Source organism: Medicago truncatula, chromosome 6 (assembly GCF_003473485.1).
Source record: "Medicago truncatula cultivar Jemalong A17 chromosome 6, MtrunA17r5.0-ANR, whole genome shotgun sequence".
NCBI classification, from domain to species: domain Eukaryota; kingdom Viridiplantae; phylum Streptophyta; class Magnoliopsida; order Fabales; family Fabaceae; genus Medicago; species Medicago truncatula.
In genome coordinates, this window is record NC_053047.1 from 9,770,781 (window position 1) to 9,842,869 (window position 72,089).

The 72,089-nt window shown below is 33.1% G+C and overlaps 8 protein-coding genes and 1 pseudogene across 10 annotated transcripts in view; 3 read left to right on the plus strand and 6 right to left on the minus strand.

The window, feature by feature from the left end:
* LOC112418417 (methyl-CpG-binding domain-containing protein 4) overlaps window positions 1-1,775 on the minus strand; it is a 5,299-nt gene extending 3,524 nt beyond the window's left edge. The window contains exons 1-3 of one of the 2 annotated variants that reach the window (XR_005642165.1): window positions 1,443-1,766; window positions 1,121-1,140; window positions 1-597 (exon numbers count right to left, since the gene is read on the minus strand). The exon at window positions 1-597 is cut by the window's left edge and continues 497 nt beyond it. The gene's annotated coding sequence lies outside the window, so the exon portion shown is untranslated. Of the gene's footprint in view, window positions 598-1,120; window positions 1,141-1,442 lie in introns of both variants that reach the window. The other variant, XM_039826815.1, reaches the window with a different exon arrangement.
* A 430-nt stretch (window positions 1,776-2,205) lies between these two features.
* On the minus strand, window positions 2,206-2,526 carry LOC25479683 (methyl-CpG-binding domain-containing protein 4). Its single transcript, XM_013587913.2, has one exon. It carries the CDS (start codon window positions 2,524-2,526, stop codon window positions 2,206-2,208), a length of 321 nt encoding a protein of 106 aa, XP_013443367.1.
* A 14,549-nt stretch (window positions 2,527-17,075) lies between these two features.
* Window positions 17,076-18,284, minus strand: LOC25495797 (methyl-CpG-binding domain-containing protein 4-like; annotated as a pseudogene).
* Window positions 18,285-24,909: 6,625 nt separating this feature from the next.
* Window positions 24,910-26,190, minus strand: LOC25495798 (methyl-CpG-binding domain-containing protein 4). Its single transcript, XM_013596042.3, has 2 exons — window positions 26,115-26,190; window positions 24,910-25,441 (listed from the first exon to the last, which is right to left on the minus strand). Exons 1-2 carry the CDS (start codon window positions 26,148-26,150, stop codon window positions 24,998-25,000), a joined length of 480 nt encoding a protein of 159 aa, XP_013451496.1. The 5' UTR covers window positions 26,151-26,190; the 3' UTR covers window positions 24,910-24,997.
* Window positions 26,191-31,676: 5,486 nt separating this feature from the next.
* LOC112422743 (methyl-CpG-binding domain-containing protein 4-like) lies at window positions 31,677-34,934 on the minus strand. Its single transcript, XM_024786370.2, has 2 exons — window positions 34,614-34,934; window positions 31,677-32,351 (listed from the first exon to the last, which is right to left on the minus strand). Exons 1-2 carry the CDS (start codon window positions 34,932-34,934, stop codon window positions 31,863-31,865), a joined length of 810 nt encoding a protein of 269 aa, XP_024642138.1. The 3' UTR covers window positions 31,677-31,862.
* A 996-nt stretch (window positions 34,935-35,930) lies between these two features.
* On the plus strand, window positions 35,931-42,419 carry LOC25495799 (spindle assembly checkpoint component MAD1). The gene is made up of 8 exons (XM_024786371.1): window positions 35,931-36,062; window positions 36,872-37,053; window positions 37,436-37,601; window positions 39,020-39,208; window positions 39,338-39,570; window positions 39,643-39,762; window positions 40,136-40,202; window positions 42,264-42,419. Exons 1-8 carry the CDS (start codon window positions 35,931-35,933, stop codon window positions 42,417-42,419), a joined length of 1,245 nt encoding a protein of 414 aa, XP_024642139.1.
* Window positions 42,420-53,602: 11,183 nt separating this feature from the next.
* LOC25495801 (probable ADP-ribosylation factor GTPase-activating protein AGD14) lies at window positions 53,603-63,319 on the plus strand. The gene is made up of 13 exons (XM_013596045.3): window positions 53,603-54,138; window positions 55,514-55,575; window positions 57,620-57,707; window positions 57,788-57,849; window positions 57,957-58,053; window positions 58,679-59,122; window positions 59,784-60,512; window positions 60,735-60,845; window positions 60,933-61,004; window positions 61,101-61,187; window positions 61,838-61,961; window positions 62,099-62,144; window positions 63,008-63,319. Exons 1-13 carry the CDS (start codon window positions 54,043-54,045, stop codon window positions 63,060-63,062), a joined length of 2,073 nt encoding a protein of 690 aa, XP_013451499.1. The 5' UTR covers window positions 53,603-54,042; the 3' UTR covers window positions 63,063-63,319.
* Window positions 63,320-63,915: 596 nt separating this feature from the next.
* Window positions 63,916-66,791, minus strand: LOC25495802 (probable arabinosyltransferase ARAD1). The gene is made up of 2 exons (XM_013596049.3): window positions 65,263-66,791; window positions 63,916-64,611 (listed from the first exon to the last, which is right to left on the minus strand). The coding sequence occupies exons 1-2, from the start codon at window positions 66,217-66,219 to the stop codon at window positions 64,045-64,047; spliced, it is 1,524 nt and encodes a 507-aa protein (XP_013451503.1). The 5' UTR covers window positions 66,220-66,791; the 3' UTR covers window positions 63,916-64,044.
* A 3,912-nt stretch (window positions 66,792-70,703) lies between these two features.
* On the plus strand, window positions 70,704-71,492 carry LOC25495803 (uncharacterized). Of its 2 annotated transcripts, none has more exons than XM_039826723.1 (3): window positions 70,704-70,869; window positions 70,993-71,051; window positions 71,150-71,492. In XM_039826723.1, the coding sequence occupies exons 1-3, from the start codon at window positions 70,782-70,784 to the stop codon at window positions 71,297-71,299; spliced, it is 297 nt and encodes a 98-aa protein (XP_039682657.1). In that variant the 5' UTR covers window positions 70,704-70,781; the 3' UTR covers window positions 71,300-71,492. The 2 variants fall into 2 exon arrangements, with proteins under 2 accessions (XP_039682657.1, XP_024641531.1); XM_024785763.2 differs by having other exon boundaries at window positions 70,710-70,869; window positions 70,993-71,048; window positions 71,150-71,413.
* Window positions 71,493-72,089: the final 597 nt, after the last annotated feature.

The window sequence follows — 72,089 nt, forward strand, 5'->3', positions numbered from 1 at the left end:
TGATTTCCTACTATGAATTCGATCCACATACGCGATACAAAACAAATGTCTTAACACAAAAAGCAAGTGGTCATTGAGAAAATTAATAACCATTGTTCTGAAACTCGAGCAACTATAGAATTATATGACACTAACATTCTAGTATAATTATAACAAATCAAGTCCTTATAAAGTTAGCACTTTTGCTTCTCTATTTGTAATTGGCATGGCTGAAAAGTTAAAGAATGACTATCAAAACCTACTTGTTTAATCATGATGAATACCCAAAAGCAAAAACGCCAAAAACCCTAACCAAAAGGCAAAGTTATGACGTTGAAATCTAGTTAAAGGCACCATATTTCATTCCCATAGCTCCGCACCATCAGACTACACAGCACAGTGAAGGGGAACACACGAAAAACCAAACCGATGCCACACCAGGAAGGAACAAAAATGTAGCAGCAACCGCTGCAATCTATGCAAAACAGGGGCCAGACAACAGCAAAAAAAAAAAGATAGCAGATGGACAGCAGGCACGTCCAACAACCACAACATAAGAACACTCTATTGGCAATCTTCCCCCAAACTTAAGGTACACCATAAGAAAGAAGTTGATAACTGCAAACATATTGACTCTCAATAAATGTTCAAATTGAAGAGAAAAAAATATCAGCAAAGACACATATCTACCATTTTAATATAGGGAAAACAGATGCCAAAGTATGCTTAAGTTTCTTAATGAAGGATCTATCTATGGACATTATGAAGCAATCAAGTTTAAATCCTTCATTTGGAAAACATTGAACAAAGACAAATAGCCAATTTTATTGTCTTTTCTTTAGTTCCACTACTGAGAAATAGAAACACCAACCACAAAAATGTTTATATAAACTTCAATCAATGGTCACAGAATGTTAAAAACCAATCAAGAAGATAAAAAATTTCCATAATAATAATAACCAACAATCAAAAATCAAAAATCACTATAAACACCTTTCAATAGCAGCAATAAAACACCATAAACCATGAAATAAATTACATTCAAAAGAATGGACCAAAATTATAAACAATGAAACTTTCTAATAAAGAGAAAACTCATAATAGACAATGGATCTGCAAAAATAAAGTAACAATACATTACCTTTCCATTAGAAAATGAACCTGTAAAATGAAAATGAAAATGAGGTGTTAGTTAATGTTAAATAAACCAGAACACAACCTGCAAATCACATTCACATTAAACAAAATTGATAGAAATAACACTTGTAGAGGCACCTAAGTTTGAAAACGCACACAACAGTCAAAATACAACAACTTAAACATGCATGTTTAAACCCACCTTAAACAGAACAAATTTATATCAAAGGAAATAGTATAACTAATAACGAAATAGTCAATTAACTTGGAATCCAAATGAGAAAAAAGAAATCGAATTATAAATTGAGAAAGAACAAATCCATTACCTCTATTGATGGTGAAATTTATGATTTGAGGAATCTTAATGCAATTGTGATTTTTGAGATAGAGAGTTGATTAAAAAAGTTATTGCCGTAATGATCTTCTTTGTCTCTGTCTTCCGCAAATCTTCTTCTTCGTCTGGTATAGATATGAGGTTTGAGTTGTGGATAGGAATTAGAGGGAACATGGAGTTGATGATTTTGGAAGAAAAATGGAAGAAGGTGACATAAATGAAAGAAGAATGAATGGAAGAAATGGTGAAAAGGATCCATAAGTGAGAGAGAGAATGAGAGAGGCGTGTGAATATGAAAAGAGAGAGAAATTGAGAGGCGTGAGAAAAGAAAAGAGAAGGAAATAAATGAGATGCTAGGAAATAGGTGATAATTAATGTGGCAAACAATTAGGTAGTAGTTGTGAGATTTGAATTTCAAATTCAAATTTAATGAGTATTTTCCCGCTACATAGTTTTAGGGTTTTGGCAAAATTGTGAACCTTCATATTATATATTAAGATATTTTTTTTTTATAAAAAATACAACTTGTATTTATTTTATAAAGATATAGTACATCATGTATTTAGGTTACAACATAAAGAGCCTGCAAATATCTGTTTAAGTTACAATTACAATGAACCACCAGAACAAAAGTTAAATTTGCTTCACTACCACTGAATTGGTGTTACTTAACACTATATCTAGAAATAATATATTACAACAAAATGATGCAGAAATCTCGTGATGACTTTTCTCAAACTTCATCTTTTGTTTTCTTAGCTTTTTTTTTCCGCAGAATCCTTCAGTTTCACAATAAATTCTGGGATAGTGTCTTGCATAACCTTTGGGGATGAAAAATTAAATTCCGAAGCAGATACACCACTTGGTTGTGGATGATCTTTAAGATATGTTGCTATCTCATTGCGGGTTCTCAGATTTTTACCTGTAGGTGTGATGTAGTTAGAGTCCAATTTAGAGTAATCCTTTCTAAGCACCATGATTCTCTTGAAACCTTGTGGAGTCTTTGGAATGTTAGGCTTGTAAATGACCCATATCCGAGAAGAATCATATTCGATATCAGCAGGGTCATATACCATAGCGCGCGTATAACCTTATTGTGACCTTTATTGCCTTAGGGAAAACTGGAAGGCAAATTTAAGTTCATGCTTCAATTACCTTTGAATTAACAAGACCACACACGTTAAGATCATCGTGTGACCAGCATGTGCAATTAGCCATCAGTGGGATAACCTTTAATCAATTGGGAGATTAAGACCCCACACGTAATGATCACCGTGTGATCAACAGGTGCAACTTGACGACCGATTAGGGTAGAAACGTCCCACGACCTCATCACATTGATAGTTAACTTAGAATAACTAGATGTGACATGTATGTTGATTAAATATCTAAAAAAATAAATAGGGGTGATTCAAAGAATCCTCTAACCACTGTTACATTTCTGCACCAAAAAACAGGCAACTTGCTCTGTTGCAAACAAATAAATATTGCAAATATCTTAACCTTTATCTTTTTATTTCATCGTCAAACATAAAATAAGTAACACGACTTATTTGGACAAAACGACAATCTATGTGGATACGATACTCATTTATCACTTTATTACTTGGTAATTGATTTGGTACACTTGTTTATTCCGACCATCACACACCATTATTGAAGGATGACTGTTCAAGAGAGGGTTCTTTACCCCCGCTCTTGAAGTGTCTCGTTCCTAGTGAGGTGGCCTATGCGATGGCGGATGTTCATCTTAGGGGACACTCTCCGGCAAGGAAAGAACATAGAGTAGGTTATTTCTGGCTTACGATGAAATACGAAGCCTTGTAATACATAATAAAGTGCGACAAATGCCAAAGGCACTTAGATGTTTTCAACGCTCCCTATTCAGAATTTGGCGCCCTCACAACACCGTGGCCTTTCGAAAGATGGGGAATGGACATTTTGGGACCCTCCAAGAAAAGGGCTGGTCAACTGAAATTCCTGATCGTCGTCGTAGACTAATCTATCAAGTGGAGGCGATGGCCCAGATAATGGTGGCAAACACTATCAAGTTCTTTAAAAAGAACATCATATTCTAGTTTGGCTTACCCCAGTTTCTAGGAACCAACAACGGCACCCAATTTGCTGACAAAAAGACAAGGGCACTCTTAGAAGAGCTGAACATCTACCAACATTTCACTTCAGTGGAACACCTCCGGACAAATACGTAAGCAGTGTCCGCCAATTGTGACATTTGTGAGCAAGCTCGTGAAAGTGGTGTATGCTTACTAGCAAATTTGGGGTTTTTAGAATAACATGTAAAATATATGGGAAATTATTTTAGGCAGCAGAGGAATCTGATGACATGTCATCTTATATTTTTGATAACATGTTTTTCAGTTTATTTTAGTAGGATTTAGCAGCAAAAAGGAGGAGTATTAGAACGATTGCCTATGATTTCGGGAATTTTGTAATGTTTTCTATATTTGAGTCTGTAATTCTAGTTTTTCCGAAACACAACAATTTTAGGGAGTTCTTGAAGAAATTCACGAAGAAATCATGCAAATCGGAAAATCAAGAAAACCAAAAAAACAAGAAAAACCAAACCGAAGTGAATTGCTGGAAAGTAAATTCAAACTAAGAAAACCAAATGCAAAAAATCTTGTTTTCTCAATATTCAAAATACACATCATAATAGTTTTAATTTTCAGAATTAATGGACATCACAAGATAAATTCATCAAAAGATCATGAAAGCAAGCAAAGATCCTTCACTACCACATGTTCATGCAACCCATATGCTAAATAGAAATTTCCCCCCTTACCTCTAGTTTGCAGAATTTGATGATTTTCTACGGTGAAATCTCTATCTACGTTCCTCTCCCTATGCCTCCTTGCCTCTTCTCTCCACAACCCTAGTTTCCTTTTGTTCTCTAATATTTTCTCTGATCGGTGTAACCCTATTTTTCTAATGTTCTCATCTATTTATAATCATCATCTAAGTTTGTTACTAATCTTTTCAGATTACTATATGTACCTCTAGGTTTGTTACTAATCTTTCTTTTTTTAACTACACTGTTTTGCTATTCACACATCTCTCTGCTTAAATCATTAAAACACTACTAAGCTTACTAACTACACCTCTTTTCTACCCAATTTTGTTATTCCACCTTCATTCACTCTCTACTTTCTTATTCTCTCTAAAAACTTTATTTTTTATCCTAAACATTATTTTCTCCCACTCTTTTTAATTAAACTACCACCATTAATTAAAGTTATAGTTTATATATACTAACCTTATTAACTAAACAACCTCACCCAAACATGTTAAAACAGATTTAATTCAAATCAAAATAATAATAAGAAAAATAAATAATGTCTAACAATCAACACTACTACTAGTAATAATAATACTAATATTATCTAATAAGTATATTAATAAAATAATTTTAAAAAATCGGGGCGTTACAGTTTTTCTCCTCGATCAATGTTTTTCTAATGTATATTGGATAATTATTTAATTTAAAGTCGTTTATTCAATTATTTTATGTTCGTTATTTAGTTTTACTGTAGTGCGTAAAATTTGCCTCCATTGAAGCATAACCCTGGTTTATGCACTTAGGTAGAAACTAGCGAAACAAACCGAAAGCACGTGTAACCTTAATAGTAAGTACCCAAAGAGGTGACATACCTAATATTGATAAACATCTGCCGAATTCAGGCAGTAACTAGTTGGTAATTAAGGAAACAAGTGACTTCATGACTTAAATCAGCCCAGTAACTCCATTTTCCTCACACCTTAGTAAGAAAGACGTTGATAGGGCTGCCTGTTTATAGAACTACCGAGAGGGAGAGTGTGTAACACCATACTTCTATTAAAGCAATTAAACATGCGAATAATACATTTATTCAAGAAATAGAGGCTACGCCACATTCAAAATTCAAAAACCAATAAACATGTATATAAACCTCAACAGTCGCAGCGGAATATAAACCAGAGTAAATTCAAATATACATGTTAAGAATAAATAAATTACATCAACATAGGTACATCTCAAAAATCCCAACAAACGGGTAGTCTCCAAACATCACAAAATCCAAAGTAAAAGATAATCTAGACTGACACAACAAAGCCTAGATCAGAGCCGACTAAACATCTAAACACCGATATCGGAGAAAGCTCCAGATATCCACCAAGCACAAGAACTCACCAAGCAACTAAACCTGCACAACGTCTACCCATCCATACAGATAGGCAGGCGGTCCATAACAAATCCACTGGGGGTAAGTATTACATTATCATAATCCAAATAACAGTTAACATGGATATTTCAATTTAAACATCATGCACTTGATCAATAATAATTACACATTAATACTTACATCACACCCCGATATCTCACATCAATATTCATCAATCATATGAGCAATTATCAATTTACAATTATTCATTCACAATCACCAATCACATTTATCATGAATAATCATTAATCACATTTCATGAACAATCACTAATTACTTGTATCATGAATAATCACTAATCACATTTCATGAAAAATCACCAATTACATGTATCATGAATAATAATTAATTCGCAGTTATTCATACACAATCACCAATCATATACATCATGAACAATCACCGATCATATACATCATGAACAATCACCAATCATAAGCCATGAACAATCATTAATCATATTCATTCATCTCAATTCATCACCAATCACATAATTCACATAGGACTCATGCTATGATATGCACTTATGGACACATAAATGCATGCGGTACCAAATCTCAACAAGGTCGTCACCTTTCGATGCCACTTGCACATCGAATGTAAGGGCTCACACCTGCCTTACAATAATCTCGAAGTAAAAGAGTCATCCATTTTACAGCAACAACGACTATGATGCATGGACATGTATAAGGACTCGATAATGCGACAACAGTTCACAATCTCAACTCAATATATAGGACAACACCCAATTATATTGATTATCTCCACAACATTGCATTATCAAGCAAACATGCCCACACAAATAAATTATAGTATTCACCATCACACATCAACATGATTATCAATAATCAACAATGTCATTCAACATCAACTATATGATATAGTTTCACCATTCCAAACAATTCTCATATTCCAAGTATAGAACATACAACATCTCATGACAAATATCATATCCAATACAATCATTCATTCATATAACTTCACTTAGCCATATAAGAATAGTCACCACAATTCATAAGACAATTAGTTCAAGAAATGTTTTTGACCAAAGACCGTGTCAAGTGGCAAACGACCAACATTGGCAATTCCCAAGACGAAACAACATAGACAAGTTGAGAGTTCTCAAACAACCTTAACCAATCATGTATTCATGAATTTAAGTTGCCTCCGGACCATTAAACATTAATCCAAGAACAACTTAAGTTCGTATGAAAACCCCATTTCACAACTTTTCACATTCCCACCCGAAATATCACCTTTTACATGATTAGAACAAATGAACTAAAACCAAATAAATAAACTCTAGGACCTCAACCATGTATATACACAAATCACTTATGAGTGCAGTAGTGTATACATCAACGTTTCATAGGCCAACTCACTTAAATTCAAGTTTTGCAAAGATCATATCATAATTGTCTCATTAAAGTCAAGAAAACACAAGGACTCACTAAGCCCTTAATACAAAGCTATTTCTTCCATAAAAACATCCCTAGATAATTAGGATAAAGTCCCTACACTTAGGAAGAAGTTTGGAAGTAATTTGATCAAAGAAAATTGCATTTTTAAGGTTTCTAGGCTGCCAAAATCGCTTCATGACTCGTAAGATCGCTTCATGATTTTGACAGCATCAGACTGCGTAGAAAAATTTGATGCTGCTGTCAAAATCGCCTCATGATTTGCGAAATTGCTTCATGATTCGACAGCATCAGGCTATGCAGAAAATTTGTTGTTTCTGTCAAAATCACCTCACGATTTGTAAGATCGCTTCATGATTTTGACAGTAGCAGACTATGCAAAATTCAACTTCTACGTTTTCGCGCATAAAAATCAAACCGTTAATCCGTTTTCGATGCCGTTTTCGCCTACATGCTCCTAACACTTGGCACTATCATAATCTACAAAAATTTCATGTTTCAACCATCCCAAAAGTCATTTTCCAAAACCTCACACAATCACTTATTGGCGAAAATGCTTAAACATCAACATTTCACACGAAAAACCCGTTTTCTCCCAAACAACTCAACTAACATAACCACAACATGAAAACAGAAATTCTCCTAGGTTCAATTCATCCAACAATAACAGAATTTCAATCAACAACCATATATATCAAAAGTTCATTTTGGTCCTTCACATGAACACTTAACTCAACTTCACCAATTTCACAAAACCACCAACAACATCTTATTTCTCACAAACAATCATGATTTATGAATACCCAAGCCATAAATCATAAACAACAACATGTCTCAGCAACAACAACATCAATCGAAACTTGATTCTCACCTTAATTCAACAACAACATGTCATAAGTCATCAATTAAGCATAATTTCACAACAACCCATTTTCATACATTATGAACATGTTATTTCATCACCAACAATTCATTTATCACTCAATTAACATACTCAATCTTATCACCAAAACAAGAGCACGAAAATTAGAGATTGGGTTCATATGAATTCTCACTCAATTAAGCACTTTTTCATACAAACCAAGAAAAATTGCAAACAAACAATTATGATTATGATGAAGACTAAGCCCCTTACCTTAGGTTATGATCAATTCAAACTTGGGCTTCACTTTAACTCCTAATTGCTTCAATCTTCAAGTTTCTCCCTTTCTCTAACCCTTGTTCTTCCTTCACCTCTCACTTCTCTCTCTACCTCTCTCTAACTTAGTGAAATGAAAAGGAATGAATGAATTTGCTCTCACAACCCTAATGTTATCTCCACTAATGGGCTTAACTTAGTTTCTAGTGGGCTTAACCCATTTCTATTCAAACCACAATTCTAGAAAGTTTCTATACACTCAACGGTAATTACTAACAACGGTAAAATATAACCAACGGTCACTAACGCTAAAAACTAATCATTACACTAGTAACTTAGTAAAATAAGGGTTCTCACTTAATATTAAAAATAATTCTCACCAAAATTATCATTTTACCCTTACCCGCCAAATGACCAAAATACCCTTCTAGTACAGTAATCCATTAAAATGCACCCAATGACAATAAAATACACACAATCACAATTAAAAGTAATTAAAATAAATCTAGCTAAAAATCGGGCTGTTACAACTCTCCCCCCCTAAAAGAATTTTCGCCCTCGAAAATTTACCTGAAGGAAACAACTCCGAATACGAAACCCTCATCCTACTCTCCAGTTCCCAAGTGGCACTCTCACCAGTTGGTCCAACCCAAATCACTTTGACCAAAACAATCTCCTTGCCACGCAAACGCTTCAACTCGCGATCCTCAATCCTAACCGGCAAAGTCTCAACCGTCAAATTATCTCTTACTTCCAACTCATCCACTTAAATCACATGAGACGCATCATGAAGATTCGACAAAGACGGTGGTAACGCAATCCGATACGCTACAACCCCAACCTTCTCAATGACATCAAACGGCCCAACAAAACGAGGAGTCAACTTCCTACACTTCAAAGCACGACCAACTCCGGTCACAGAATTCACCCTCAAAAACACAAGATCTCAAACCTGAAACTCAATATCCTTCCTCCTCTTATCATGATAACTCTTTTGTCTACTCTGAGACGCCTTCATCTTCTCCTGAATCATCTTAACCTTTTCCGTAGTTTCTTGCACAACTTCCGGTCCTAACAAAGCACTCTCTCCGGACTCAAACCAACACAACGGTGTCCTACACCTCCGACCATACAAAGCCTCAAACAGTGTCATTCCGATACTAGCATGAAAACTGTTGTTGTAGGTAAACTCAATCAACGGTAAACATTCGTCCCAACTAACACCTTGCTCCCACACACAAGCTCTCAACAAATCCTCCAAACTCTGAATAGTCCTCTCCGTTTGCCCATCTGTCTGAGGATGGTAAGCAGAACTCAATCTCAACTTAGTTCCCAAAGCAGTTTGCAAACTCTCCCAAAACTTAGAAGTAAACCTTGGATCCCGATCCGACACAATACTAGAAGGAATACCATGCAATCTGACAATCTGCTCAATGTAGATCTCAGCCAACTTCGCTACAGACATACCAGTCTTGATAGGAACAAAATCCATAGAAATCCATAGAAATGCTATCCCACTTCCACTCTGGCACAAACAACGGTTGCATCAAACCCGATGGTCTCTGATGTTCAATCTTCGATTTCTGACAAACCAAATAAGCATAAACAAACTCAGCAATTTCCTTCTTCATTCCAGGCCACCAAAACAACCTCTTCAAATCTTGATACATCTTAGTTGCTCCTGGATGAATACTCAAACTACTTCTATGACCTTCGTCCAAAATTTGCCTCTTGAGCTCAAACACATTCGGCACACAAACCCGATCACGAAACATCAAAACGCCATTCTCATCCAATCTAAAGTCTCCACCTTTACCTTGATTAACCAACGTCACTCGATCCACGAGTTCCAAATCTTCCTTCTGACCCTTCTTGATCTCTTCCAAAATATTGCTTGTCAACTTCAACATACCCAACCTCACACCATCCGGTGTCAACTCACTAACCAAACTCAAGTCTCGAAACTGCTCAATCAATTCCAACTCTTTAACCATCAAAGCAGACATATGTAAAGTCTTTCTACTCAAAGCATCCGCAACAACATTAGCCTTTCCGGGATGATAACTCAACTGAAAATCAAAGTCCTTAAGATATTCCAACCATCTCCTCTGCCTCATATTCAACTCTTTCTGATCAAACAAATACTTCAAACTCTTGTGGTCACTGAACACCTCAAACTTAGAACCATACAGATAGTGCCTCCAAATCTTCAATGTATACACAACGGCCGCCAATTCCAAATCATGAGTCGAAAATTCTTCTCATGCACTTTCAACTGCCTCGAAGCATAAGCTACAACTTGACGATTCTGCATAAGCACACCACCAAGACCCATCTTAGAAGCATCACAATACACCACAAACGATTCCTTCGGATTCGGCAAAATCAACACCGGAGCTGAAGTCAACCTCTTCTTCAACTCTTGGAAACTCTTCTCACACTTGGCATCTCAAACATACGCTTGGCCTTTCCGAGTCAACTGCGTCAATGGCAACACCAACTTAGAGAATCCCTCAATGAACCTCCGATAATAACCCGCCAAACCAAGAAAACTCACTTCCTTCAACCAAAACTCACACTTAGATAACTTAGCACAAAACTGATTCTCCTTCAAAGAAGCAACCATCATGAACACACCAGCTTCACCATCTAAAGATCTCTTCACTTGCTCTGCGGTCAAGAACTTCCTATCTAACTCTTCTACCGACTTAGAAAACGTTACACTCTTAGTCAAACAATTAATGGTAACCCCAAAAGCCAACAACCAATCCATACCAAAAATCACATCCATATGCTTCAACGGAAGACAAACAAGATCCAACTCAAAATCAACAGAAACCTTAACACAAAACACAACCAAAAGAGTCTCTGCAACCAAAGATACATTCCCTTGCCAGACTAACACAAACCACTAACCGCTAAGAAAACAGCACAACAAAGCAAGTGCCGAAGGTACTAAACTACCATTCGCACACAACAGGGAAAAACAACAAGCATTAGTCCAGACAAGACTGACCACGGCTCTGATACCAACTTGTAACACCATACTTCTATTAAAGCAATTAAACATGCGAATAATACATTTATTCAAGAAATAGAGGCTACGCCACATTCAAAATTCAAAAACCAATAAACATGTATATAAACCTCAACAGTCGCAGCGGAATATAAACCAGAGTAAATTCAAATATACATGTTAAGAATAAATAAATTACATCAACATAGGTACATCTCAAAAATCCCAACAAACGGGTAGTCTCCAAACATCACAAAATCCAAAGTAAAAGATAATCTAGACTGACACAACAAAGCCTAGATCAGAGCCGACTAAACATCTAAACACCGATATCGGAGAAAGCTCCAGATATCCACCAAGCACAAGAACTCACCAAGCAACTAAACCTGCACAACGTCTACCCATCCATACAGATAGGCAGGCGGTCCATAACAGATCCACTGGGGGTAAGTATTACATTATCATAATCCAAATAACAGTTAACATGGATATTTCAATTTAAACATCATGCACTTGATCAATAATAATTACACATTAATACTTACATCACACCCCGATATCTCACATCAATATTCATCAATCATATGAGCAATTATCAATTTACAATTATTCATTCACAATCACCAATCACATTTATCATGAATAATCATTAATCACATTTCATGAACAATCACTAATTACTTGTATCATGAATAATCACTAATCACATTTCATGAAAAATCACCAATTACATGTATCATGAATAATAATTAATTCGCAGTTATTTATACACAATCACCAATCATATACATCATGAACAATCACCGATCATATACATCATGAACAATCACCAATCATAAGCCATGAACAATCATTAATCATATTCATTCATCTCAATTCATCACCAATCACATAATTCACATAGGACTCATGCTATGATATGCACTTATGGACACATAAATGCATGCGGTACCAAATCTCAACAAGGTCGTCACCTTTCGATGCCACTTGCACATCGAATGTAAGGGCTCACACCTGCCTTACAATAATCTCGAAGTAAAAGAGTCATCCCTTTTACAGCAACAACGACTATGATGCATGGACATGTATAAGGACTCGATAATGCGACAACAATTCACAATCTCAACTCAATATATAGGACAACACCCAATTATATTGATTATCTCCACAACATTGCATTATCAAGCAAACATGCCCACACAAATAAATCATAGTATTCACCATCACACATCAACATGATTATCAATAATCAACAATGTCATTCAACATCAACTATATGATATAGTTTCACCATTCCAAACAATTCTCATATTCCAAGTATAGAACATACAACATCTCATGACAAATATCATATCCAATACAATCATTCATTCATATAACTTCACTTAGCCATATAAGAATAGTCACCACAATTCATAAGACAATTAGTTCAAGAAATGTTTTTGACCAAAGACCGTGTCAAGTGGCAAACGACCAACATTGGCAATTCCCAAGACGAAACAACATAGACAAGTTGAGAGTTCTCAAACAACCTTAACCAATCATGTATTCATGAATTTAAGTTGCCTCCGGACCATTAAACATTAATCCAAGAACAACTTAAGTTCGTATGAAAACCCCATTTCACAACTTTTCACATTCCCACCCGAAATATCACCTTTTACATGATTAGAACAAATGAACTAAAACCAAATAAATAAACTCTAGGACCTCAACCATGTATATACACAAATCACTTATGAGTGCAGTAGTGTATACATCAACGTTTCATAGGCCAACTCACTTAAATTCAAGTTTTGCAAAGATCATATCATAATTGTCTCATTAAAGTCAAGAAAACACAAGGACTCACTAAGCCCTTAATACAAAGCTATTTCTTCCATAAAAACATCCCTAGATAATTAGGATAAAGTCCCTACACTTAGGAAGAAGTTTGGAAGTAATTTGATCAAAGAAAATTGCATTTTTAAGGTTTCTAGGCTGCCAAAATCGCTTCATGACTCGTAAGATCGCTTCATGATTTTGACAGCATCAGATTGCGTAGAAAAATTTGATGCTGCTGTCAAAATCGCCTCATGATTTGCGAAATCGCTTCATGATTCGACAGCATCAGGCTATGCAGAAAATTTGTTGTTTCTGTCAAAATCACCTCACGATTTGTAAGATCGCTTCATGATTTTGACAGTAGCAGACTATGCAAAATTCAACTTCTACGTTTTCGCGCATAAAAATCAAACCGTTAATCCGTTTTCGATGCCGTTTTCGCCTACATGCTCCTAACACTTGGCACTATCATAATCTACAAAAATTTCATGTTTCAACCATCCCAAAAGTCATTTTCCAAAACCTCACACAATCACTTATTGGCGAAAATGCTTAAACATCAACATTTCACACGAAAAACCCGTTTTCTCCCAAACAACTCAACTAACATAACCACAACATGAAAACAGAAATTCTCCTAGGTTCAATTCATCCAACAATAACAAAATTTCAATCAACAACCATATATATCAAAAGTTCATTTTGGTCTTTCACATGAACACTTAACTCAACTTCACCAATTTCACAAAACCACCAACAACATCTTATTTCTCACAAACAATCATGATATATGAACACCCAAGCCATAAATCATAAACAACAACATGTCTCAGGAACAACAACATCAATCAAAACTTGATTCTCACCTTAATTCAACAACAACATGTCATAAGTCATCAATTAAGCATAATTTCACAACAACCCTTTTTCATACATTATGAACATGTTATTTCATCACCAACAATTCATTTATCATTCAATTAACATACTCAATCTTATCACCAAAACAAGAGCACGAAAATTAGAGATTGAGTTCATATGAATTCTCACTCAATTAAGCACTTTTTCATACAAACCAAGAAAAATTGCAAACAAACAATTATGATTATGATGAAGACTAACCCCCTTACCTTAGGTTATGATCAATTCAAACTTGGGCTTCACTTTAGCTCCTAATTGCTTCAATCTTCAAGTTTCTCCCTTTCTCTAACCCTTGTTCTTCCTTCACCTCTCACTTCTCTCTCTACCTCTCTCTAACTTAGTGAAATGAAAAGGAATGAATGAATTTGCTCTCACAACCCTAATGTTATCTCCACTAATGGGCTTAACTTAGTTTCTAGTGGGCTTAACCCATTTCTATTCAAACCACAATTCTAGAAAGTTTCTATACACTCAACGGTAATTACTAACAACGGTAAAATATAACCAACGGTCACTAACACTAAAAACTAATCACTACACTAGTAACTTAGTAAAATAAGGGTTCTCACTTAATATTAAAAATAATTCTCACCAAAATTACCATTTTACCCTTACCCGCCAAATGACCAAAATACCCTTCTAATACAGTAATCCATTAAAATGCACCCAATGACAATAAAATACACACAATCACAATTAAAAGTAATTAAAATAAATCTAGCTAAAAATCGGGCTGTTACAGAGTGTGCATTCATAGATGAGAGAACCTTCAGGAACACTGGCCACCATACCTTTGGAAAATCAGGAAATCTAATTTAAGTTTAAATTTCAATTACCCTTGAGGGAGTAAGACCCCATACGTATAGATCACCGTGTAACCAGCAGGTGCAACTCAACAGGAAGAGGGATATACCGAAATCGACCAAAAGAGTAAGACCTCGCACGTAAGGATCACCGTGCGACCAACATGTACAACTTGACAAAGTGATTAGGTGATCACGTCCTGACGAATTAATCACTTAGATAGTTTACATAGACTAATTAAACGCAACTTGACTGTTAATTAATTAAACAAATAAATAGAGGGGATTCAAAGAATCCTAACCGCCGCGAACATTCTACGATCCTAACCGTGCATCAGGCATCATACACGTGTCCTTTATTCATCTCCTAATCACGCACCCCATCTTACGTAAGCAATTATTCTCTCACGTGCCTGTATAAGGGTGAGTTAGCTTCACCCTCAAGGTATGATTCACTTTCTCCACACTTTTTACATACTCTTTCTCAGTTCCAATACTGACTTGAGCGTTATAGTGCTAACGTGTCTGCAGGAACCTTTCGTTCCACCGCAAAGACTCCTCACCACTGTAGCAGAGCACTTTCTTTCACCATTTCCTACGTCAGATCCTCACCAGACATATCAAAGCACACTTGATTATGATCGACATACAACAAAAAATTCATATATAAAACTTTTCTAGTTATTCAAAATCACAAGCACACTTGATTATGATCGACATACAACATAAAATTTTCTAGACAATGTATTAAAATCAAATTTATTTACAATGTCAATGTCAAAAAGTTTTTACATGTTTTCAATCACGTGGTATCACATTAATCGATGAGTTAAAAATACACATGTATTTATCGTCGTCATGTTTTATGTACGAAAGTTTTATCAGAGTTAACAATGATGAATTTTTATCAAATACCCTACACAGTAAATTCTCCACGCTCAATAAAAACCTTCTATACATAAAAAGTCAAGCAACGAACCTTTGACCAAATTTGCCATACATATATAAAACATTGTAAAATTACCATGTACATAAAGTAAACTTTACTTTATTCAAAAAATAAAGTAAACTTTACTTCATCAAAAATAAAACTTTCATTAAAAAATATATAAATTTTCATAAAATATGAATTTTTTTTTTTGAAAAGAAAAACAAAGTGCGGTAGAGCAGAAATAGGAGCGTAATGCAAAGTGCAAACGTGTCTATTCAACAACAAAAAAATTATAGAAAGAAAAAAAACTTAGGTAATAAACCAATCATAGGAAATAATTCAACAGCCATAGGAATTGTCAAACTTAGAAAAAGAAAAAAATAGAATCCAAAATAATTATTAATTTTTACAATCATGGTAAACTCTTCAAAATTATTACAAAAAAACAAAAAGACAAATTAAAATAATAACTATTAAATTTTAATTTAAAATTTCAGATTTAATTTTTCTTTTTTTTCTTTGTTTCACACATGCCCCATGTTACCTTGTTAAGAAAAAAATAGAAAGAAAAAATAAATAAAAGCTATTTATTTTATTTCTACTAGTGTCAGTGTATGCTAGTGGTTACAGAAAAAAAAAAAATTATGATATGAGTGTTAGCATGACTGCCTAGATTTGCAATCAGGTATGACAAAGGCAAATAGGAAGCTAAGTGTGACTTTCAATCACAAAACAGCCTAGATTTGCAATTTCAAAGGGAAATCTTCATCAAGGAAAATTGATCGCATAATGCTTCTCCATCCCCTTAATAAATAATAATATATTCCCTCCTCTTGTGGAAGAAAAAAAATCAGCCAAAAGGAAATTATAATGTATGCATTAAATAAGGAAGTCATGAAAATTCATCACGTCAGAGAATATTCCCATATCATCACTACAATTCTAGCAATTCAGTTTAGAAGAAAAAGAAGACTATTGTGGTGTGAGGAAAATTAATTCAATGATGTGTCACAATTGAATTCTATTAACTGGTCATACCTATTAACCTTTTTTTGTTTTGAACAATTACCTCATATTACCTATAACAATAAAAAAATATAAAATTGACCCAAAATCCAATTTATTTAACTTTTTTTTTATAAAGATAGAGTACAACATGTATTTAGGTTACAACATAAAGAGCCTGCAAATATCTATTTAGGTGACAATTACAATGAACAACCAGAACAAAAGTTAAATTTGTTTCAATACCATTGAATTGGCGTTCCCAAACATAATATCTAGAAATAATATATTACAACAACAAGAATAATAACATCGACAACAACATCCTGCAGCAACCTTATGATGACATTTCTCAAACTTCATCTTTAGTTATCTTAGTTTTTTTTTTTTTTATAGAATCCTTCTGTTGCTCAACAAATTCTGGGATGGTCTCTTTCAAAACCTTTGGGGATGAAAAATCAAAGTCTGAAGCAGATACACCACTTGGTTGTGGATGATCTTCAAGATATGCTGCTATCTCTTTGCGGGATCTCAGTTTTTCACCCGTAGGTGTGATGTAGTAAGAGTCCAATTTAGAATTATCATTTCTAAGCACCAAAGTTCTTTTGAAACTTTCTGGTGTCTTTGGATTGTTAGGCTTGTATTTGACCCATGTTTGAGAAGAATCATATTCGATATCAAGCGGGATCATCACATCTAAGATTAGTCTTTTTGCTACAATCAAAAGGCTCTTGTTTGATTTTATGAGTGATCTCCTCAAACTTTTTCTGTGTATCAATTACTCTAAATTTCAAGCAAAGTTTGCATTGTGCCGTATATATATTATTTTGGGTGATCGCTGATCGCTGTCACAATAATTCACCATCAGTTTATAAAGCAACAAAAGTTCAGCTATTAGATTAAACCCAATAAAGACTTAATAATCCATAAAATTGATAATTCGAACCAGCAAAAAAAACATTTTTTACTAGTACAATTTTGAAATCCAGACAACTCAGAGATTGGAGGAGAAAAAATTTCAAAATGAATATGAAAAATCTCATTCAATTCAACATTGATTCTATAAGCTTGCATTTTTCTTCTTGTTATGAAAGACAAATCTAGAGTGAAAGACAAATATATAAGCTTTCATTCAATTCGACATTTATTCTATAAGCTTTCATTCAATTCAACATTGATAATAAAAATTAAAACATAATCTTTTCTAGTTTCTCACAAGATCCAGGTGAAAGACAAATTTGCACCCAATTTTTTTTTCTTCTTATATCCCTAGGGTTTGGAATTAAATTCAAAAGCACCTGTAATTAGAGGATCTAAATCCCTCCGATTCAATTAACAAGTAACTATAAACCCTAAAACTAAAAAAGAACATCATCCCATAAGAGTTAACAAGAATGAATCAAGAAAAATAGTTGAAAATTAAGGGATGACAAAACCCTAAAAAAAAAAAAAAGGAATGGAGTGTTGAAAATAATAGTTAGTAATAGTACCTTGCTAGAAGAAGTTGTAGCTCTGGAGCTCGACATTGATTCAGCAAACAAATCACTCTATTCTCTCACTAGCCACCTTTTATAAAGTTTGTGAAATGAATTCAACCCTAATTTCTTACAAGTGCTATCCGTATATAGTCTGACTAAATGAGCTTGGTTTCCCTCATCTTGATGGGCCTAGTAACTTTCTTATATCATTAAATTGTTGCTACAAAATTACTTCATTAAACCCTCAATATTACTCATACACAACTATTCTATTAATTATCCCAAGTTACCACCAAATCTCATAAATTAACTATTCATACCCAAAAGTACCAAAATACCCTTAATATATGTAACATCCAAATAATCAACAAATATAACACACCAAACAATTAAAAAATAAAATGCTAAAATCGGGTCGTTACATTTTGCAACGCTTAAGATATAATTAATGGATGAAGGAGGGGATGCTAACATCAAAATTTTTTTATAATTGTATTAAAGGAAGAGCAAAGAGGAATCACATAAAGGCCCTTAATGTGGGAGGATGTGAGAATTTGATCAAGCATGTGAGAATTTAATAAATTGATGAGAGACTTTAGATTAAAGTTGGATTAATGATTTGGATTTGGTGTCAAATTTAATTTGACACATTGGTGTCATTTGATCCTATCGCATAAAACAATATGTTGGGTATTTGTATCGGCTACATTGTTGCTAAAACAAATATTCTTGTTTTGTAAGTTGGAACCAAAGTTTCAACATGTGTTTAGGCGTCTCTGAAAGATGTTGGATATGATGCTCCAACATCCTGGCACGATTCAGTGTGCCTGAGTTCTCGCCTGTTTGTACACGCGCCCTTCATTGTTTAAGAAAACAATATTTCCTTAACTTATTGATCAAGCAACGCGCATATCATCAAAGAATCAGCTGTGAAATATTTCTAAAGTGTATTTTATGTTTTAGGAAATATTTATTATTGTTTAGAACGATCCTATAAATGTTCCGACATTTTAGAACTTTCCAGATTTGTTTCTGATTCTTGTTTTACAGATTAAGCTGAACCGATCTGCATTTTACTGAAGCCCAACGAGTTATTTAGCCCAAGCTGCTTCAGTATAAGGAAGACTTCAAGACCTAATTGTTCATTCAAGCAGTCATTCTAAAAGTTTAAATTTGTAGGGTTTGAGTCTTCATGTATTCTGCTCTTGTATCATTTGTGATGCAAGTTTAGAATCTATTGTGTGTTCTTTCTTGTATCGTTTGTGATACTTGTTAGGACTGTGTGTGAGTATTGATTACTCCTTTGTACTACACCGAAGTTGTGAAACAAGGTGTTAGTTGTTTGTTTTGGAAGGTAACTTCTATTCTGTTTTTGGTTTAGGTCTGATAGGTCACTGGGGCAGTGACTGACCATTAGGATAGTGAGATGGGATCTCAAATCTAGGAGTTCCTAGGTTGAAGTCTATACGGGTAGGTCTTAGGTCATATAGTGTAAACGAGGAGTTTGCTGAGAGCTATTGAATAAGGACTACACTAGTGGATTTCCTTCCAGGCTTGGTAGCCCCCAGAGTAGGTGTGTTTGTCACCGAACTAGATCAACAAACTCATTGTGTTCATTACTTTTCTGTCTTTTATTTAATTGTTTTTATTTCTGTTTATCGCTTGATGTTGGAACATTGAACTTAACATTGAAAACTTTAAAACATCATACATAACGTATTAAAACAAGTGCGCTAGAATTTCACAATAACGATGCATATCGTAAGCGAATTTTTTTGCTGTGATGGTAGCCATAAATCTCTCTTTATTTGTTTGAAAAAAAATAATATATATCCTAAGTCAATACTGCATAAGAGATATATATCTTGTACCATCTCTAAGTTTTTTCTTTTTCTTTTTTAACAAACAAAAATGGATTATATTAAGACCAGCTGAAAGTCTATAATTGCACAAGGTGTGCCATAAAGAAGCTCAAAAGTTTAAAGTCAACACATAACCAAAAGCAGATGAAGCAAATGAACTTATCCGATGCTCATACAAACTAAATGGCTCGACCACCACATACGAGAGTTTAAACCAAGATTGACATGATTATAAGCTTTCAACCACCAAAACGAATGTAATTTGACTTTATCTGACAAAAGAAAGAACAACGAACTTGCAATCCTCCAGAAGAATGAATAAACTGAACAAGATGATTTTGTAGCACATCCGGATACGGTGAAGATATTCCAATCCAAGATCTAACCATACGCCACAGAGGGGCGAAAACGGGGGAAGAAAGGAACAAGTGATGAGTTGTTTCCAATCCACCGCATCCAGTCACACAAAATTGAGAGTCATGGGAAATGATGCTAAACATCAGCAAATTGTCTCTAGTCGGTAACCTATTGCAAAAGAGCCTCCAAGCCTAAATAGAGACCTTCAAGGGAGGGGACATGTTTTTGCCAAATTTAGTTTGAATTAATTTCCACACAATAAGAATTCTGAATAATGAGCAAATTATACGCACCCCTCACAGAGTAACCACCACAATGGTGCTCCTGAACATGTGCCACCCTACTGTGATGTTGTGAAGCTTGTTTAAGATACATCCTGTGGTAACTTACTTACATCTTGTTATATGGTTCTAATGTAGGATGATAGCCATTTGCGAGGATATATATAATGCAAGAGCTTGGAGTTGAAGAGGCCCTTTACTGGACACTAGTGAAGATCTATCTGTCCCCGCAAAATGTTGGGGGTTGAGTACCATCTTTTGGTCATAAATGTTACTGGGCTTGAATGCCAACATAAGAAGTTTATACAAGCTTTACAACATGTTTGGTTCGGTGTTCAATATGGATTATCATGAATCATTTCCCTGGCAAGGGAAGTATCGTGATTCATGATTGTGTAATTATACATGTACCACAGAAAGTACCCTAGTTACAATGAAGCAATCGAGCAAATATGTATAGTTGGTAACCAGGAAGTGTGATTTTCTCTCATCTTTCAATCACAGATAAGCTAGATTAATTCAACCCAAAATTATGATCTGATTGTTAGCATGACTGCCTAGATTTGCAATTTCAAAGGGAAATCTTCATCGGGGAATATTTATGGCATAATAAACTTCTCCCATCCCCCTTAATAAATAATAATATTTTCCCTCCTCTTTTGGAAAAAATAAATAAAAAATCAAGCCAAAAGTAAATTATAATGTATGCATTTAGGGTTGGGAATAGGCCTGACCTGTTTAAACCTGGTATGGTCTGGTCTGTTTATGAAAAAGGTTAGGCTTAGACTTTTGAAAAAGTCTATTTAAGTAAATAGGTCAAACTTATAATATCAAAAAAAGCCTACGAACCCTGATAGGCCGGCCTATTTATGCATATTATTAAAATTTATATTTTATTTATATTAGAATATAAATCAAGAAAAAAAACTAAAATAATGGACTTTTTAAATAAGCTTTGAGGCCTTATTGTGAAATGGGATTTTAAATCCTTATAGCAATAGACAGGCCTTACGAGGAAATAGGCTTTAAGGCCAATTTGACATATTTAAAATTAGACAAAATTGAATATTTAATGACTTTAATATGAAATAGGCCTGTAAATAGGCTTCTAGGGCAGGCCAGACTTTTAAATAGGCCGGGCCAGGCCTGTAAATAGTGATTTGGAGTGCTCGGAACAATCGGATTTTTAATAACCAAGTTTGGGATGCAGTGGATATTGCAGACGAAGTTTGGCGTTGGATATTTGATAGGATCAAAATTCAGGTTTGTATGTATTATGAATGGAATTGGAATCCTAAGGAATGTCTTAAGCGTGGATATCTTGGTTAGCTTTTTCTCTGCGGGCTGTAGGTTTATGTGCTGCTACTGTTATATCAGAGTCTTTTTTGGTTAGGGAGTTTTGTTTTGCTGGTGCGCTGCAAGAGCCTGTTGTTTTGGTGTTGTGTTTTCTACTAGCAGGCGCGCTTTCCTCCTTTCCTTTCCTTGCTTTGCTTTGCTTTTTTTTTTTTTTTTTTTGGTTTCTTAGGGGCTGTTGGCTGTTAGGAGGTTTCGCAGTTATGTTTCTTTGGGTGTAGGTTCCTCGTACATACGGACGTGGGTTTGGTTTGGTGTTTCGCATATATTCGGCACCTTGTAATTGTTCCCCTTTTTCTTGCTTGGTGTGTCTTATGCCGGCTTGATATAATAAATTTTGGTTGTTTCAAAAAAAAAAAAATATTCAGGCCACGCCAAAAAAATAGGCCTATGAAAGGTCATAGGTCAGACTTAAAAAAAAATCCGTAGGCCAGGCTCATGCCTATCAAAGTCTGGCCTATTCCCATCCTTATATGCATTAAATAATGAAGTCATGAAAATTCGTCACGTCGAAGAACAACATGTATTTCATAAACACGTCATAGAATATTTTCATATCATCACTATAATTCTAGCAATTCAGTTTAGAAGAAAAAAAAGACTGTTGTGGTGTGAGGCAAATTGATTCTATGATGTGTCACAATCGAATTATATTCTAAGTACACAAATCCATCCTAAAAAAAGTAAACGCATATCTAATAGTTTTCAATAGGTCATACCTATTATTAAACTTTAACAACAAAAGTATAAAATTGAACCACAAACCAACTTATTTAACAATTTTTTTCTAAAGATAGACTACAACATGTATTTAGGTTATAACATAAAGAGCCTGCAAATATCTGTTTAGGTTGCAATTACGGTGGAACATCAGAACAACAGTTAAATTTGTTTCAATACCACTGAATTGGTGTTCCCTAACACAATATCTAGAAATAATATATTACCACAACAACAACAACATGCATAGAGTAAGACCCCGCACGCGTAAGGATCATTGTGCGAAAATACATATGTTTTCAATCATGTGGTACCACATTAATTAATGAGTTAAAAATACATATCTTTTTATCGTCGTCATGTTTTATGTACGAAAGTATTACCAGAGTAAACAACGACTCATTTTCATCAAAGAACCTACACAGTAAATTCTCCACGCTCAATAAAAAAACTTCTATAAACAAAAAGTTAAGCAACGTACCTTTGACCAATTTTCCATACATATATAAAACAAAAAGTCAAGCTACGAACCGTTGACCAATTTGCCATACATATATAAAACTTTGTAAAATTACCATGTACATAAATTAAACTTTATTTCTTGTAAAAAAAAAAAAAAAGATTAAACATTATTTCATCAAAAATAAAACTTTCATTAAAAAATATATAAACTTTCAAAAGATAAGAATTTTTTTTTTTAAAGAAAAAAAAAGTGTGGTAGAGCGGAAATAGGAGCATAATGCAAAGTGCAAACGTGTCTATTCACAAAAACAAAATTTAGAAAGATGCAACCTTAGAGTGTGTTTGGATGGGGGAATGTTTTGAGGGAATGTAATGTTTTGAGGGAATTCAACTACTTTGAGCTGAATTCTATTGTTTGAATTCATCTCAAAGTAGTTGAATTCCCTCAAAACATTCCCTCATCTAAACACACTCTTAGGTAATAAACCAAGTATAGGAAATAATTCAACAGCCAAAATAATTAGAAGGAAAAACCATAGGAATTGTCAAACTTAGAAAAAAAAAAAATAGAATTCAAAATAATTTATTAATTTTTACAATCATAGTAAACTCTTCAAAATTATTACAAAAAACAGAAAGACCAATTAAAATAATAACTAATAATTTTTAATTTAAAATTTCAGATTTATTTTTTCTTTTTCCTTTTCTGTTTTTCCTTTGTTTCACACATGCCAGCCATGTTACCGTTGTTAAGACAAAAACAGAAAAGAAAAGAAAAAACAAAGAAGTTATATGAGTGTTAGTATGACTGCCTAGATTCACAATTTTAAAGGGAAATCTTCATCGGGGAAAATTTATGGTTTAGGGCTTCTCCCATCATAAATAATAGGGTTAAATGATCTTTATCTTTTTGTAATATATGTCATTTTTGGTTTCTCTCCGGTAAAATTTTTATTTTGATTCACCCCCTGTAAAATATTTTTGTTTTGATTTATCTCCCTAATATGCCAAACAAAAACCAATTTTTTTTTTTTCAAGAAATTTTCGTTTTTGTTTGGCCTATTAGGGGGTGAATCAAAACAAAAATATTTTACTTGGGGTGAATCAAAATAAAAATTTTACAAGGAGGAAAACCAGAAATGACCTATATTACAGAGAGGTAAAGAATAAATTTCACATTTTCCCTCCTCTTTTGGATTAAAAATAGAAAATCAGCCAAAAATAAATTATAATGTATGCATTAAATAATGAAGTCATGAAAATTCATCACTTCAGAGAACAACATGTATTTCATAAACACCTCAGAGAATATTCTCATATCATTACTATAATTATAGCAATTCAGTTTAGAAGAAAAAGAAGATTGTTGTGATGTGAGACAAATTGATTCAATGATGTGTCACAATCAAATTCTATTAACATGTCATACCTGCTATTAACCTATAACAATAAAAAGTATAAAATTGACCCACAAACCAACTTATTTAACTTTTTTTTATAAAGATAGAGTACACCATGTATTTTAGGTTACAACATAAAGAGCCTGTAAATATCTGTTTAGGTTACAATTACAATGAACCACCAAAACAAAGGTTAAATTTGTTTAAATACCACTAAATTAGCGTTCCCAAACACAATATCTAGAAATAACAACAACAACATCAACAAAAACATCATCAACAACAACAACATGCAACAACCTTATGATGACATTTCTCAAACTTCATCTTTAGCTTTCTAAGCTTTTTTGTTAGCAAAATCCTACTGTTGCTCAATAAATTCTAGGATGGTCTCTTGCATAACCTTTGGGGATGAAAAATCAAAATCTGAAGCAGATACACCACTTGGTTGTGGATGATCTTCAAGATATGCTGCTATCTCACTATGGGATCTCAGTTTTTCACCTGTAGGTGTGATGTAGTAAGAATCCAATTTTGAATAATCATTTCTAAGCTCCAAGGTCCTCTTGAAACCTTCTGGAGTCTTTGGATTGTTAGGCTTGTATTTGACCCATGTCTGAGAAGAATCATATTCGATATCAGCAGGATCGTCGCAGCTAAGATTAGCCTTTTTGCTACAATCAAAAGGCTCTTGTTTGATTTTATGAGTGATCTCCTCAAACTCCTCCTGTGTATCAATCAATCTAAATTTCTTGCAAAGATTGCATTGTGCCGTATATATATCCTTCTGGTTGATCACATGTCGCTGTCACAATAATTCACCATTAGTATATAAAGAAGCATAAGTTTAGCTCTTAGATTAAACCCAATAAAGACTTAATAATCCATACTATTGATAATTTGGACTTGCAAAAAAACCCTTTTTTACTCGTACAATTTTTGACATCCAGACAAATCAAAGGTTGGAGGAGAAACAATTTCACAACAAATATAAAAACCTTCATTCGATTCAACATTGATTCTATATGTTTGCATTTTTTCTTCTTGTTATGAAAGACAAATCTATGGTGAAAGACAAATCTATAAGCTTTCATTCAATTCAACATTTATTCTATAAACTTTCATTCAATTCAACATTGATTAAGCATTGATTATGAAAATTAACACATAATTTTTTCTAATTTCTCACAAGATCCAGGTGAAAGACAAATCAGCACACAAAAAAAAAAAAAAAAACTTTTTTTTTCTTATGCCCTAGGTTTGGAATTAAATTCAAAAGCACTTATAATTAAAGGACCTAAATCCCTCCAATTCAATTAACAAGTAACTATAAACCCTAAAACAAAAAAAGAACATCATCCCAGAAGAGTAAACAAGAAAGGGTCATGAAAATTAAAGAAAAATAGTTGAAAATTAAGGGATGACACCCTAAAAAAAAAAAGGAATCGAGTGTTGAAAATAATAGTTAGTAACAATACCTTGCTAGAAGAAGTTGGAGTTTTGGAGCCCGACATTGATTCAACAAACAAATCTCTCTATTTTCTCACCAGCCACCTTTTGTGAAATGAATGTTGAACCCTAATTTTCACTAGTGTTATGCATATATAGTCTGACTGGGCTAGGTTTCTCTCATCTTAATGGGCCTAGTAACTTTCTCATCTCATTAAAATGTTACTACAAAATTACTTCATTAAAACCCTCTATATTACTCTTACACGACCATTCAATTAATTATCCCAAGTTACTACCAATTCTCATAAATTAACTTTTCATACCCAAAAGTACAAAAATACCCTTAATATCTCTAACATCCAAATAATCAACAAATATAACACACCAAACATTTAAATAAATAAAATCCTAAAATCGGGTCGTTACGTTTTGCAACGCTCTAACGATATAAATGGATGAAGGAGGGGGATGCTAACACCAAATTGTTTTATCATTGTATTAAAGGAAGAGCAAAGAGGAAATAATAAAGGTCGTTAAAGTGGGAGGAGTTTGGGTCCAACAGCCTTTTGAGGTGAGGCAGGCAAGATTATTTTTGAAGGCATGTAGATTCGGAGGATAGGGACTATCCGAGGTTGAGAATAATTGATTGGTGTTGCCTTTCTCTTCACTTGAAATTGAGAAGGTAGTGAAAGAAAGTGATGGCATGGGAATAAAAGTTCGGGGCCGGATTGTTTTAATTTTGCTTTCATTAAGGAGTTTTGGTATCTTATGAAGGATGGGATGAGGATTATGTTTGATCAATTTTATGGAAACTCGGTGTTGCCTAAGATTATTTTGTCCTATTTTGTAGTTTTGATTCCCAAAGTAGATGAGCATTTTGCTTTGAAAGACTACCACCCTATATCTCTTTTGGAATGCCTTTACAAGCTTATCTCAAAGGTGTTGGCGACACATCATTCTATGGTGTTGAATTTGGTCATATCCACGTCTCAAAGGTGTTGGCGACACATCATTCTATGGTGTTGTACAATTTTGAAATATTGAAAAATCAAAGGGTTGGAAGAGAAACAATTTCACAACAAATATGAAAACTTTCATTCAATTCAACATTGATTCTATAAGCTTGCATTTTTTCTCCTTGTTATGAAAGACAAATTTATAAGCTTTCATTCAATTCAACATTGATTCTATAAACTTTCATTCAATTCAACATTGATTATGAAAATTAATACATAATCTTTTCTAGTTTCTCACAAGATCCAGGTGAAAGATAAATCTGCACACAAAAAAAAACTTTTTTTTCTTACGCCTCTAGGGTTTGGAATTAAATTCAAAAGCACTTATAATTAGAGGATCTAAATCCCTACGATTCAATCACCAAGTAACTATAAACCCTAAAACGAAAAAAGAACATCATCCTAGAAGAGTTAACAAGAATGGATCAAGAAAAATAGTTGAAAATTATGGGATGACAAAAGCCTAAACAAAAAAAAAGAGGAAGGGAGTGTTGAAAATAATAGTTAGTAACAGTACCTTGCTAAAAGAAGTTGGAGTTTTGGAGCCCAACATTGATTGAACAAACAAATTTCTCTCTCACTCTGATTGAGACAGTGTTTAGAGTTCGGAGAAGATACCACCGGATAGAAAATATGTTTATTTCTTTTGTTTTTGGTAGGTGGCGTTTCACATATAAGAGAGGAGAGTATAACTCTTTAGGATTAAATAGCTTTGTCCCCGGCAAATTTTTATCCAATCTTTGAGAGAAATTAAATATCACTACAAAAAAACGTGTTAATTCTGGCGGTTTTATACCGGCGGTCCATGTTAACCGCCACTATGACCAGTGTATTGCGGCAGTTTTATTGGTTGCCGCTTTTTACTGTACATTACTGTGCATAGTGGCGGCTAAAACCGCCGGAACATACATTTTTTAGCCGCCGGAAAACACGCGTTTTTTTTTGTAGTGTATAAACACTTTCATCCGGTCTTTTGGTAATCTGAATCTTGGTTATTGAATTGTATCAATGTTCTTTGAGTCATATCATTCATCTCTTGGAAACTTTGAATCGATTCAATTTTATGCCTATGAAATTTTAAATTGATTCATTGTTCATCTGAAATTGCTTTGAATCGATTCAAAGTTCTTGACATTCGTCTCAATCTTCGTAGCATTCAGGTGGGATCGTGTAAGAGACGCTTTCTTCTACGAATAGAGGATATACCTTAGCAAGGACGAAAAAAGGGAATCTCTATTGATATATGATTAGTATAATTACCTTGTGATTGTGATTTTTCTAAAACCTAATTTTCATCGGTCTTTGTTATGATCAATTCATTTTTAATTCAGTCACCTTGTACCTAAGAAATTAACTTGTGATAATCATATATCAAATTTCTTAGTTTCTTGTGCTAGTGATTGTTAACAATACAGATACAAAATAAAGAAAGAGATAACAAGAATGACGGCTAGGGTTTCATTAGAATAACAATTGTCTAACATTACAAAAGGTTATAAGAGAATATATAATAAAACCTAATGGACTCTAACTTATTAATATAAAGGCTCAATACTTTATTATCTAACATCTACCCTCAAACTCACAATGAGTCAACAAGAAGCATTGTGAGTTTGTTTGACAAAATACGAAAAGCATACTAAATAATATAAAGTTCTAACATTACTCCTGAAGCTGAAGTTTACCAAGCTTTAAGCTTGTTACAAATTAACCTAAAAAAATAAACCAAATCAACTATCAGCAAAACCAATGGAGAGAAGCAACCAACCAAAGTGAGTTATGTTCGTAGAGAGATCAACAAGAACCATCATCATCAACCAATCAAAGAGAGAACAATCCAAATAATAGAACCAGTATAGAGAAGCAACCATACATAACAACCAATAGAGAAGTAACCAAAGAATCATCAAAAGTGGGAGAAGTGCAATCAGAAGAATCAAAAAGGGGGAGAAGTGCAATGCAATCAAAAGAATCAAAGGAGGGAGAAGTGCAATCAATCAGAAGAACCAAAAGGGGGAGAAGTGCAATCAATCAGAAGAATCAAAGATGAACCTCTATTCTGTTTGTTGGATAATTATTTAATTTAAAGTCGTTTATTCAATTATTTTATGTTCGTTATTTAGTTTTACTGTATTGCGTAAAATTTGTCTCCATTGAAGCATAACCCTGATTTAGGCACTTAGGTAGAAACTAGCGAAACAATCCAAAAGCGAGTGTAACTTAATAGTAAGTACTTATGGAGGTGACATACCTAATATTGATAAACATCTGCCGAAATCAGCAGTAACTAGTTGGTAATTAAGGAAACAAGTGACTTCATGACTTAAATCAGCCCAATAACTCCATTTTCCTCACACCTTAGTAAGAAAGACGCTGATAGGGCTGCCTGTTTATATAACTACCGAGAGGGAGAGTGTGCATTCATAGATGAGAGAACCTTCAGGAACACTGGCCACCATACCTTTGGAAATCCAGGAACTCTAATTTAAGTTTAAGTTTAAGTTTCAATTACCCTTGAGAGAGTAAGACCCCATACGTACAGATCACCGCGCGACCCGCAGGTACAACTTGACAAAGTGATTAGGTGATCACGTCCTGACGAATTCATCACTTAGATAGTTTACATAGACTAATTCAAGGCAACTTGACTAGTAATTAATTAAACAAATAAATAGAGGGGATTCAAAGAATCCTAACCGCCGCTAACATTCTACAATCCTAACCGTGCATCAGACATCATACACGTGTCCTTTATTCGTCTCCTAATCACGCGCCCCATCTCACGTAAGCAATTATTCTCTCACGTGCGCCTATATAAAGGTGAGTTAGCTTCACCCTCAAGGTATGATTCACTTTTCCCACACTTTTTACATACTATTTCTCAGTTCCAATACTGACTTGAGCGTTAGCGTGCTAACGTGCTTGCAGGCACCTTTCGTTCCACCGTAAAGACTCCTCACCACCGTAGCAGAGCACTTTCTATCACCGTTTCCTACGTCAGTTCCTCACCAGACATATCAAAGCACACTTGATTATGATCGACATACAACAAAAAATTCATATATAAAACTTTTCTAGTTATTCAAAATCATAAGCACACTTGATTATGATCGACATACAACAGAAAATTTCTAAACAATGTATTAAAATCAAATTTATTTATAATGTCACTATCAAAAAGTTTTTACATGTTTTCAATCACGTGATATCACATTAATTAATGAGTTAAAAACACATATGTATTCATCGTCGTCATGTTTTATGTACGAAAGTTTTATTAAAGTTAACAATGATTAATTTTTATTGAAAACCCTACACAGTAAATTCTCCACGCTCGATAAAAAACCTTCTATACATAAAAAGTCAAGCAACGAACCTTTGACCAATTTGCCATACATATATAAAACATTGTAAAATTACCATGTACATAAAGTAAACTTTACTTTATTCAAAAAATAAAGTAAACATTACTTCATCAAAAATAAAACTTTCATTAAAATATATATAAACTTTCAAAAAATAAGAATTTTTTTTTAAAAAAGAAAAACAAAGTGCGGTAGAGCAGAAATAGGAGCGCAATGCAAAGTGCAAACGTGTCTATTCAACAAAAAAAAAATTATTCCCTCAAAAAAAAATTATAGAAAGATGCAACCTTAGGTAATAAACCAATCATAGGAAATAATTCAACGGCCATAGGAATTGTCAAACTTAGAAAGAAAAAAAATAGAATCCAAAATAATTATTAATTTTTACAATCATAGTAAACTATTCAAAATTATTATAAAAAACAAAAAGACCAATTAAAATAATAACTAATAATTTTTAATTTAAAATTTCAGATTTAATTTTTCTTTTTTTCCTTTGTTTCACACATGCCAGCCATGTTACCGTTGTTAAGACAAAAACAAACAAAAATTTAAAAGTAATTTTATTTCTAACTAGAGTCAATGATCCAACGGTCATAAAATACTAGTCGTTAACTTTACTAGTGTCAGTGTATGCTAGTGGTTAAAAAAAAAAATATGATCTGAGTGTTAGCATGACTGCCTAGATTTGCAATTAGGTATGACAAAGGCAAATAGGAAGCTAAGTGTGACTTTCAATCACAAAACAGCCTAGATTTGCAATTTCAAAGGGAAATCTTCATCAGGGAAAATTGATGGCATAATGCTTCTCCATCCCCTTAATAAATAATAATATATTCTCTCCTCTTGTGGAAGAAAAAAAATCAGCCAAAGGGAAATTATAATGTATGCATTAAATAATGAAGTTATGAAAATTCATCACGTCAGAGAACAACATGTATTTCATAAACACGTTAGAGAATATTCCCATATCATCACTACAATTCTAGCAATTCAGTTTAGAAGAAAAAGAAGATTGTTGTGGTGTGAGGAAAATTAATTCAATGATGTGTCACAATTGAATTCTATTAACCGGTCATACCTGCTATTAACCTTTTTTTGTTTTGAACAATTACCTGATATTAACCTATAACAATAAAAAAATATATAAAATTGACCCAAAAACCAATTTATTTAACTTTTTTTTTTTTATAAAGATAGAGTACAACATGTATTTAGGTTACAACATAAAGAGCCTGCAAATATCTATTTAGGTTACAATTACAATAAACCACCAGAACAAAAGTTAAATTTGTTTCAATATACCACTGAATTGGCGTTCCCAAACATAATATCTAGAAATAATATATTACAACAACAACATCATCATGCAGAAACCTTATGATGACATTTCTCAAACTTCATCTTTAGCTATCTTAGCATTTTTGTTTATAGAATCCTTTTGTTTCTCAATAAATTCAGGGATGGTCTCTTTCATAACCTTTGGGGATGAAAAATCAAAGTCCGAAGCAGATACACCACTTGGTTGTGGATGATCTTCAAGATATGCTGCTATCTCTTTGCGGGATCTCAGTTTTTCACCTGTAGGTGTGATGTAGTAAGAGTCCAATTTAGAGTTATCATTTCTAAGCCGCAAGGTTCTCTTGAAACTTTCTGGTGTCTTTGGATAGTTAGGCTTGTATTTGACCCATGTCTGAGAAGAATCATATTCGATATCAGCAGGATCATCACAACTAAGATTAGTCTTTTTGCTACAATCAAAAGGCTCTTGTTTGATTTTATGAGTGATCTCCTCAAACTCCTTCTGTGTATCAATTACTCTAAATTTCAAGCAAAGTTTGCATTGTGCCGTATATATATTATTCTGGGTGATCGCCGATCTCTGTAACAATAATTCACCATTAGTTTATAAAGGAGCAGAAGTTCAGCTATTAGATTAAACCCAGTAAAGACTTAATAATCCATAAAATTGATAATTCGGACCAGCAAAAAAAACCTTTTTTACTCGTACAATTTTGAAATCCAGACAAATCAAAGATTGGAGGAGAAACAATTTCAAAACAAATATGAAAACTCTCATTCAATTCAACATTTATTCTATAAGCTTGCATTTTTCTTCTTGTTATGAAAGACAAATCTATGGTGAAATACAAATCTATAAGCTTTCATTCAATTCAACATTGATTCTATAGACTTTCATTCAATTCAACATTGATTATAAAAATTAAGACACAATCTTTTCTAGTTTCTCACAAGATCCAGGTGAAAGACAAATTTGCACACAAAAAAAAAAAACTTTTTTTTTCTTATCCCCTAGGGTTCGGAATTAAATTCAAAAGCACCTATAATTAGAGGATCTAAATCCCTCCGATTCAATTAACAAGTAACTATAAACCCTAAAACTAAAAAAGAACATCATCCCAGAAGAGTTAACAAGAATGGATCAAGGAAAATAGTTGAAAATTAAGGGATGACAAAACCCTAAAAAAAAAAAAAAAAAAAAGGAATCGAGTGTTGAAAATAATAGTTAGTAATAGTACCTTGCTAGAAGAAGTTGTAGCTCTGGAGCCCGACATTGATTCAGCAAACAAATCACTCTACTCTCTCACTAGCCACCTTTTATAAAGTTTGTGAAATGAATTCAACCCTAATTTCTTACAAGTGCTATCCATTTATAGTCTGACTAAATGGGCTTGGTTTCCCTTATCTTGATGGGCCTAGTAACTTTCTCATATCATTAAATTGTTGCTACAAAATTACTTCATTAAACCCTCAATATTACTCATACATAACTATTCTATTAATTATCCCAAGTTACTACCAAATCTCATAAATTAACTCTCCATACCCAAAAGTTTCAAAATACCCTTAATATCTGTAACATCCAAATAATCAACAAATATAACACACCAAACAATTAAAAAAGAAAATCCTAAAATTGGGTCGTTACATTTTGCAACACTTAAGATATAATTAATGGATGATGGAGGGGGATGCTAACACCAAATTATTTTATAATTGTATTAAAGGAAGAGCAAAGAGGAATCACATAAAGACCCTTAAAGTGGGAGGAGTTTTGGTCCAAAAGCCTTTTAAGGTGAGGGAGGCGGTGGTGGATTATTTTTGAAGGCATGTAGCGTCGTAGGATAGGGACCGCCCAAGGTTGGATGGGATACCATTTAAAATACAATTTGAGGAAGAGAAGAATGGATTGGTGTTGTATTTCTCTTTACTCAAAATTGAGAAGGTAGTGAAAGAAAGTGATGGGAATAAAAGTCCAGAGACGGATGGTTTTAATTTTGCTTTAATTAAGGAGTTTTGGTATCTTATGAAGGATGGGGTGAGGATTGTGTTTGATCAATTTTATGGGAACTCGGTATTGCCTATGAGTTTTTTGTCCTTTTTTATAGTTTTGATTCCCAAAGTAGATGAACCTTTTGCTTTGAAGGACAACCACCCTATATCTCTTTTGGGATGCCATTAGAAGCTTATCTCAAAGGTGTTGGCGGCATATCTTGCTATAGTGTTGAATCTTGTAGGGAAGGAATCTTGTGGATGGGGTGATGGTAATAAATGAGGTGGTGGACTTAGCTAAGAAATTGAGGAAAGAATGTTTGATCTTCAAAGTGGATTCTGAAAAGGCGTATGCTTATGTGGATTGGGGTTTTTTGGAGTGTATGTTGGATAGAGTTGGTTTTTGTTCAAAGTGGATTGGTTGGATGAAGGCTTGTGTGTGTGTGTGTCTGGGGAGGGGGGAAACCTGCCAATTATTCAATGGGAGCCCTACGGAGGAGGTGAGTATCCAAAGAGGTTTAAAACAAGGTGGTCCCTTATCATTGTTCTTATTCCTCTTGGTTGTCGAAGGTTTTATTGGGTTAATCTGGTGGTGGAGTTAAACCTGTTTAGAGGCTTTAAAGTGGGTACGTAGAGATGAGATGGAGATTTTGCATTTACAATATGCGGATGATACGCTTTGTGTCAGGGAGGAAACGGTAGAGAATTTATGGACCTTGAAGGCTTTGCTTAGAGGCTTTGAGATGGCAACCGGTTTGAAGGTAAACATTTTTAAAAGCACATAGTCAAATAATCACATACAAGCACATATAAATACACATAATAAATAATAAAATAAATCTAGCGAAACATTTGACCTCGGCTTTTTGTCAATCATCTCCAACACATTGTTGAATTCTCTACCAAGACGCACAAATGCATCTAAAATACTTTCATCAGTCTCCATATCACATTGAACATCTTCCTCATTAGTGTTGGAAACGAAGACTATGTTTTTCTTCTTCTTTTCACATCTATCATTGATAGCTAATTCAATGGTTTGAAGTGACCCAATTAGTTCATCCACCTTCATGTTGCTAATGTCTTGGTCTTCCTCAATGGCTGTGACTTTCATGTCAAATCTCTTGGGCAAAGATCTGAGGATTTTTCTAACCAGCTTCTCGTCTGACATCTTTTCCCCTAAAGCACTTCATGTATTAGCAATTTCAAGAATATTCATACAAAAGTCATGTATGGATTCATGATCTTTCATCCTGAGATTCTCAAATTTAGTAGTGAGGAGTTGGAGCTTTGACATTCGCACTTTATAAGTGCCTTCGTGTGCCACAGTGCATTGCTTGATCAGTCTGGATATGTTCTTGTCCACTCCATGGAATAAAGCGTTTCAATGCCTTCGAGTTTCCAAGAACTAATTCATCTTCTTCCTTGGACCACGCTTCTTTTGGTTTCAGATCGGGTATTTATTGTGTTATTGGGAATAAACTTTCTGATTTATACTATCAAGTTGGATTTTGTTTTTCTTCCGAATTTTGTAATTATTTATGAACCCTAATTTTAACTTTGGGGTTTCTTTTGTTGTATGTACTTACACCGATAATGTTATCAAATGGAAAAATTAAGTTAAATTTTTAATTAGTTTCCACCAGCAGCACACACTGTAATGCTAATTTGATCTATTCCCTCTTTGTTGTCACTGTAAGAATAACAGATGAAGACTAAAAATATCAGACTCGGTTTTTTCTTCATCATGCAAAGTGTTTATTCATCATGCAACTACTCAAAATTTTGTGAAACGTTGAAAAAATTAATTAATTTTTTTCCTTTTTCTACTATAACCATTTATTTAAGAAGTTTATTATTTTTTTATAATATCTAATTGTTATATGTTCTGTGAAATTAACAAGTAAAAATCTCACAAGTCCTAGTTCAACTGACAAAAATGTCGAAATTGTTAGGCCAGACGTCATGATTGGGGTTTCGAACCCGGTACCTCCACTTTGTGTGTGTGAGTTTATGATGGTTTTGCCATCCCGTCTATCTACCCAAAAAAAAAAAAAAAAAAGTAAAAACAGAATCCTCCTTCTTTTACTATAACCGTTCTTCTAAATTTTTACTATAACTGTTCTTCTAAATTCTAGTCGCTGGATCAGTTCTGAATATAACAGCAATGACAGAATCTTGCAAATCGCAGAATGAAATTGCGATTGAAGCAATCAATAATGCTTTGCAAGCTCTGAAAAAGCAGCGCCATTTGCTTGAAGAAGCTGTTCATGCACTTTCGAGACCTATCGTTTCTCAGGTACCCTTTTAGGGTTTTTTATTTTTTCTCTTATTTATTTATCACAAATAAAAATCCAATTCTTATTGTTTCCTATTATGGGAATATAAAACATTAGTTCTATCATCGGCTCCAATAGAGTAAGTCTTAATGGTTATGACTGTGCAAGTACCAACACTTCAGATCGAAATTGTGTGTGTCCGATGTCAGACAAGTATAAGAGTGTATTTTTTTTTTATCAAGTAAGTGTCGGTGTATATGACACCCACAATTACCATTTTCTAAAGTTATTATCTGTGTCGACATGTAAGTATGTGTGCTTTATAGGCTACCAGCGTTCACTATGTGCTCGTTTAAGGTAAATTTGTTAAAGGGTGTGTTTTGATTGAGGTTACAGGAGGGGAAGGGAGGGAAGAGGAGTGTTTACTTTCCTTTTCTTCGTTATATAAGGAACTATATAACATGTTTTTTCTAAAAAAAAAAATTATGTGATTGAATTATTATATGTTAACTTTTTAAAAAAACATTTCATAATGTCCGTAATTTAAAATTGAAAAGTAAACCCTCCCCTCCCCTCCCTTCCCCTCCTAACCCCTTCATCCAAACACACCCTAAGGATACAACTGAAATAATGAAAAATCCAGCATGTATTTCCTTCATATATATAGTTATAAATGAACAATTTTAACTGTGCAAATTTGATAATATCATTTGTTTTTTGTGAGAGATTTTGATAATATCATATTCACTTACTTGATATTGGCATCAATTTGGTTGCTTGGATATTTGTTTTTGTCGTTGAGTTAAATATTTTATTTATGTTATTGAAGGATTTTGAGTGGAAAGAGAATGAAGAGAATTTGGAAATGGAACTTCAGCAATGCTATAAAGCTCAATCTTTGTTGTATGAGCAATTAGTTAAGGAACTATCTGAGTCCAGAGTTTCAAAAGCTTTGCTTCAAGAGAAAGAAAATGCAATTTCTGACATGCAGAAGGAGTTGATAGAATTAAGGTTGCTTGATGTTTCTTCTATGTTGGTACAATCACTAATACTATTTACTACCTCCGTCTTTATTTATGAGACCATTTTTCCAAAATCACAGGAATTAAGAAAGTTGATATTTGTTTGTAATTACTATTATTTTTACAATTTTATCCTTTAACAGAGATAGTTTGTTTATGTTTTAAACATGTTATTTATTGTTGATTGAAGAAAAAAATGTATAATAAATAAGGGTATGCTGGAAAGAAATAATTAATGTAGTTGGAAATAGCAAATGGATCTTATAGAAATAGGCAAAAAAATTCTTAAAAAGGTCTTATAATTAAAGACGGAGGTAGTATTTACTTTGTGAAAAACAATTATGGCTTTAAATTAATGTTGCAAATTGCAGGGAACAAAAGATTAAAGAAGTAGAATTAGTTGTGAGCAAGAACTCAGAACTAAAAGCACAACTGAAGCAGATGACTACTAAAGCCAATGAAGCTGAAGCTGGAATTAAGTTGGTGATTAACAGCTTCGTGTTAGAAAAAATGAAGGATGCTGACCGGATTAATGAGGTATAATACATTCTCTATGTGAATTTGCAATGATTATGAGTCTTGTTAAAGATGAACTTTTCAATCAGCATTTAAAGGAGAAGAAAAGTATAAATGAATTTGCAATGATCATAGCAATGAGTCTTGTCAAAGATAGTTGTTTGTCATGTAGAAGGTTCCATATTTAACTTGTGCATGACACCTATAAACTTAGAGAAATACTAATTTCAACTGATGCCTCCAAGACACTGGTTAAGGAATCAAATATAACATGTATTGGAAGTTGTGTGGTCAACTCATTAAATATAACATAAACCTGTAATAGTTTGTGCATAAGTTAGTAATAAAATGTTAAATATTTATCTTATTTGAGAAGCTCCTATAAGCTTGAATCTTAGTATGCCTGCGACTGGCAAGAATCATATACCTGCTAGGGATTACCCTCTAATCACTAGTCTAGCCAAAAATATTATTTTGGCGCATCACCGACCACCCGCACCAAATTATTATTGAACTAACTTCCAACCCCAAATTTCCAGCCCAGATAGTAGTGGCTCATCCTCTTCAATTGATTCATCCTCTCATATTCCTATCAATGCCTCACTAATGATCGTCCTATGAGGACTAGAGCCAAGTCTGGCTTTGTGCAGCCTAGACTGAAGCCCACTTTGTTCCTTACTATGAATCTAAAATTGCTAAACAAGCACTCTATAAACCCCAATGGCATGCTACTATGCAAGAAGAGTTTGATTCATTAGAAAGAAATAACACTTGAGATGGGGTTTCTCTCCCAACAAAAAGAACCGCCATATATAGGATGCAAATGGGTATTCAGAGTCAAAGAAAATGTTGATGGAGTCAATAGGCTCAATGCACGTTTAGTGGCTAAAGGGTTTCACCAACTGCAAGATTTTGATTTTAATGAGACATTCTACCATGTCATCAAACTTGTCACCATCAGACTTTTCCTCTCTCTTGCTATTTCCTACAACTAGACTATTCATCAACTTGATGTAAATAATGCCTTCTTAAATGGCAACTTGAATGAGGAAGTGTACGTGCAACAACCCCAAGGCTTTGAATCTTCACACCCTTAACTTGTTTGTAAACTCAACAAGGCTCTCTATGGCCTCGAGCAAGCTCCTAGACAATGGTTTGAGAGACTCAAAACCACCTTATTGTCTTTGGGTTTTTAGGATAGCAATCCCTCCCTCTTCAGATATACTATTAACATCATATAGTTTACCTCGAAGTGTATGTTGATGATATTATCATCACTGGGAGCTCCACTTATTTTGTTCTCAGCGTAGTCTATTAGCTCAATGCTACCTTCTCACTTAAGCACGTTGGTGATCTTGACTATTTTCTTGGTGTTGAAGTTAAAAAACAGTCTAATGGTACACTTTTGCTCATTCATAGCAAGTATCTCAGTCTATTAGCTCAATCCTATTCTTCATGCTCGCACAAAGAATATGGATATTGATCTATTTTTTGTAAGAGAAAAGGTGCTAGCTGAACAACTTATTGTGAAGCACATTCCTGCTGATGACCAATGGGCAGATATTCTTACCAAGTCTATTTCCAGTGCCAAGTTTCTTTCCTTACTAGTAGTGGAATGCAACATAATTGTAATAGAACAGAAAATCAATGAAAAATTGTTTGACACTTTCTCTCAAATTCTAACAATCCAAGTGTCCTCGGTTGCTTGGATAGTTGTTTTTGTCATTGAATTAAGTATGGTATTTATGTTATTGAAGGGTTTTGAGTGGAAAGAGAAAGCAGAGAATTTGGAAGTGGAACTTCAGCAATGCTATAAAGCTCAATCTCAGTTGTCTGAGCAATTTGCTATAGAACTTCAGCAATGCTATAAAGCTCAATCTCAGATGACTGACCACTTAGCTATGGAACTATCCGAGTCCAGAGCTTCAAAAGCTTTGCTTCAAGAGAAAGAAAATGCAATTGCTGATATGCAGGAGTTGACAGAGTTAAGGTTGCTTGATGTTTCACTTTTATTTATTTACTTTTTAAGTTTGTAGCTTTAAATTAATGTTGCAATTTGCAGGGAGCAAAATATTAAAGAAGTAGAATTAGTTGTGAGAGAGAATTCAGAACTAAAAGCACAACTGGAGCAGATGACTGCTAAAGCCAATGAAGCTGAAATTGGAAATAAGTTGCTGAATAAGTTAGTAATTAAATGTTAAATATTTATCTTACGGGTCTTGTTAACGAGTGTCATCGAGATACTCTTTAAGGATCTTAAATTTAGTAATTATTCTTTTTAAAAAATCAACAATTATTATTTCCAATGCATTGAATATACAACGTTTCATAAAAACTTGTCATTTAAAATACGTAAAGAGTATCCCAGAGGCACATGTTAACCTTTCTCTTATCTTATTTGAGAAGATCCTACATGCTTAAAGCTTAGTTTTCTATTCAAAATTCATAATGCATTATATATTTGAATCACTGTGATAGTTACATTAGTAATTTATATTTTTAAATACCTACTTGTTTGCCTATTCCACTAATATTACATTTCCCTATCCATTTAGGCAAATGCACTTTATGAAGACTGTGATGTTCAAGACTAGTGATCTTGAACAACTTGCAAGGCAACAGGTGCTGGAAGAAACGGAAAGAAAATGATTGTGGGATAGTTATTGAACAATCAAGACTCAATTTTTTTGGAAAGGAACATGCCTTGCAAGAGTAGACTATTTCTTTTCTTAGTTTGTGTGATTTTTTAATTTGTTGCAACTATATGAGTTTGGAGTCCACCTCTCTAGTTTGCATGCCTCCGTTTAACACTGTCGAAAAAGCGGGACATTGCGAGGTGGGGTGGGCTGACCCGCGACCTCAATAAAAACTATTTCTTTATTTTTATTGTTCTAGTAGTCCATAACAAGTGACCTAATTTTAGTAATTCATAGTTAAATATCAATGTACGCTTTATAAGGTGAATTTTAGCCATTAGACTACCTGACAAAAAAAAAATGAATATAATTCATGTAAATAAGAAGGTAGGTAATTCATTCTTTGATAATTCTAACCAGTGGTTCCAGTGGCGGAACCAGCAAGGGGGAGCCAGCCACCCCATCTTATATATATATTGGAAATTACCATAGCCCTTCAATTAATATGAAAATTACAATTTCCATTTCATTTCATTTCCTCTTCTGAGCTGCATTGCACGCACGCGATCCCTCTTTTTCCTTTTCCCAAACCACTGCACCACTCTCCATCCACCACCACACCACCGTCGTGAGCCCACGACCACTCTCCTCCTTCTCCATCCATCACCGCTGCATCCTACTCCATCTTCTATATTGATTCTCCAGTTCAGAGAGTTATCTCCATCTCTCTCCACAAACCCTAATTGTTAAACTTGAAAGGTAATGTGAAATTGAATGTAATTTCCTTCAATTTTGATTCGAGTCAAATTTTGATTAATCGACTATGCATCAAGGCTTCAATTGACACTGTTCGTTGGTTAACAATTCAAGCTTGTGCTTATTTGGGTTACCGTGAAGGAAGTAAATCGAGAAATTGAGGTAATTTTCTTGAATTGTTAAAACTTTTAGAATCCTACAATGATGAAGTTGCAAAAGTTGTGTTGAAAAATACACCAGAAAATTGCAAATATACTTCACATCAAATTCAAAAAGATTGCAAATTCTTTCCAGTAAGGGTGAGAAAACAAATTCGTGAAGAAAATGGTGATTCTAATTTTGCATCGTTGTTGATAAAGCTCATGATGAGTCAAAAAAGGAAACAAATGGCTCATGTTAAGATTTGTTGATAAAGCTGGTTTGATACAAGAGAGATTTTTTGATGTGGCACATGTTAATGACACTGCTTTCTTAACTCTTAAGGAAACGGTATGTGGTATACTTTCTCGACATAACCTTGATGTTTCTAACATTCCTTAACTCTTATTTTGATGGTTTCCACCCCAAACTTTTTTGTCTGGCTCCACCACTGATTAGCTTAATTGAGTACGAAAGAACATCAAATATAATTAATTAACTTAAAAAAAATGACATGAAATTCCTATTTTAATTGCAAAATTGTTTCTTTTTCGATGTTCTTTTAGAAGAGACTTAATTATTAATATTTTTGAAGGAGACTTATTTGTATTGGGTGGAATCTGTGACTTTGTTTGCAATACAGTATTTTTTTTGTCACAACAACAATGGCAATAAAAGAGTTTTCTCTTAAAGTGGGATTAAAATAAGAAAAAAAAATGGCTTTTTCAAAAAAACAAATGATTTTCTTATGTTTGTCATAAACTGGATTATATTGGTGGAATTATATTGTTGGATTTTTTTTATAATAGTAGCATATTATTTTAACTATTACTTTTCCTACCCTATGTCTTTCCTTGTGCGCCCTATTTTTCCCAATTTTATCCCTGGTTCGGATTTCGTTTTTCGGATTGCATTGTTAGAATTTTGCAGATGTTTCTTGATTTGAAAATCTGAAATAATGTTTTACCAAAACTTTTGCAATTTTAAGCTTTACAATTCGTAAAATAAAATGCAAATAAAAAAAACAGAAATAAAAAGACACAAACAAAAAAGCAACTCATTTTATTAATATTTGAACAATACATTACAATAATTTTCAAGTTTTTTAAGCTTATTACATATGATCCTAAATCTATTTCTAATCTCCTGATAGGACATAGCAGTAGGTTCCATATTGGAAGAAAACCATAGGAGGAGGGAAGAGGAGGGCGGGAAGAAGAGAACAATGCCCTTGAGGGAAGTGGGGGGTGCTCAAACTTACGCCCAGACAGGCCAAGTTAAGAACCACACTGACCCACGTGACCCTTAGATGAACCGCACTTCGTTGTATGTGGTTTCATCATCATTGACTGTTCATACAAACCCTGAAAGTTTTCAACGAGGCCTTTATCTATGAAAGACCAACGATGAAAAACCATGGTTGTAGAAGGAAGGAGAGGAGGAGAGGGTGGGAGAGGATGGTGTGAGAAAAGGTGGGGTTTGGAAGGTTATTTATAGGGAGGGGTGGGTCAAAAACGGTTGGGAGGCCATAAATGCAGTCAAAAAATGTGGTAAAACGCGTTTTTTTTACCTGACCACCGACAAAAACGTGTGGTGCAGACCACCGGTCATGACTGATACATTCCGGAAAATAAAATACGGAATGTACCTTTATTTTCCGGAATATGTTTTCCGGATTAATGCGATAATGGCGAACGAGGGAGAGGTTGGCACTTCCTGTAGGGCTAATGACGTTCCGGAATGTAAAATCCGGAAAGATTCAGAGCCATTATTGTGGGTTTTGACGGTTACAACCACTAACACGTTTTCATTGACTGTATTAATGACCTAGGACTTGTTTTAGGCTATAAATAGGCTTTTACCTTAAACAAATACCTTCATTCATCACTTCACCTCTTTTATTCCATTTTCTTCAAATGTTTTTAGTTTTTTAGGGGTTTTTAGGGGTATCGGTGGTGTCATGGTTATTGTTGACCGTTCATATGAATCTTGCAATAGCATTGCAGCTTGTGTGGGGTTCATATAACGGTCAACAGAGACCCTTGACATCAAAGAAAGACACAAAAAAGCACATAACATCTGATCCGTATTTAATTTTCCGGTTATCACTAACAATCTGGTCCAGATTATATAATCCGAACCAGGGGTATTTTTGGAAATTTTACAGGGCGTGCGAGAAGGTAGCATGGTGGAAAAAATAATAGTCTATTATTTTAGGAACAATTGTAAAAAAATATGATTTTGAATTTTTTTTTTTGTTAGACATGCCAACCCGCATATTCAGTGACGGACCCACATAGAGAGCTATGTGGGCTAAGGCCCTCACATCAATTTTAAAATTTCCATTCATATATATGTTTTTTTTGTTGGTTTACATTGTAGTTTGACTCTTAGTTATGGTGTCTTTCTCTTTTATGTCATATAAAAAAGGGTTAATAGGCTTTTACCCCCCTGCTATTTAGGAGACTTTTGGTTTACCTCCCTGTAAAAAAAAATCATTGTAGATTCCCACTTGTAATATAAAGATTCCTTGGTTTACCCCCCACAGCCAATAGTCAGCATCTGACTGTGCATTTTGGTTGATGTGGCATGCTGACTGTATAAATAATTTTAGTTTTGATTTTTTTTTAATATCCACTTGGATAAAAATTAAATAAAATAAAACAAAAATTAAATTAAAATTAAATTAAAATAACATTAACCAATTAAAATAAAATAAAATAAATCAAAAACAAAATAAAATTAAAACAAAAATCAATTAAAAAAACTAAAACAAAACAAATTAAAAAAAAAAAAAAAAAAAACTCAATTAATTCCTTTTCATTTCTTCTCATTCACGTGGCCACCATCCTCTCCCTCCCTTCCATCTCCTTTCTCTTTGTTCTTCATCACCATCACCATCTTCATGTCCTTCTCTCTTTGTTCTTCATTTTTCCAGCAACAACACAACATCAACACAACAAACAACCCATTTTCGGATCCAATCAACAACAACAACACACAAACAACTCATTTTTGGATCGAATCAATCATAAACAATAAAAATGGAATCAAATCAAACAACAAATTTAGGTTAAAATTGGGAATCAAACAACCCATTTTCTAGGTATAACAGTACAAGGAAGAGAAGAGAATGATGAAGAAAAGAGAAGAGTTAGAACTTCAAACTCCTCTCTCTCTCCTTCCTGATTCGAGCAACAACGTTCATCCCTCTTCTCTCTCGGTTCCTCTCTTCTCTTCCTCCCTCTTCTCCTCTTTCTTCTATTCTTTCTCTTCTTTCTTCTCTAATCCATTTTTTCATCTCTTCCTTTGAAAAAAAAAACTCAAACTTAATCTTCAACATTCATTCCCAAATCTACATCCTCCAACCCACACAAATACGAGATCAAAAAGTAGGAAAAAAATCTCAAAATACTCAGAACAAAACTGAAATCGCGTTTTCAGATCCAAAAATACGAGTGTGTTGTTGCTTGATTGTGTTATCAAATTCAAAACTGAAACTATTGTGGGGTTGTTGCTTGATTTTTTTTATGGGTGTGTGTTTAGTGGGTTTTATTTTGATAAAAATGATAAACTAGTGTGTTTTTTGGTTTGAAAATTATATGTGTGGATGAGGTTTATTGTTGGTTTTTGTTGAATAAAAGAGAAAAGAGAAGAGAAGAAGGATGGTTTTGGAAAAGAGAAGAGAGCAGAGAAGGGAAAGGTGGAGAAAAAGAGAATTTTTTTTTAATGTTTTTAATTCATTAAATTAAGTTTTTAATAAAGGAAATTTAAATTGAATTAAAAAAATTGGAAAAAAAAAAAAAAAAACCAAGTCAAAGTGCCACCTCATTGATCAATACTCAGTCAGCATGCCACCTAAGCTCATTTGTCCAGTCACATGCCATCAGGGGTCAAAATCAAAGAATATTCAAATGGCGAGGGGGAATCTCCAAGTTTTTTTTTATAGGGGGTATACCAAAATACGCCCATATGGCAGGGGGGTAAAAACCTATTAACCCTATATTCAAAAGTATAATACAAGATAATAATGGAGTAATGGTTATTTTGATCTCTGAATGTGTAATAAATAGTGATAATAGTCTCTAAATGTATCAAAATTTTAAAATAGTTTTTTATTATGCACTTCGTTAATCAAAATAATTCTTGACGCAAAAATAATCTATCAATACTCGCAATAACTCTTTTTATAATTTGACTGAAATGAAAATAAGTAAGTATATTGAAGGACTAATATGACAATGTTAATGAATTATTTTAATGTCAGGGACTATTTGACAAATGAAATGCACATTCAGGGACTATTTTAAAATTTCAATACATTGGGGTACCATTATAACTACTCGTTACACATTCAGGGACTAAAATGACTAGTACCCCTATAATAATATATGCAACTATTAGAGCAATTCATTTATCTCAACCATAAATAATGTTTATGTTTTGATATTGAGTTTAAATCATATATTTTGTCAATGTACAATTATTTTATACACACAACTTAATCATATGTTGTCACGTTAATTAATAGACACGACTCATGTGTTTTCATATTTATTAGTTGATGTAGTAGCACGTCATTAGATCTATGTGTAATAAATTATACACTGATAGAGTACACTAACTAAATTCTTTCCGATTTTATTCTTCTTTTATTTGGTTTGATCTTTTAAAACATACTTTATACTTTGTTTAATATTTTAAACCTAGATTGAATTAGCTTGTTTATTATTTGAAATACTTCCCTCACTACTCAAATTTCTTGGGTCCGTCATTGCGCCTATTTGTGTTTGAGCCCACCCTATCAAGTTGGCATACCCCACCTCGTCTCAATTTTGACAGGCTAATAGTGGGTCAGGTCTAAACGAGATGTGTCAGCCTACATTGTCATCCCTTTAGATATTGTGTCAATGGATGATAGTTAAATGTGAGGTTAAAAATTTAAAAGGCAATTATAATATACATCCTCTATTACTGCTTTTGTTTTAGGGTTATTGTGTTATTTGATTAATTAATTCATAGCTTAAGTTGTTGAGAACCAAGGGGAGAAGGTTGAAAATATTTAAGGAATTTGATTTGATGACAAAAAAAAAAAAAATTCATTGCACCCTTAAACAAAGAAATCACAAAACTCTATTGTAATAAAGTTTGATCAATTTAACTTTCAAAATCATAAAAATAAAAAAAAGTACAACAAAATATAATTCTTGATAAAAAAAATCCTAAAACAATAAGAGGGACCACTCTGAATTGTTTTATTTTATAAAGTTCACCCTAAACATTCAAAATTGAACTTCCATCAACTGCCTAACTTTCCCTAAAAAGAAAAAATAATCAACTGCCTGACTTAGTGGACTTTAAATTCGAAGTCTTCAAAATGCATTTAAACAAGCAAAAGTGTGTTCAAATTCCAATTGTGATATCTCCTTCTGTTCGTACCTTGCTAGAAGGGTGGATATCTTCTCAATCTGAAAAAAATGAAATTTGATTCATAAATAAATAATATTTAATTAAAAAATTATCATCGATATTTAATAAAATTAAAATATTCACTAACCTTCTCTTTCAGCATTTCATTCTCCATTCTCATCTTTTGCATGAAACGTTCATGCTCGTGCATTGGGAAAGAAGGACCCCCACAACTTTCGCAAAATGTCATCTTCAATATCTTTTTCACAACGATATTTTCAGTAATGAGCTCTTTTCTTGCAGCACAAAGAGCTTTGTTATCTTCTTTCATATCTTTTTTCTTAATAATAATGTAAGATATATATAAAATAATTAGTACTAATTATATGAAAGTATGTGATATTGGAGTGACTATAAATAAATAAGAGTTAGTGAAAAGATAATTACCTTCACTGTAGCCCTCTTGTTATCGAACCAATGCTTGATTTGTTTGGGCTCAAGCCCAACTTTCTTAGCTAGTTGATTTCGTTGGGCTTCATTTGGGTTAGAGTTCCATGCCATGAATCTTTATTCAAAATAATTTAATAAAGTAATCAAATGATTGAGTTTAAGCAAAGATAATTTAAACCCTCAAAGAGATTTGATCAAACAAACAAAAACTAAGATACTTGATTCATAATCAATGAAAAGATATGTGTATAACTTAATTTAACAAAACCTCTAAAAAAACTTAATTAAACACATAAAGTTTTATAATCAACGAGTCTGTTATCGAGACCAATTTAGTGGTTAAAAATATAAACATTTTTATGCTTTACTACAAAATTGATGTATGGTCCCATAAAACCAATAAATCAAGTAATAAAAGAACCAATAAATTGAAACAACACATACAAATGGTTACAAATAATAAAAATGAAAAGAAAATATTCTTAACAAAAAAAGTTCATCTTACTTTTGAAGTATGCTTATCTGATAATCACTAAAACCTTTGTATTGTGGTCTGCTTTGATTATTTGAGACAGAGTTATCAATGGCTTTATCTCCAGACCCACCGATGCCTCCCATCGAATAAACCATTTTTCAACCTCGAAAGTAAAACACACTCGTAAATATTGATGGTCGTCTATTAAACCCGATTTGATGTCTGAAAATTGTAAATTTCAGGGTGTTTTATACACGGCGTAATTGTTGATGACATCTGTAAAATAACCTCCACAATATGAAAAAATGGACAAAAATGAAATATTAAAATAGAAAAGGTAATTTAATTACTAGTCGTACATGGAATTTTCTCTAAATTCGTAAATACCGTCAAATGCGATGTTTTTATATATAAGATTAAATGTATTTTTTATCTCTCTATTTTATTAAATTCATAAACAATAGTAATCCAATTGTAAAATGGAACTTTTTCTCTTACCAAAGTCACCGAAACTTAAAGTCATCCAAGTATTTTATCTCTTAAAGTCACTGAAACTTAGTGTTCAAATATTGATTCACAACGCTCTAGGAGATTAATTTTCTCTACTCGTATGCACTCGGTTCTATAATGAGTTGAAGGTCTTGAGTTTAAATTCAGGTGAAGTAGAAAAAAAAAATTAATATAAGCTGTAATGTTTGTCATTAAAAAAATTGAATTCTGACTTTAAATAGTTGCTATGCTAAAGAAATTTTAAAAAGGTATATTTTCATTTTTACAAAAAAAAGTTTTCTTTTTTGAGGAAAAAGTTTTATATGGTAATCGGTTATTTGTAGAATTTTGTATGTTCTAGAAGATTAATTATTTAATTAATTAATTATTAATTGATTGATATAACAAATTATTTATGAATTATCATTAGTATAAATTAGTAAATTGTTATTAAGCTTTAATTATCGATGAAGTATAAGCGTGATGGGTTAACTAATTACCGTAAGTCTAGTAAGACTATTAAAGAGTCACATCGGATAAAAGATGACATGGACATATATTTAATTTATAAGTGGGGAAAATTTTCACCTCACAAGCCGATTTTAATTGTGAGGTTGGATTGGACTCAATTACGATTTTTAAGATTGTATCAGAGCATCCGTTAAGATTCGATGGGCCACATGCTATCATGTTTCTGCTATTAAGTCACCCTCCATTTATGTTCACAAACCAAGCCCAATATATTTGTTTGTTATGCTTAAGAACATTACATATGATGAAGGAAAAATGTTCACGTGAATAATGTGGTTGCCTTTACGCAAAGGGTTGAAATAAAATCCATACATTCTCAAAGATCGAGAGGACTAATAAAATCTTTATTGATTTGATTGAGAGAAACATCAAAGATCAGTAGATAAGAAGTCATTTGGGCCACAATGAATTATAAAACGACTGCTACCAGTTTGACCTTTATCAGCTTACCTATGGGTCAAGACGAAATACTACCTTTAGGAATTAACGTAGTTTCGTTAAGGGTTTCCAAACAAAAGTAACTCAATATTGATGAATATTCCAACACATTATGTTTATGGAGTTAGACTCTCTAGATGAAGATCAACTAATGGAAGGTGAAGAGTTTGGACATCATGAATAGTTTTTCCTATAAATACTCATCTTCTACAACCTTTAAAGGCACACAAGCTATCAAACCCAAGTTATTATTTACGTAATTTCATTCCAAAAACTCGTACTTAACGCTCTACTGAAGCAGTTAAGAAACATATAACTTGGAGATACATTTCCTTCCGCAAAACAATTGCTAGACTAAAGAAAAACACAATTAAAAACTATCAACCGATATCTCAACTAAATCTCTAATTCGACAACAATATTCATACAAAGTAAGTTCTCTCACATTAGTGAGAAGCTTAGCATGACAAATTTGCCAAAAGATGTGAATATCGCAGGGTGAGACCATGCCAATTTCGTAGCCTAACTTGAAATTATGATGTCATATTTTTCTTGAGAATTAGAAGAGACAAAATAGAGGTAGTGTTAGCGTGATTATATAAAGAACGAAGCATAAAAAAAGGAGAAAAAACCAAGAAAGAAAAACAAAAATGTAAAGAAAAGATAGAAAATGATATTAACGTTGACACTTATATTCTCTCCATGACCCTACATACACTTCAAAAACCAAAACAATATAGTTGGAACTGAGTTGGAAAATAAATCATATTATAGTTGAACCAGCAAAGACAAAAATAATATTAATTAATTACAACTATCTTGTAACGGTAATCTTTTATGCAATAATTGTTTAACACCTGTTTGATCACACAATTCTGTATAAATTTTTTGGGCACACATAAATTAATAAGGTAAATTAAATAATGTGTGTTTTTTTGTGGTCGGGGTTTGAACCTCAAATCTTACATATATTATGTATTATTCATACCAACTGAGTTAAGCTCACGAGGACGTGTTTTTAAAATAAGTAAATAATATGTCATTTTTTTTTGAATAAATAATATGTAATTTTTTTGGATACACATAAATGAAAAAAGTAAATTACATAATGCGTGTTTTTAAAATAAGTAAATTATATGTATTTTAATGTGTGAAATCTTTTTATTTATTCAAAAGCATTTAAATGAGATGATGATGAATTTTTCTACACTAACGATGCATAAAACTTAACTTTCTTTTTTGAAATAAAATATAGTTTGATGATATGAAGTTTGGTGCAAAATATTTAAAATCCAATGAGAGTGAAGTGATATGGCAAAACGATAACTCTTTTGACCCTTTCGGTTGAAAGAGGGTGGCAGGTACTGTTCAGCTTGGAGGTGGTCTTTGAGTAGGATTACAGAAGGGATTGGTAAGGGTGTTGGGAGTTGATTTGAAAATAACACTTGTAGGGTAGTTGGTGACGGAAAGGGTACATTATTTTGGCATGATATTTGGGTGGGGGAAATTCTGTTGAAACTTAAATTTCCCCGACTCTTTGCGTTGTCCGTCAATAAGGAGTGTTCGGTGGAGGAGATAGTGAGGGTGTTGGCGGCGGTTGATGGGTGGGAGCGGCTATGGCGCTGTTGTTTATTGGCTTGGGAGGAGGAGAATGTGAGGGAGTGCTCCGTGTTATTACATAATATTGTTTTGCAAGAAAATGTCAATGATGCTTGGCGTTGGTTGTTAGACCCTACCCATGGTTATTCGATGCGGAGAGCTTATCGCTTTCTCACTAACTCCGACGAGATGGTGGACAGGTCTCTAGTCGACGACATTTGACATAAACATATTCCCTCAAAGGTGTCTTTGTTCGTGTGGCGCCTTCTTCGCGAAAGACTTCCCACTGAGGACAATTTGGTGAGACGACGTGTTCTTCATCACGATGGCGCGACTTGTGTGTCAGGATGCGGGAATTTGGAAAAAACATCACATATGTTTTTAGCTTGTGACATTTTCAGCTCTCTTTGGTCTCATGTTTGGCTCTGGTTGGGTATTGATTCGGTCTCTTCAGGTGATCTTCGTCAACATTTCATTCAGTTTACTAATATGGCGGGTTTGCCTAGATCAACACATTTGTACTTCAGAATCATTTGGTTTGCCTCTGTTTGAGTTCTTTGGAAGGAAATGAATGATCGTGTGTTCCAAAACACAACTTCTAATTCTTCAACTCTAATTGCAAAGGTTAAACTGAACTTTTTCTTATGGTTGAAATCAAAACAGGTGTTATTTAACTACAACTATCATGATTGGTGGAATAATCCCCTTCTTTGTATGAGTGTCCACTTGCAATCTTTTTTACCTGTTTTGATGTTTTGGTGATGCTTTTCATTGTTTGGCACCTTATTCTTGTAAATACTCTTGGGTGGTTTGCCTTTTGTACGCCTTGTTGTGCGGGGTAAATCACAGTTGTTAATATTATACATCATTTTAGTTTGTTAAAAAAAAAAAAAAAAAACTTTTTACCTTTTGGGTCCGTTTGATGGTCAGGATAAAGAGACATGATATGATATGATAAACTTTTAACAAGTGTACTAAAAATATATCGAAGTAATAAAATTTATAAGTTCGTATCCACAAGGACTGTTTCAATTTCTACTCAGCAAAAGCGTTAAAATAAAGGATATATTAAATTCAATGGGCCCTAGGCAGTTGAGTTGATTGCATAAAAATAATAAATTGCAAGTAAATAAATTGGTTGGAAGATAATATGGAAAACATATGATTAAGCTTTCGAATCCTCTATTGGTCTCTGTGGTAGCTAAATTCTCTAAATTCTCAATGTAAATTCAGCCTTTAGGAAGGATTAACTTATTAGCTTTGATCAATCTCTTGACTCAAAACCCTTTCCTAAGTTATAACCTTTTAATATCTTAAACCGATTGAATAACTGCGGAAGCGATGTCGGAACGTTAATTCATATGTCATAACCCTCAATTTCCTATCTCTAGGTTCCTATGTTGAATTAAACAGAATTACTATTTCAGGATTAAGAGCTATGGTTAGTAGTCATTCAATTCCTAAGATCAATTTATGTGATTGCAATAAGCTAGGGTTAATAGTCATGCAAACAATCATATAAAAAGCAATGAACATAAATAATTCTGAATAAAGACTGAATTATATTGATAACAATAGAGTCAAAAGCTACGTGGGTTCACAGATACAATAGATTCATCTTGACTTAATCAAAGAAATTAGCTCGACATAGCAAATGAATAAACAACACGAATAAAAGAAATTACAAACATAGATGTTTTGCTTTTCTTCGATCCTTGTGCCTTCTATTTCTTTGTGTATGCGTAGCTTCCATTTCCTGGTTCCTACCCTCCAAAACCGTGATTCCTTTCTGCCGAAACGTGAATGGCTCTTCTCCTGTACTCTGCGCCCCTTTATAACAATTGCCAATCCTTCTTTTTATTCTCGGGTCAACCAAGGCAAATTTGGGTCAAAGGCCCATTTCATTATTTTCTCCTTTCTCACTTATGCATCACGTTGCTTGAATATATATATATGTAAGGAGACATGCTAGTTTTTCTCTATTTCAAAGCCAATGAAACACATTTTCTTTTCTTCAATGGTCTGCCACGTTGTGGCTCTTTTTGTTGGTCATTTAGCCACCATTAGTACAAATAGATGATAGTAAAATACTCCTTGACTCAATAAATTAAAAACGATTATTTATTTAAAATGATTTTAAATTAAATACTAAACTAATAAAAATAGATCAAAAACTTAACTAAAAAGACTCTAAAAATAGTGTATGACTGACTGTCATCATGATACATTAATCATATCCTGCTTAAATCTCATGTTTGATGCACCAAATGGATAGGATAAATAAACCATTTTCCTATCCTATCCTGACTTTCCTTTGTAATTTCAATCCTGAGTATAGGCTGAATTAGAAATTATCCTGGTGAGATTAGAAGATCATTCCTTATTTATTATCTTGATATTCTGCCATTTTTAAAATATCATCATTTTTAAAATAATGATAGCATGTATTTTCTATTATAATTAATAAAATGCCATTTTTACAATATTTAATTAATTATGAGAGCAATTTTTTCATTTAATTATAATGATATCTTGTTTGTTATCATGTGCGCATCAAACACATGATAGGATTAATGTTTATCATGTCCTTATCATATCATATCTCTATCCAGTTTTGTATCATATTATGTCTCTATCCTATCTTGACCATCAAACGGATCCTTCGAGTTTTACATATTTCCAATTTTAGCCTCTCAAAATACAAAATGAACGATTTTAACCCATCAAATATATCAAATTTTGTATTTAATCAACATATACAATTTCAAGTAGGAAATATAGAGTTTAATGCCGGTGGATTAATCGTTTAAAACATTTGCCCATACAATCATTTAAAATATTTAGAGTTGCTACATCAATTAATTTTTTTAATTTATGTGATTAATTCTAAATGTTTTGATTGGTCGTATGTACAAAGTTGTGTCTAGTTTAAATTTAGAAGTGGCACAATTTTAAAACTTAAAAAACACAAGCCGCATAAGGTCATGTAAAATTGAGTAAGCTTTACACCGTCGGTGCATGTCTTTTGAATCCTATATTAAAAACTCATTTAGAAATGAAGGAATTGATAAACATTATTGCCGACACAATTTAAATTTTAAAAACTTACATCAAACCAAAACGTTACATTTAATTTTCTATATACTCTCAAATTCATACATTTCATGTGAACCAAACAAACACAAAAAAAAAAAAAACCATTTTTTTTTGTTTCTTCACATTCTTTATCTTCAACCTTTCTCCACAATTCAAGAAACCCCCAAAACCCTAGATCGATCAACTCCACCACCGTTCGTAATTCTCGGTGGTGGAAACTGAAATTCGCGTTCTCCGTTGCTGAAATTTGAAAAAAATTTGAATTTTTTCGTTGGGAATTGTTCTGATTGATTTCAATTGCAGGTCCTAGGGTTTTATTGGGGGTTTGAAACTGAAATTTCAGTTATTTGTTGCTGAAATTTGAATAAAAAGTGATTATTTTTCATTGGGGTTGTTCAGATTTTTTGAATTGAAGTTTCTAGCGTTTTGTTTTTGGGGGTTTGAAATGGGAAGTAGAAAGGAAGAAGAGAAGATTGAGAAAATTATTAGGGGGCTTATGAAGCTTCCGCCGAATCGAAGATGTATCAACTGTAATAGTTTGGTAAATTTCACTTTGTTATATTTAAATTTTTATTTTTTGTTCTTTGGTTTGCATTGTAAAGTTTTGAATTTTTTTGGGTTTGTTACTGACTTACTGTTTTTGTTTTGGGTTTTTGTGTTATTTGGTTAGTTCATTTGAAGGTTAAGTGGGGTTTAGTTGATGAGAACTGTGAAGATTTGAAAATGTTTAAGGATTTTGATTTGATGACAAAAATTTAATTTTTGAGTTTCATGTTCCTTTTTGTGGAACCTCAAAAGTACAATGATTTCAACAAAATTAGCCTAATCTGTAGCATTTGCTTAAAGTTCATAAGGTCTAACTCAACTGGCAAGGCAAACGCCAATATTGTTAGGCTGAACCCCTCAATCCTGGTTTGAATCCGGGACCTTGCAGTTGTGTGTGTGAATTTTCAGGTGGTGCTTCCCACTTCGTTTGCATACCCAAAATAAATAATGGTTGCAGTATCCATTGTGTCGCGATATTTGTTATTGCTGACAGTCATTTAAAACACTGCATGTAGATCATGTGTTTATTTATTTTTTTGTCGACATCCTTTGCAATGTTGCAGGATTTTATTTTATTATGCTCTGGGAACTTTAGGGTACTTGTGAAATGAAAAGGTTTGGTTTCTTTTATAAGATCAGAACTGAGAAGGTTAAGTGGGGTTTAGTTGCTGAGAACTGAGAAAGTAAGAAAATGTTTAAGGAATTTGATGACAAAACAAAACTTAAATTTTGGAGGTTTAGCTATTTTTTTTGTGGAACCTCACTATTATAATGGTTTTGACAAAATTAGCCTAATGTTAATATTTGCATAAGGACATGATTTTTAAATACCGGTTGCAATATTTATATCGTGGAGAATCATGGTCAAATGTTGCAGATGGTTATTTAAAACACTGCATAAAGGCAATGTTTTAATAAGCGGCTGCAGTAATTGTTGTGTCGCGATATTTGATATCGCGGGGAGTCATGGTCAAATGTCGTGGACTGTTATTTAAAACACCGCATGAACGTGGTTACATAAAAGGAAATATAATTGACCATGTTTGTTTCTTTTCTCGACACCCTTTGCAATGTGCATAAAGGTAGGGTTTTAAATAGCGGTTGCAGTAATGGCTGCTTCATGATATTCAAAATTGTGGAAAATCATGGTCTAATGTTGTTATGGAGCGTTATTTAAAACACTACATGAATATGGTTGCTAAAATAGAAATAAAATTGATCATGTGTGTTTCCTTTTCTCGACATCCTTTGCAATGTTGCAGGATTTTATTATGATTTGCTCTAGGATTTTTGGGTACTTGTTAAATATTAAGGTTTGGTCCCATTTATAAGACAATTCCGGTTTAATTGAAATGCAATTATTTATACAGGGACCTCAGTATGTATGTACAACGTTTTGGACCTTTGTTTGCATCACTTGCAGTGGAATACAGTGAGTTCCTTTTCATTTTATTTATGAACTCTTGCTTTGTGATCCATCTCTTATTTTTATGTTGGACATAAATGATATTTTTTAAAATACAATATTTGATTGTAATATGTCAAAATTGTTTTTATCCAAACTTACTTAGTTTGATTAGAAGTGAGGAAATTTTACACTAAGATGCACATTAAATTTGATTGGGATTTCAATAGAGAAAAAACACAGGTTATGTATGAAGTTTTTTGTTGGAATATTTTGCATTTAAGTTTGAGCATATACTCAATATATGTGCCATTAATTTGTGCGAGGGCTCTGGTATTTGGTACTACTTACCAAGCGTTCCCGCAGACCCTCCTAATAAGGCAGCGCCACTATTTAGTACAAAATATTATTGTATGAAATTGGTAAGAATTCCATCTAACCAATTGTTACTTGTTTCATGCAATATTTGTGCCTTTGAAATATGCACTATTCAGCATTTCTCTAATAAATAATACCAATGAAATACGCCCACAGACACATTGTTGTCAAGATTGTGGTTTAAATGGCATGATTGGACGAGTTTATGATCTTACTCGCCCCCTCCAATCTGAATTGTGAACAAGATCACGTTTTGAGTGAAAATGTAGTAAAATTGAAGTGAAATCACTTCTGGAGTGTGAAATCACAAGGTTCTGTGCAATCTTGGGCATTTATAGACACAGAATCTTGAAGATCTTCTAGTTTCCAGATAGACTCTCTACGCTGCCATTTCTGTGTTGTCATATTTTTCTGCACAGCCTGGGGGAATGTCTTCAGTCGTCTAGTTGTCATGCCTTTGAAGAAGAAGGGGTAAGATGAACGATCAAGTGCTGCTGGTAATGGAAATAGGCGTATAGGAGAAAAGAAAATTAGGGTTTGGGGTATTGGTTTGGGCTGGTCACATGAGAGACGGGGCGTCTTTTCTTTTTTCCCAATTTTCTTTCTAATCATTTTTCACTGCTCTGTTTTTTATTAACATTGGTTTGGGATGAGTTCCATCCATGAAGGCCCAATCATAGATTAAGAAAATGCTAACTTGTGCCCTTAAGGCCCAATCATAGATTAGTGAATCAATTATAGAAATAATTTATTGGAATGTCTGCATTACTTTTAATTTTTGAATAAATTGAATGCACAAAATTTTAGAGAATATTTCTTCTTTTGAATTTCTTAACATGTGCCCTAAGGGCACACAAGTTAGCACTACCCAAAATTTATTATATCATAATTTATACAAATATATCTTAATAAAGTCAATTAATTCTAGATTATAATCCATGCCAAATATGTGTGTGTGTGTGTAATTTTTCATTTTAGTAGGATCTTACAATCTTTGTCACAATCTTATGTTTTATGATCTTGCTACCCCCTCTTGTTAATTAGGTAGGATCTTCCGATCCTAGATACAATCATACGAGTTATGATCTTGACACCCCTCTTCTGATCTTATTCAAGATCTCGATCCTGACAACCTTGGACACACAGATAAATAGGTATAAATATATTGGAAACAACCTAATTAGGAATTCAAATTCTTTGCATACACATGGTTTGATTACCACCAGCTCCAGCACCAGTTAATTACGAACACATTATTTTTAATATTTTTACTCCTGCACTCAATTTAATTTAAAAATTTGATACTAATTTAAAAGTGGCTTTATTAGGAATTAGATTATTATATATTTTTTTCGAATTTTGGCTTGTACTCGTGGACAATTTTAGATGTGAGATGATTTTCTAAGTAAAAAAGGAATCCTCCTGATAATTATTGTTTCTAAAGTAAATATTTGACTTTTTTCGTAGTAAATATATTCCATGCTCACTTAAAATTATGATCTGGATTCAACTTATAGTCAAAGTTGTGTGGCTTCTTTTGTGTTTCGTGAACATCATGTTCTGTCTTCTACCAATCCTTTCTGTTGATGTTTGGTACTCATTGCAAAATGAAATGTCCCTTTGTAGCAGTTTTATCTGTTAAATGGTAATGGTGTTGTTCTTATAATCACTTATTTATTTTAATGTCATGCAGCCGCGAGTTTACTCACCGTGTGAAGTCAGTTTCAATGGCAAAGTTCAATTTTCAAGAGGTTGATGCTCTTCAAAATGGTGGTAACCAGGTATAATATAAGGGTACATTTTCTTTATTTGTGGCTATTCTATGTTGAAAAGAGATTGATCCGTGATTGTTTCGTTTAAGCGTGCAAGGGATTTATATTTAAAAGATTGGGACTTCCAAAGACAACGGTTGCCAGATAGCAGGTATAAATACAATTATGTGGTTCGCTGTTACATCCACTAAACTAACATGGTTTTACATATATAAATATGCATAATTCATAATGTAACATCGTGTTATGCTTTTGCAGCAATGTCAACAAAGTAAGGGAGTTCATAAGGAATGTATATGTGGATAAAAGATATGCTGGAACAAAGTTGGCTGAAAAGCCTCCGAGAGATGCACAGGCAAGCCATTGATTGTTTTTCGGAACATGTACATATATGGTTTAAGCCTTGATTTGCTATTTCTTTTTCCATCAAAACAAAACCTTTGTTCTAAATCTTATAATTCAATTCCATTGAATTCAATTGAGTTAGAAAAATGAAAGTTTAAACAAATGAAAAGAATAGAAATATGTTATATATGAATATCGTGATCACATTGATCTTATTTTCATTGTAGTGCATGCAATTGTTTATGTTGGAATTATAAAATAAATACCTTAGGAATATGTATAGTTATTCATGCAAGTAGAAGATCAATAGTTAATTATTTGCCTAGTAAATCACATTTATGTAGGAACCAGAAAGCTTATTAATGTCCTTGTAACTCCCATATTGTATTTACTTTCTAGAGTGTATATAAACAAATCTGCCGAGTGGGATTTCACTCAAGCATTTCACAAATCTTTAGTTTTCTCTCTTAAGTCCTTTCAACAGTTTACTAACTTAGACTTGTGAAGTTGAATGGCACCATAGAAATCAATGAAAATATCAGATAGATGTAGTTAAATGTTCCAATGTCCTTATAATTCAAATTAGTTTCATCCTTAGTTAAATGCTAACATTTTATAACTGCAATTATCTGCAGAGCCCTTCAATTAATGAAGACGAGGTTAGGCGTGCCAGTTCTTATCATTCATATTCACAAAGTCCTCCATATGATAATCAATACGAGGATCGACGCTATGGAACACAAGCAGGGGCTCTGACAAGAAAGCCTGGTTCAGATAAAGTCCGTTATGAAGGGAAGATGGCTAGTATTATTTTTAGTCCTGGTCGTTTAAGTGATCACTCGTATGATGAGAGATTTGCTAATGAGGGATCTGGTCCAAGAAATTCCGACTTTTCTGTGTCTAGTGGTCGTGAGCAATTCAAGCCTGATGTTCAGTCTCCTAAGTTTGGGTTTAACAGTCCATCTTATAAGCGTCCTGGTTCTAGTTCAAGTGAAGATGTGTGGACTCAAGCAAAGATTGCAGCTCTCGAATCTAATGCCGCTGCCAAGAGAGATGCAGATGGAATTCATCGTCCTCAGGTCTCTCTCTCTCTCTCTCTCATATATATATCTTCTTCACTTATAATGTGATTCAAAAAGCCACCAAATTAATGTGATGTTATATCAATATTGTAGTGGTGCTTGCAATGTAGAATGAGATCTATGTTTTCACTCTTTTGATAGACTGATACCATATGAACCCACCAAAATGAGATATTATGGATTTATTTATCTTTTTTAAATTGACCATATTGGTTTGCAGAATTGGAATATTTTTAAAAGGTGGCATGGACCGTCCATCCAATCTAGTTTTACACTGACTCCCAATGAAAATCAAGTATGTGGAAGATATTTTTAAAAAATGGTTACAAAGTGGGTTTATGTAGCTTTTATTTGATCTCGTTGTAAAACTAATTTACACCGACAGTGCATCACCATTAAACTCATATAATTGAGGTCTTTTTCTGATGTCCAATCATTCAAATTTTACCTGTCTACAGTGACCAAGAGTTGGCTTAGTTTGAATAATTTATTATCATTAAAACTCTCGATCTATGCGCACTTTGAATGATTTTCAATTCATTTACTAATTTATTTATTACATTACATTCAAAGTGCTTTTGGTCATATTTTTGAAGCAAGTGGATCATGTATTTCTCCTACATCTTGTACATGAAATTGATTTGTTTTCTTTCCCCAGAGAACTACATCATTGCAACCAAGAGACAACAACCTTTCGACCTTAAGATCTGACAACTCTGGTGGTCCAGTTGATTTTTTCTCAGAAGCTTTCCAATCTTCAGGGTCCGGAAATTCACTGACATCTGGTCCTGCAAGATCGGTTAGCTTGGACCTTTCCAAGGCACCAGCGGCATCAGCTTCATCTATTGATCTTTTTCAAACGGTTGTACCATCTCAATCTGCATTAGGAGATCTGTTTCAACTATCTGATAAGGAAGCAGCTCCATCTTTCAAGGGAAGTCAACCTACGCAAACACCCCAAGTCGCATCTATTGATTTCTTTGCGGATCTTCCTCAGCAGCAGCCTTCTGCTGCAACCTCAGATGCAAAATCAGTGGAGTTATTCATCCCTAAAAATGAAGGTTGGGCAACATTTGATACGCCTCAGTTCACATCATCTACTACACAAGTGGAAATTCCTGCGGCAGTTCCTTCAAGTGCTGAATCTTCGCAGGATAGATTTGATCCATTCTCTACTGCACAAGTGGAAATTCCTGCGCCAGTACCTTCAAGTGTTGAATCTTTACAGGATAGGTTTGAGCCATTTTCAACCTTAAATGGAAATTTCCAAATGCCATCTTTTGAAATGCCTAGTGTCGGTGTACCTTCAACTGTTACATCTAATGTATGGCATGATGGTGTATGGAATGGAGAAAAACAAGTTCCTGTTATGGCAACAGACACTCAAGTAAGTTCAGAAGTTAGGTCAATTATTAGTTTTGCATTTTTGTGCTGAGTTAGATATAAAACTATTCACAAGCTTATCACCAATTGCTTGCGTTGGTTGTGATATGCTATTCTGCATAAGAAATGGACCACGTCCTTTGCATTTGTTCCACATCAAATTTAAAGAACACTATGAGGAATACATCGAAACTTCAATTAAGATATTTATTTTGTTACTGAACAGCCATGGAATGCATTTGAAGATTTTGGTACCCATCTTCCAGTGGATGTCAATAATCAAGTATTACAATCGCATAATTTCCCATCAGAAAGTTTTGGTTTAAGTGCTTCTGAGGTTGGTGTATGTTTGTTGTATTACCATGATAGTCTATACTCTATATGATCAAATTTTGGGTTTAAGTTCTTCTATAATAAAAACCAGGTACCCATTAAAGATGGAATCCAAGGCGTTGCTCCTATTGGAGGGTTTGATAATCATGAATTCCCATCAAATGTAAGTGACTCGTGATATATTTCTCTTCTGATCTGTGCTCCAAGGTTGATTGAGTTTTTCTTTTATTTAATGTGGGTATTTTGTTTGATTTTTCAGGGAGATATTCAACCTAATGGAATCAATCGTAAATCAACTAATCCATTTGATTTTCCCTTTGATTCTGATGTAGAACAGAACAATATGGTATGTCCACTATAGCCCTCATTATACTATTGTAATTATGAATCTCTTATAACGATGTTCATTCCTCTTATGACACAATTGAAGGTTTCTGGTGTGTGATTGTTCATTGTTGGCATTTCTGTTGTGCCCTGTAACTTAATACTTAAAGCCATTCTAGGGCCTGTTTGGATTTGACTTATTTGAGCACTAATGAGACTGTCTGAAAAAGCTTATGGTTACAGCTTATTACATGTAAATTAGATGTTTTCAACTTATTTACATAAACTTTTCAGGATAGCTTATGGAAACAGCTTAGCTTATGTGTAAACAATTTGACTTGATTTTATAATTTGTTAATAGAGATAACTTATATACAAGCGCTTGATTAAGCTGTTTATCTAAACAGGGCTCTAGTCTGTTCATTTTTTATTATACTGTTCCTATTGACCATTATAAGTTTTTCAAACTGCACCACACGGCTTCAACAAATATTTTTAAGAATTGTATTTCAGTTAATTCTTATCATATGCATTTCAGCTCTGGTTTTGGTGTCCACTGTCTGAAAAGATATAAATTTAACAATGTTAATCATGGAATATTGGAGCCTGTGAGATGCTAACTTGATCTTTAGTTTCCTATCATATCTAAAATGTCTGTTGTTTCAATTGCAGTTTCTTGATATGAACTCTTTGCAAGCTGCTTTGCCAGATGCCCTTTTGCCAGCCACATTTGGTGGTATCCCTGAACCTTGGCTCCCTCAAAATACAGTGACCCCATATATTTCATCTGCAGAAGGTAATCATAAAAACTTGAACTGAAAGTTTGAACCATCTCATACATACTCGCATCTCAGCAGTTAGTGCGAATTAAATACTTACGTTGTTATAATTTTCCCAATGTAATTATACTCTTATTTTGGTTCTATTATGTAGGTGGTTTCTCATTCATGGCCGTGCACACACCAAGTTCTCAATTACAGTAAGTTGCATTGCATACATGGGCTTTTTGTCCCTGACTCCCTGCTATTTATTCTCCCTTCTTTCTGGAGATATGGTGGTTCTAATTCGTTGAAATCTATTGACATGTGTATTCCTTGTGGTTGCATTCTTTTACTTAGTTTGGAAATATTTAGCATTTGTGAACGTAGTCCGTGAATGTGATGTTACATGATTCCTTACCAATGTTGAGATAGGAATGTTGGCTGCTTAGTGAAACTGAATCAACTTTTTCAATATTTCAAAGATTATTTGTAGGGTTAAATATATTTTTGGTCACGGAAATCACTGTTTTTTCTTTTAGCCCTTATAAAAAATATTTTTGTTTTTAATACTTGTAAATATACCACTGTTTACTTTTGATCTTTGTTTTCGTTTAAGTTCATGCGAAATTAGCCCCGGTAATATGTAATATTTATTTTAGTCTTTATGTAGCTTGTATTGGAGGGACTAAAATCCATCTACATATGGACTAATTTCAATATGAACTAATTTTATAAGGACCAAAACAAAACATGGACCAAAGACAATATGTGGTATATTAGGCACATCTTGTTATGGGATCCTTGTAGGCACATCCTGTGCTTGATTGGGACACTCATCTTTTATTATATTTGCATTTGGCTTCTTGAAAAAAAAGTGGTACATTAGCAAGGATTAAAAATGAAAAAAACATTTAAAAGCAAAGTGGTATATTTGCGGGGACCAAAAACATGTATCTTAAGTTTCATCTTTTTTATTGATCATCAGATGTGTCTGAGTTATTTAATGTTTGATGTACCAATTTCTACTATGTGGCTATTGGCTCTCTATGCATTAGTTTTGACTTGAGTTGCATATTGACAGGAACATCCAAGCACAGGAACCAGTTGCGTCGTTTGGCGGAAATCCTTTTGCATAGAATAATTCCTGTACATTGTACTATTGTTTCCAAATAGAAAGTCATGTGTAGCCAGTGTTAGATACTGAAGAAGTAATGTTTGATGCTTTTTAGATCAAAATGTAACTCATTACTTCCATTCGAGGAAGGCGTCGCAATTCATAGTCCCTACTATATTTTCAGGCAATGATTTGTAATACTATAATTTAACACATTATAGTTAGAATTCTTGATACTTATTGACTAAAATCAATTTGAGTTTGAGACTATTAATGATATTTTTGTTCTCATTGTAATTATAAATAGTGCATCTGAAATTGCTCAGCCTATTCAATGAATGTAACATCCCTACTACATTATTCTTTATTATTTCATATGGATTTGTAGATAAGGGTTGAAGTTGGTATCAAGTAGTTATTAGTTATACCAACTTATATCATTGTAACAGATAATAGTTTTAAAGCAGAGAAGTAAGAGTCAAATTAAAAGGGACATGGATTTATTTATATATTTAGTGTCTTCTATAACAAAAGGGACAAATTAAAAGGTTAAAAAATTCTTTTCTTCACATTTAAAAATCTTAATTGCATAATGTGGCTTGTTTCTAGTTGGTGTTGTGAAATATTAGTAGTTGAAAAAGGTTGAATATATAATATACAGAACAAATTCTCATTATTATCCCTAACCACATTTTCTAAGGTAAAATATGATTAAACCTTTTCTTGATACCTAAAGTTTTGATTAGGGGAGAAACTTCTCCATGTAAGACTAGAGAGAAAAAGTAACCTTAGCGATAATTTACGATGTAACTTACGCACATTCTATTGGTGTGAGCGAAAGATTCAACCATATATGTCAAACTACATAACTTGATATTAATTAAGGTATGTATTGTTAAAATGTAAAAATATCAGTCATCTTCTAAATTTGATGTATATTAAAAATACATCAAAACTAAATGAAAGACAAGAAAATGATACATTTAATTTCCACCAAAGACTACCTACATATCTTTATCCCAAAAATTCTTAGGTACAGGTATTGGTTTCAGTTCATTCTCTATACTTGGAGGGGACATAGAGTACCTTCTAACCCTATTTAACTTCAATTTCATAGAAGGAACTTTATGTGAAACAGCTTGCCAAATCATTTGTACAGCATCACCTTCCTTAGATGGAAAATTATATTCAAAGAAATGTTCAACCTCTTTCAACTTGTTCCACATTTTTGTCCACTCTTCTTTGCCTATACTCCTGATGAAATTTAGCAGATAGTTTTCCTTGATAGCGTCGCTAGTTCGAACAAATATGCAGAACTCGGAGTAGTCGAGGATATCCTCGAACGGTAGCTCAATTTCATCACTGATGATCACAGGGACACAATGACTAGCAATTGCGTCGAACAAGCGGTTTGATGAAGGTGTGTCGCCTGCTATGTTTAGGCAAAATTTCGACAAACGCATTCCTTCTGTTGCTTTCTTGATTCCATCTTTTTGAATGCTTCCAAATGAAAAATGTACATCCTTTTCATTTTTCAAAGAATAATATAGTTCTTGCCTCACATAACCTCCCTGATCATAAGAAGAAGAAAATTTGAAGTTGATAAATACATTTATAATTTTCAATTTAAAATCATACGACAAAATAAAAAATATTGATTTTATAAACATAAGAGACATAGCTATCAATGTTTAATAACATGAAACAACTTATTTAAGCACTTATAGCATAAACACATAGCTATCCATATGGTTAAACAACCTATTTAAGCACTTATATAAATGCTTTTCATAACAAATGATATAATAAAGTCAAACTGTTTTTATATAAGCTATAAGTTATTGTTAAAGAGTCCTACATCAGATAAAAAATATGACTTAAATGTGTGTTCATGCCATCTCTCAACCAATGTGGGGCTCTTTAACCGTTATTTAATAAGTTATCCAGAAGAACTTATGGAAATACGTTGAAAATAACTCATAGACATATCATAAGTTGTTTCCACAAACTCTTATAAGTGCTTATACCAGTAGATAAACTCAAATTAGCCAATCCAAACAACCCAGTATACATAATACACTTAAAGTGGTACCATTCATCATAAAGAAAGACATTCTTTTGCAATATTCATCAAAACTATGTCATTGTTGAATTAACTTCATTCAAAAGAAACAAGAAGCTCAAAGAAAAAACAAAGATGTTAAAGGAGAAGAGAGACATACATCTTTTCTATAGATTGCTCCTTGGAAATACAACAATGTTGTACGGCTATCAAAGTTGGAATTATCATTGACATAAGAAGTGATTAAATGCTTATAAGGTGCAATCACATCCTTTTCAACATTAGCTATACTTGAAGGATATCTTCCAAAATCTGAGAGTATAAATGTAGCTGGCCACAATTTCATTCTTGCATCCAACATACTATTAGGATGATGTGCTATAATCACATGATCTTTTCCCTTTGACCTTTTCCATTCCTCTTGAGATGTCACATACTTCACCAACTCCTCTTGAAGCATTATGTTCTTTGTTATCTTCTCATTTGGTCTTCGTTTCGAGTTTCGGTTATAGCTCAACGACGAAAAGAATGGCACAAATATAATATCGGCTTCGCTAGAGTTTCGAACACGAATCACCGTCTTTGCCTTAGGAGCATTCGGAATTTCTGAGGCAAGAATGTCTAATGTAAGCCAAAATTCTATACTATGTTGCAAATTCAAACCTCCAGGGTAACCAGGTATTGTTGTTCTAACATTAGGCCAAACACTATTTCCACTTGGTTTCCAATCCAATAGTCCAAAATGAAACTTTGATGGTAAATCATACATGAAAACTTTTAGAAGAAAATCATCATTTCTATTTCTACATTTTCCACCATCTTTGGGCTTGTTTGTTTCACTTTCATCTTCAACATCTTCGACATCAACGAGTATTGCTCGGTTCCCGAATGAGGACTCGATATTCGGGACTTTTGTATGAAACTTTGAATATTCAAAGGTGGAAAGAATCTTTGAATTTGGCAACAAGTTGTGATCAATGAAATGAGGACGATTCGTGGATCGCAAAACGAAGAACCATGACATGAGGAACATGATTGACATCATTGTGAATAAGAAAAGCAATGAATTTTTTGAAACAAGTTTGAAAGAATTCACATTTCTCTCAACCATTGTCATAGCTTTAGTACTCACAACTCAATCACTAATTCAACACTTTTGTGAAAACTTTAGAGAAAAAGCACATAATCAAACACACATATATTTACAAGGTTTATTCAAAGAATAATCCAACCCTAGATGTCTTGAGTGATTCCTAGCTACATAAATAACATTATGCAATTATGTCGAAAACCCATTTGGCATAAGAATAAAGGGTAACCAAAAGTACAAAACTTTACCAATAAATCTATCTAATTATGACAATGTCAATGCACAAACCAAACCAAACTTTGGCTAAAAGGTCAACAAGGAAACATGAAGAAAGAAACAAAATTGGTTGTCTTAGTGAGTTGGTTGAAGACATAAAAAAACAAAGACTATGTAATTTTGTGTCATTGTTGTGATTGTGTTATGGTTAGAATTGGAATGGAAGAAGAGAGCGTGTGAATAGGATCTAACCATGGAACTGGTCTTCTATGCATTGAACTTCACTACTTTTGTGCCAAATGAAACTCTATGCGTTTTACATTGAATTCTCTTGATTTTTATTTTGGTACAATCAATTCTATTAGTTTATTATTATAATAGATCGCATATACTCCATTAGTTTATCATACTAATAAACAAATGTTCTTACATTAGAGGCGATTTATCCTAGAAAAAATATGTAATGTTAGTTTGTTATGACGTAATATTATATGCAGGGTTGAGATTCCTCAATGATAAAATGTCGAAATTGTTATGCCGGACGTTATGATCGGGATTCGAACTCCGGCACCTCCACTTATGTGTAGTTTATAATGATTTTGCCATTTTATCTATAAAAAAAAAAGTTACTTCATATATTTAAGCAATAAAGTTACTATTTACTCTTTTTGCTCAACGAGAGGGTGAAGAAAGAGAGGGTAATGTATCCTAAATTCAATTTTTATATTTGGTATGAACCAAGACATTATAACTTTTGTTGTCATGTGGGGTAGATATTATTTGAGGTAGGTAAGATTGTAAGAAACAATATATTTTTTTGAAGGAAGGTAAGAAACAATTTTATATTCCTACAAAAAAGAAACAATATTATACATTTATTTTTTATATTTTCAGTGGTAGTAAATAAATAATTAAGCTATCAATGGAAATATTAGTAAAATCTAGCTCAATTATTTTTTGTAGTTACTCTGATTTGATGTTGGAATCTCATATGTATATGTGAACTTTTTTTTTGACAAAATGTATATGTGACTTTTTTTGTGAAAGAATGTATGTGATTTTTAAATAGTGTTTGTCACTCCTTAAAAAAACAATTAACGCCCTTGCTAAACAATTAGTACAATATTTTCTTTTAAGAAACTAGTACAATATTTAAACTTTTTTATTTTGATTGCAATCTCATCATCATACTTTTGTACCTATGTACTCGTGAGTTTAACTCAATCAGCAGAGACAATGCATAATATATGTAAATTTCAGGATTCAAATCACAACAAAAAAAAATATATATTCTTTTGCACCTACTTTCAATTTTTAAACAAGGGAATTTATTTTTTCAATGGCATGTTAGGTTTTTTGTTCTGTGTGTCCTAACCAATGACTTGCCTTAACATTAGTTGTGTGTCCTAACCAATGACTTGCCTTAACATTAGTTGTGTGTCGTATATATATTTATATTGTACAATAATGAATAACCTTTTACCTAATTCATTTATGTAAATTATGTTCATATCTACGTCATTTATAAAGAAAATTATAAATGAATAATCTTTTACCTAATTCATTTATGTTAATATCATCTAATTTATAAAGAAAATTATAAATAAAAAATTCTTGTAAATTCAAATGCGCCCTAATAATGTTTCTGGATTATCTTGCCTAATCACTAATAAAAATTTAGACGGCTATTTTTTCCATCCTATGAGTTTCTCATGCACCCTATGTAGTTTGAATCATAGAATCTAAACGGTATAAAAACCTTCAAAAACACATTGAAATATTTCGGATTTCAGCATTCGAATAGAGCGCGCGAGAAACTCATAAGGTAAAAAAAGTAATGGTAAATTTTTTATCATAGGTATGTAGGCTCTATTGTGAAATGTTGTCTGGCCTAACATTCCATTTCAAGCATCAACGGACTCCATACATATTACTTTTGTCTGAATGTAAGTTAATATGATTTTAAAATCTTTTTCATTTGATTTCTAAGCGTTTTTTTTTTCAATCATGTCACTTTCTTTGTCTTGGCGCCATTCGGGTTATATAACCCAAAATTTTGAACAAATCAGTTTTAATTATATAATCTAAACCATGTAGGTACAAAAACATACCAATTTTAATAAGGATTGTTTGCATCGTTTCATATATGAATGGTCATACTGATGCCCTTGATTTGACACCACACATTAGGCCTCCAATTGTGGAACCTACTATTTATATGAAGCTAAACGTTGCGCTTCAAGTTTTGGTATATTTTGGCAATACGAAAGTCAAGGTTCATCCACCTCCAGTTGATAATCCTTTTGGAAATGCATAAGCCGATGTTCACCTCTAGTTGATAATCCTTCTAACAAAGCGAAATAAAGTGCCACCTCTAGTTGATAATCATTCTATTGAGCACCACATACAGTTTACTATTGATTGAAAGTTTACTTCACAAGATGAGTTGTTGACATGGGTTCGAGTGAAGCAAGGAAGGTAGGATTTATTATTGGCAAAGCGTAAAATAGCTGGTTCAATGAAACGTGATTGTCTGTTTCGGTTTAGTGATTATTTGTTGAGTGTTATTGGAAAATCAAATAATGGAGGAAATGGTAGAAAATAATTTGTTACATTGAGATGTGAAAGGGGAGGTTTCTATACTGAGCACAATAAGTTGGCAAAGCGTAAAATAGCTGGTTCAATGAAACGTGATTGTCTGTTTCGATTTAGTGATTATTTGTTGAGTGTTGGTGACTGGAGCCTTAGAGTTGAGGACAGAGAACACAACAATAAGATGACTTAAGACTTTCAAGGTCATAAATTTATTGAACGTTTAAGACCAAAAGAGAAGAGACTTGTTCGTGAGTTGACAACCTCAATTGTCATTCCAAGAAATATTCTAACAGCTTTAAAGAATATAAATGGTTGAAGGGAAACTAATATTCATCATATTTATAATGAACATCAGAAGAATAAGCAGTCCATCAACAATCCAAGATTAGAAATGCACATCTAATAAAATGATTGGTTGATAATTGTTGTTTGTTCAAAATTGTATGCACAAAATTACTATTTTGGTGTATGCACAAAATTACTATTTTGGAACCGTTGAAGGAGAAAATTGAGATGTATTGGACCAGTCGTGTCATGCATAATGTAAATACAATGACAAACAAAGGTGAATATGTTCACAGTTGATTGAAATGGCATATGGGTCATAGTATGGGTGACTTCTGTAAAAATTAACTTCCATTAACAATATGATAAATTTGCAACATACTCAGATACAAGCTTTATTTCTAAAGAGCATGATTTTAATGGAACACCGATTCAACGAAAAAATCCAATATTGTGGTTGCTTAGTTACGGTAACACATGGGTTGTCATGTACATGTACAATTGCTAAGAATATTTATTAAGCCAATACGCCTATTCGTTTGGGTGAAATTCATGCTCACTGGAAGAGGTTGCAGTTCGAGGATGGTGGTATTGTTGAGGAAAGCCAACCATATATATATCGTCTACCAGAATGTGATTTGCTTATGGTCTGGTAATTCGAGCTCTGTTTGGTTGTAAATTTTTCAACTCTACATTCAGTTGTGTTACTGGTACATTTCAAATTATGTAATCTGAAATGCATTACACAATTTTGGATTATATAATCCGAAATGGGTAGTTTGATTGAGTTATGACAATGCATATGCTTATATCATGGTTATGTTCCATGTTATACTTCTGCCTCTATGTTCAGGACAATTTTGATCCTACCGTTTGCTTCTGGATCAATACTTAACTCATGAGGTATTATTTTCTGTTGAAAATTTGAGGAGCTTGTGAGCATTTAGAGGGGTCTATTGAGCAAAAAGTATGGGTTACTATTTAGTAGGAAACGAAACATTTTTATCAGGTAATTATTTTCTATATTATAATCAAATTAATTTAATTTTTTTTTTTTTCAAACACTCTCCAAAACACACTTCTATATGCAACACCTATGAGCATCCATGAACAAATAATAACTGCTTTGTATTTGATTTTATAACTCTTCTATCTAAGCAATAATCTAAAACTTGAGATTGTACTAAACATGCATTAATATTTTGTTAAATACAAATGAAATTATGATTAATCATGTGGAGAAGGTACATCTAGACAAAGCTTAAAAATTGACCATGCAAATGGAATCATTTCAACAATTTAACAACCATATATTTGTACACATAGAAATTACAAAAATGTTCAAATTGAAGTTGACATAAAGGACATTTCATACACAAACAAATTTCATGTCTTATGAAGGATTCTATATAAGAATTGTATTCACATAGTTTCTCTTATCATCACTATATTCCTCAGCTCTTATCTTATCCACGTTTTCTTTTTTGTTCAACATGTTCAACAAATTTGCCCTGCACTGCCTCTTATTCTTTATGGTTTTCTCATATCTTTTTCTTCCATCTTCTTCTCTCCAAACATCAAGTATGTATAGAAAAAATTTAGTTTATTTATTTGTATATGAAATTAAGTAGCCCATCTCCTTATTACTTTTTATTAATTAAGTTTACTAATAAATATATCAATTTTCCATTTTATTTTTTGCAGGAAGATTTTTGTCAAAGGATGAAAAATCCACGTCAATGCAAACTTCACTTGTTAAGGTTGTAAGTATATTTTAGTTCTTTAACTTTTTAATATTCCTAGCTTCTAATTATTTAACCAAATTAAGGGTCTAACTTATTATAGCTTTTCTCAATAATAGGAAAATGTTACTGGATTAAGTATTGGGGAAGATTCATTTGATAAAGGAGAAGAATTCATGGTAAAAGAAAGGATGAATTTGGAAATAGAAGACTATCCAGGGACAGGTGCAAACAACCACCATGACCCCAATCCACCAGGAAGAGTTTGAGCTATGAATACATTTATTAAGATTTATTAGAAAATTATTATTAGTTTGTATGTAAATTGTAGCATACTTATATATTTTTGGTGTTATAGTATGTTTTCATCCACTATTTTCTAATGGATGATATATATATATGTTTGTATGTAAATTGTAGCAGATTATTGTAGCTAAAGATAAAAGTTTTATTTGTTCATTATTTCTATGATGATTATTATATATCTATGATTATTTAGTAGATATTTTTTTTTTTTTATGGACGGAAATGATTGATTTTTTATTTATTTTTTTAGATTTTAAGGACTAAATTGACGATTTATATATAGTTTAGAGAGACCACTTAGTATGTCCTCGTGAGCTTAGCTCAATTGGTAAGGACAATGCATTATATATGCAAGGTCCGGGGTTTAAATCTCGGCCACCACCAAAAAAAGAGACCACTTAGTATATTTATATAGTTTAGAAATTAAATTAGGGTGAGTGATAGTCCAGAGACTAAAATGATAGTTTATTTATTTTTATTTTCAATTTATATTTTAAGGTCGGTTTGAATTGACTTATTTTAAATTTATTTGATTTTTTTTTTTTTTTGTGGTGTCCGAGGTTCGAACCCCAAACCTTACATATATTATGCATTGTCCTTGTCAACTGAGTTAAACTTACGGGAACAAATTTATTTGATCTTATCTACCGACATAAATGACTTTTTTTACTCTACCTTTACACTTATCCCTTTTATTATATGATTTCACCCCAAAAAATATTTTATGTGTGTAAAAGTGTTTTGGAATTAAAT

Coding starts and splice junctions, on each gene's coding strand:
- LOC25479683 (XM_013587913.2), bottom strand. CDS start 2,526: ATGGTATATGACCCTGCTGATATCGAATATGATTCTTCTCGGATATGG.
- LOC25495798 (XM_013596042.3), bottom strand. CDS start 26,150: ATGTCGGGCTCCAAAACTCCAACTTCTTCTAGCAAG. Junction 25,442..26,114: donor CTCCAACTTCTTCTAGCAAG/GTATTGTTACTA, acceptor TTATTGTGACAG/CGACATGTGATCAACCAGAA.
- LOC112422743 (XM_024786370.2), bottom strand. CDS start 34,934: ATGTCAGACGAGAAGCTGGTTAGAAAAATCCTCAGATCTTTGCCCAAG. Junction 32,352..34,613: donor ACAAAAAGCCGAGGTCAAAT/GTTTCGCTAGAT, acceptor TTATTGTTACAG/AGATCGGCGATCACCCAGAA.
- LOC25495799 (XM_024786371.1), top strand. CDS start 35,931: ATGACAGAATCTTGCAAATCGCAGAATGAAATTGCGATTGAAGCAATC. Junction 37,602..39,019: donor ATGCTGACCGGATTAATGAG/GTATAATACATT, acceptor TCAGTCTATTAG/CTCAATCCTATTCTTCATGC. Junction 39,571..39,642: donor CAGGAGTTGACAGAGTTAAG/GTTGCTTGATGT, acceptor TGCAATTTGCAG/GGAGCAAAATATTAAAGAAG.
- LOC25495801 (XM_013596045.3), top strand. CDS start 54,043: ATGGGAAGTAGAAAGGAAGAAGAGAAGATTGAGAAAATTATTAGGGGG. Junction 57,850..57,956: donor CAACGGTTGCCAGATAGCAG/GTATAAATACAA, acceptor ATGCTTTTGCAG/CAATGTCAACAAAGTAAGGG. Junction 62,145..63,007: donor ACACCAAGTTCTCAATTACA/GTAAGTTGCATT, acceptor GCATATTGACAG/GAACATCCAAGCACAGGAAC.
- LOC25495802 (XM_013596049.3), bottom strand. CDS start 66,219: ATGACAATGGTTGAGAGAAATGTGAATTCTTTCAAACTTGTTTCAAAA. Junction 64,612..65,262: donor GAGCAATCTATAGAAAAGAT/GTATGTCTCTCT, acceptor TCTTATGATCAG/GGAGGTTATGTGAGGCAAGA.
- LOC25495803 (XM_039826723.1), top strand. CDS start 70,782: ATGTTCAACAAATTTGCCCTGCACTGCCTCTTATTCTTTATGGTTTTC. Junction 70,870..70,992: donor TTCTTCTCTCCAAACATCAA/GTATGTATAGAA, acceptor TATTTTTTGCAG/GAAGATTTTTGTCAAAGGAT. Junction 71,052..71,149: donor AAACTTCACTTGTTAAGGTT/GTAAGTATATTT, acceptor TCTCAATAATAG/GAAAATGTTACTGGATTAAG.